This window comes from Trifolium pratense, linkage group LG2 (genome assembly GCF_020283565.1).
Source record: "Trifolium pratense cultivar HEN17-A07 linkage group LG2, ARS_RC_1.1, whole genome shotgun sequence".
NCBI lineage: Eukaryota > Viridiplantae > Streptophyta > Magnoliopsida > Fabales > Fabaceae > Trifolium > Trifolium pratense.
Genome location: NC_060060.1, coordinates 20,090,743 through 20,161,609, shown reverse-complemented (window position 1 = coordinate 20,161,609; position 70,867 = coordinate 20,090,743). Strand labels below are relative to the sequence as shown.

Here is a 70,867-nt window from a genome sequence, read left to right as displayed (position 1 = left end):
CGGATCGGGAGTACTTTGTATGGTTGGTTATGGACAAATTAATGCAGATAATAGAATGCAGATAAATGAAATAGGACTAACTAAATGTGAACCAGAAATCAATTACTAACAAGAGCTTTAGTATAATGCAAGAGCTTTGCAAAATGCAGTATAGCATTTAAACATTTCTTAACTAACAATTTTAAATGTGAAGTGTATAAATTAAATATGGGGGATAAATGTTAGGGGATAAAAGTGCAATTTAATAAAAAGAAGTACATAAACTAAATATGAAAATATTGTTTTGAAAATTCTGTGATTAATTATTTAAAATTTGTTTTTTCCAACACAGAAGTTATATTTCTTTTTAGGCTTTAATGCACTTTTGATCCCTCTATTTTGAAAAATCTGAACTTTTGATCCCCCTATTTTCAAAGCCAACTTTTTGATCCCCTATTTTGAAAAATCTGAACTTTTGATCCCCCTATTTTAAAAGTCAACATTTTGATCCCCTATTTTGAAAAACCTGAAGTTTTGATCCCCTTATTTTAGATTTTTCTGAACTTTAGTCCCCGAACTCAATTTGGTCAAATTTTTGCTGATGTGTCAACAATTGGTATAAGATGACGATTAACTCGGAGAAATTCGAAGTGGCAAGGTTCAACGGAACAGGCAATTTCGGATTATGACAGAGAAGAGTTAAGGATATGTTGGCTCAACAGAGTTTACAAAAGGAGTTGCGCGAAACGAAGCCGGCAGACATGGATGATACGAATTGGGCAGAGATGAACGAAAACAGTAAAATTAACCCGTCTCTCTCTCTCTCTCTCTCTCTCTCTCTCTCTATATATATATATATATATATATATATATATATATATAATAAAAAATCAGTAAATTACCCAAAAAAAGTTAACGATTGAAAACAAAGTCAATGAACGATTGAGAGGAAGCGAACAAAGATGAAGGATGTTAATACGAGCGTGATTATTTGTGTTTCTGATTTCTTAGGGTGTCATGATTTGGGAACCGGCACGAAAATGTTTTGTCAACATGGAAACTGCCATGTCATTAATGAACTTGACACATCAGCAAAAATCTTACAAAATTGAGTTATGAGTCTAAAATTCAGAATAATCTAAAATAGGGGGATCAAAAGTTCATATTTTTCAAAATAGGGGGATCAAAAAGTTGGCTTTTAAAATAGGGGATCAAAAGTTCATGTTTTTCAAAATAGGGGGATCAAAAGTGCATTAAAGCTTTCTTTTTAATATCTTAACACATTTTTTAATCGTATTCCTTCCGCCCCAAATTATCAAATCATTTTGAGAAAAAAATTGTTCCAAGTTAGTGTTCTCTCTCTTACTCTCTCATTTCGATTCTTAATTTATCTTTCTCAAACCATTAATAAAGGATAATTTTGTAAAACAATTCATAATTTTTTTTTCATATGAAATTAATTACATTTCTTAAAGTGTCTTAAATTAATTACAACTGGAAGCCAAGGAAGTGTGGTTTCTTGGAGATTAACTAGTTCAACAAATACATCGGTTACTATCAATCGTTAGTTGGTTCGGTGATGATTGACTCTGAACTTGGTAGGGATGATCACAGTTCGATTTCCCGTAACTACGATCGGGAGGAGCTGGAACCACTTGATGCCAGAACTGACCCTCAAACCAGATTCAACCGGTGGTGAAAGAAATAAGTGTGTGGATGTGTTGGTTAATCTTGGTTATCAGCAAGATGATACTTGGATGATTTATGAGTATTATCCAGTTCAACTATGTTAATTATTATTAGCCGGTGTTATGAAGATAGCGAACCTTATACTTATTATAGTTTTTTTTTCTTGAGTTTCGGCCCTCTTTTTATAAAAAAAAAAGAAGTGTAAAATAGTTAAAACAAACTTATAATTTGGGACGTGAGAAATACTTTTAATACATTTTAATTCTTTATAACATGTCCACATAATTTTAATTCCTTATCACATGTCTACATATTAACAAGACCATTTTTTTTTTTGGTAGAATATTAACAAGACCATTTTATTATAGTACACTAATTTTTCTTATTTTTCTCCTTTCTTTTCTATGGATATAGTACACTCTTTAATAAAGTCAAATTCCTTTGATAAGTAGTAGTACAATACAACCATGTATGTAGTTTGTTTGTCAAAATAATCTTTTTTTTTACTCAGAAAATTGATCAACTTAAATAGTATAATTAAATTTTGTTTATAAACAAAACTGTAGGCACATGTAGATAGGCTGAGCCTTCACATACTTTTGTTCTAAGACCTACGGCCTACGGGTACTTTAAGGTTGGACAAATTCTATTATTTTTTATTTTTAAAATTAAAATAAAAACTCAGACTTACAGTACTGTAGTAGGTAGTAGTAGTAAATTCTACTTAATGAAAGTGTCATGTCTGTTTGCAATACTGTAGCATTTGTACTTGTAGCAGGCTTTTACCTTTTCTTTTTTTATTGGTTTATGTTTACCAGTAGGATATTTCAGGAGATCGGAAAATATTTCTATTTAACTATTGTTTCGGTATTTTAAAAATAAAATTTATTAATTATATTATTTGTTAATTATTTTTATCTTTTTAATAAAATTAATTAATATTATATATTTGAAAAACTAAAGTTTGTTTTCTTTATTAAACAAAATTATAATATATTCATTTTGGTACATAACATATTAAATTTATCGAAAAGAAAAAATGTGTGCAAAAAATAAAAATTTATTGGTGAATTAAAATAAGGGTATTGTAGAAAAATAAGGTGCAAAAATACATTTTATTAATTTGGTGTTACTATTCCAGAAAGACACCTAAAAATAAACGAAAGGAGTAATTAGTGCTTTGGACACTTGTTAAAAAAACCAAAAATATAAAAAGTATGTTAAAATTTAATTTGTGTAGTTAATATTTTTAAAAGACAAATATTGTTTTCAATATAATATACTAATCCAGTTTTGAATATAATAAAAAAAATATTAAAGTTTAATGAATAAAATATATATCTGAACCATAGAATGATTCTTATAAAATATCTCATATTTTTCTTTTTTAGTTTATCCTTACAATTTTGGCTCTGCTTGATAAAATTAAGCTATAAGCTAGCTTATAGCTGAAAAACTAGCTTATAGGTTATAGTTGAAAAACTAGCTGATTGAAATTAAAGTGTTTGGTAAAATTAGTTTTTTAAGTGATTGATAAATATAAAAAGACATAAAAGGACATTTATATGTAGTGGGTAATTTTTTTTTTCAGTGGGTAGTTTTTTATTTTATAAAAAATAATAAAATAAAATAAAATGTTATAAATGGAAAAACTGTAAAAAGCTATAAGCTATAAGCTCAAACGCTACTTGAAATAGCATATAAAAAAAAGCTATAAGCTCGTGAGAAAAACTTTTTACCAAACACTTTTATTTTTTTGGGATAAATATATTTTTAGTCCCTACATTTTACTCTATTGTTAAAAATAGTCCTTACATTTTTTTTTTATGGTGAAAAAAAGTCCTACATTTTTTTCCGTTATCGAAATTGGTCCATGCCGTTAAATTTTTTAAAGGGATGCTGAGGTGGCGGAGTGTGGGCTCATGGCTTTAACCAGTAGGCCAATAAAGCGGTGACACGTGTCAACCATGCATTTTCCAACCCTAGAAACCCGCCAAAAAGTCACCAACACTCAAACCCTAAGTTTGGTTCGTGTTTCCTCATTCATGGTGTATTAAAAAAAATTTTGTCAGCTCAACACAAAAATGATCTAAGTCAACATTCTGGGCATATATTGATCTAAGTAAACATTAAAATTTTTGAATTTTTTTTAAAATGATATGATATTTTATAATTGATCGATTTTTTTTATCAAAAGTACAAGTAACATGTACTTAGTATTCTGGACGGCTAAAGCCTAATACACACCCAAGTCCAATATAACGGGATAAGAATAATGCGTGAGCACGACCTTAATTCGCTCCTAACATCCATTTACATGCTTATGACAAAAGAACAATCCATGTGTTATATGTGTCTGATCCTCTACATATGGTGGACTCTATTATACTCTTTCTGTTCCTTTTTACTTGTCGTTTTAGAAAGAAAAATTGTTTCAAATTACTTGTCGTTTTGATAATTTAAGGTTATATTTTGTCTATTATACCTTCATGTAAATTCCAAATATTTAGGAGTAGTTGTTGAAACCGTAAAAGATTTAATATATATTTGGAAAACACAAGTTTTATTTTAAATTTGTTTTTTGGTACATATATAACATATTAATTTTTTCGGTACATAATATATTAAATTTATTGGAAAGAGAAAATGTGTGAAAAAAAAATATTGGTGAATTAAAATAAGGGTATAATGGGAAGATAAGGTGAAAAATACACTTTCTTAATTATTTGTTTTTTTTTTCTTTCTAAAACGACAAGTAAAAAGGAACGGAGGGAGTACTATAAACCTTAATATTCTCCTATATAAGCATTCATACATCGATCCCAAGGTATGACATATGCGACTTCAATTAACACTCTTTTTGCCTTATTCAAATAGTGACTTGAGCGTTGAAGTGTTAACATTTTTGCATGTACCAACTGAATCATCACCTTCAAAGATATTAATCTCTGATCGACCAGTTCACTTAGGTACCCATATGGTATGAGCACGAGTACAAAAACTGTTATCCATGCGGGTATGATGATGAGTAAGGGTATTTTTTTTATACTACGGGTATGATGATGAGTACTATAGTACCCATATGGTATGAGTACGAGTACAAAAACTGTTACCCATGCGGATATGATGATGAGTAAATGTATCTTTTTTATACTACAGGTATGAGGATGAGTACTATAGTACCCTATCCATTCCATGCCTGATTGAAATTAAAATCTCAATAATTAAACATTTCAACGATATTGTTAGCTCAATATTGAATTTGTTTACTACGTACAATGTAGATTTTCTCATTGGACAATTCATGTTATATTTGGATTTGACCTTTTACAGGCCTACACCATTATAGCACTATTGAATTTAGTTGAGGGTTATATAAATTTTGGGTGAGCACTTCGGTACACATCTTATATGGATGTGTATCGGTTCAACCCTCCGTTCTAAAATATAAATAAAAGTTGATTAATAAAAGTGAATGTATTTGCTCTAAATCTTTAATCAAATATATCAAATTTATTTGATTCATTTTTACTTATATTTTGGGACGAACGAGACATTAACGAGGGAAAAAAAAATAGTTTCTTTGAGTAATTTGTCTGAAATAATAGGTTTGTTGTGAAATGGGAAGATTTTTTTTGTTTTTTTATAGGTCTTCTCACTTAAATGGGAAGATGAAAAGTTAGGTGGATGTGCGGGACAACATACGGGGAAGGGAAGGTGAACATGAACACACCAACAAACAATAATGATTAGTAACGCAAAATTATGATTTGATAATAACTTGGAAAATACTATAGCAACAAGTTACCGCTAATGCATCTGAATCATTCATTATTTTAATAATATATCCAATGGTAATTTATAACTTTCCCATCGTGGGATATCCATTTTACTCTCCCACCCTAGACTCCCCCTTTTTTATTATACATGTTTGAATTTGACATCATTATTTTTCTTAGCACTCATTGACATGGACCAGAGTTGTGTGACTGCACTACCGGTAATAACCGTTAGATAAAAATTGTATCACTAAAGATTAAACTTAAACATTGCAATTAAATTCATTATAAAATCTGAATCGTCTGATCTTGATCGAATAGTTCAGATACAGTAACTACATACATTCGACTTCGTAGAATCCAAATCTCATTGACATTAGCAAAATTAGATAAACTATTGTTAAAAAATTAATATTCTTTATATGTTTATTCATCCCTAAATTAATGGCCAATCAATTAACATTGACCATTAGTGGATTAATTAGTATGATTATGCAAATAAAATTATCTTTCACTATGTAATAATTGGTCTTAATTTCTAGCTTAATCAGATGTCTTAGTTCGGATTCAACTTTGAGAATACATCAACGTTAATAAATTTAATGGAGATCTTTGAATTTCATTATAAATTTTATCCGACTTAAGAAGTTAGTCTCTATAATTATACATAGAAAATGTCCGATTTACCACAAAAAAGAAAGGAAAAACAAAAAATCAATCATAGCATGTTGGTTAGGTCTTTGTCAATCCGGTGAAGATTTTGGAATCAAATAAGTGACTTCTTTTTGCACAAATAAGAATTTCATTGATTATTAGCTTAATAGCTAGCTAGAATGCTTCTTGTTGAAAACTTTGAAGTATGAACTTTTACAAGAAGATGCCAAATCTAGCTTAACCAGATGTCTTAGTTCGGATCCAACTTTAAGAATACATTAACATTAAAAAATTTAATGGAGAACTTTGAATCTCATTGTAAATTTTATCCGACTTAAGAAGTTAATCTCTATAGTTGTACATAGAAAATGTTTGGTTTACCACAAAAGAGAAAGGAAAAAAATAACATCAATCATTGGTTAGGTCTTTGCCAAGCCGGTAAAGGTTTTGGAATTAAATAAGTGACTTCTTTTTGCCCAAATAAGAATTTCATATTTGTAAATTGAATCCCTTCCTTTCAATAATCAGATTTTTGCCGTAATATACAGGTATGTCAATGTCTATGTTTGGAAGCTAATAATATACAATTATGCTAATAGTAAATACAGAGATATTCTAATATTCTAATACTCCCCCGCAGTCGAAGAGAGAGGCGGTCAGATGCTGAGGCTGTCTCAAAAATCTTGAAAAAGGATGAGAGGAAGACCGTTGGCAAAGATATCTACAATATGATGTTTGGAGGGGACATGTAAGACCTGGACTTGACCACGTGCAACCTTTTCACGAACGAAATGAATGTCCATCTCAATGTGTTTCGTTTGTTGATGCTGAACCGCATTACTCGATAGATAGATAGATAGATGGCGCTGACGTTGTCACAATATACCATTATGGCTTTATGAATGGGACAATGCAACTCGAGTAGAAGGTTTCTTAACCAACAGGATTCAAAGACCACATTAGCAACACCACGATATTCGGCTTCGACACTTGATCGAGATAGTGTGGGTTTCCATTTAAACGACCAAGAGAGTAGGTTGTTACCAAGGAACACACAGTAACAGGAGGTGGATCGTCTAGTGTCGGAGGATGATGTCGTCGACATATAAGAGGAGGTAAGCTATATGATCGTCCTTCTTGTATATGAACAGAGAGTTATCACACTTTCTTTGAGAGAAACCAATGGATGATGCATAGTCAGAAAATCTTTTGTACCACGCTCTCGGAGCTTGTTTGAGCCCATATAGTGATTTACGGAGTCGCCACACGTGATCCGGGTGTTTAGGATCTCTGAATCCTGGAGGCTGATACATATACACCATTTCTTGTAGTTCACCATGGATAAAAGCGTTCTTGACATCTAACTGATGAATGTGCCAAGAATCGAAAAGAGCTATACCGAGAACAGTGCGAATTGTAGGCGGTTTGAAGACGGGGCTAAAAGTTTCTCCACAATCAATGTCAACCTGTTGACCTGCACCATCACCTACAAGTCGGGCTTTATGCCGCTCAAAAGAACCATCAGATTTTTCTTTATGTCTAAAAATTCACATAGAGCGAATAATATTAACATTAGGTGGTCGTGGTACTAAATCCCACGTCTCATTTTTAATTAAAGCATCATATTCATCATGCATGACCATTTTCAAATTTGGGTCCTTAAGAGAAGACACATGATTACTAGGGAGAGGAGATTTGGAAGGGTAAGTATGTAGTCCGCAATATTTTTGGTAGGGTTTAAAAATACCATGTTGACTTCTAGTAACGGGTTTTGTGTCAGCTGGGGACGTGAGTTGGAAAATGGGAGAAAGTGGGTTGGCACGTGTATTGTTGGATTGTGTAGGTGGGGAAGGTGAGGAGGATAAAGTGAGATTTGGAACTGTTTGGGATTGTGTAGTAGTTCACACTGGACTTGGGTGGACCTGAGTGGTTGGTGAATGTGGAGGTGAGGGAGGGACCGGTGAAGTGATGTTTGTTGGTGGCTTTGTGGATGATTAGGTTGGTCATGGTTCATGATATGTGTGATGAGGTAAGAGGACAATTCATTGTCTAAAAATGTGTAAGTAGTAGATTGGGGGGTGTGCAACTGTGCATAAGGAAAAGTGGACTCATCAAATAAAACATGATGACAAATGATAATTTTATTTGTTGTCAAGTTGAGACATTTATACCCACGATAGTTTGAGGGATACCCAAGGAACACACAAGGTGTGGAGCGAGGTTGAAGTTTGTGAATGGTATTTGAGGGAAAAAGGGGAAAACACAAACACCCAAAGACACGTAAGTGGGAGTATGATGGGTGTTTGTTGTATAGCATATAGAGGGGTGTTTGAAAATGAATTGATTTGCTTGGTAATATGTTTGAGAGATATGTGGCCATATCTAGAGCACAATGCCAAAGGGAAGGAGGTAAGTTGGTAACGATGCATGATGGAGTAGGGTGCAAATAATGTTGTTATCAGATCTTATTTTTCTCCCGACTTTACCATTTTGAGGTGAGGTATAAGGGCAAGAGAGATGGATATATATCCCATTTTGTTCACACATGTTCGGAAAATTGTTAGAGACATATTCGCCACCATTATCACATTGAATTGTTTTGATTTCCCTTTGAAATTGTGTTTTGATGTAAGCTCGTAGTTTTTGAAAAATAGGATAAACTTGAGATTTATTAGACATAGGAAAAGTCCACAAAAAATTTGAATGGTTATCCAAAAATAAAATGTAATATTTGTGACCTAACGAGCTTAAAACGGGAGATGTCCATATACCGCTATGTAAAATATCAAACGGTAACAAGCTTTTATTAAGAGATGTTTTGAAAGGCAATTTAATGTGTTTCCCAAACGGGCAAGAATGACAAAAACTAGAATGCAATTGACTAAAGTTATTATTAGAATATCTCTGTATTTACTATTAACATAATTATATATTATTAGCTTCCAATCAAAGTGATAAAGTAACTGAGCAAGAAGCAACTCAATGTTGGACAAGCCAAATGTAATGTCTGGACACATCCTGTAAAGAATTGAATCCCTTCCTTTCATTTTTTGCCATAGCATTTGAGATTTTGACATATTGCTTTTACAAATGAGTTTACAAAAATATAGAATGATATGGAAGTGTATAATAATTTATGAGAAAAGACTATTGTACCGGGCCATGGACCAGGGTGTGATTTGTTAAGGCCCAATACGAAAAAGCCCAATGGGAGCATCTAAAGGAGAAGCATGAAAACAACCATGAAAAACACATGATAAGCATGATCCACCATGACTTGGAGAAGAAGGAAGAAACTTGGAGAAGAAGGAAGAAGCTTGGAGAAGAAGGAAAAGTAACCGCCCACTACCCATGAATTCCTCTCCAAGTAAGGCGGTTATCAAGCAACAAGGAGATATTTTGTCTATAAATAGGATCTTCTTCAAGAGAACAGAGGGACAGTCATTCTGAAAAACCACCATTCTTTCATTATTGTAAAGTTTATCAAACTTCTCTAAGGAGAGCTTTGTATTTCTATCATTATCAAATAATACAAACCCCCTTTGATGTTCACCAGAACATTTTGGCGCCCACCGTGGGGCTGCGGTAAAAACATTTGATCCCAGCCTACCACATCAAACTAGACAAAAATTAAACGTCGCCCGGTAAAACGATTCCCAGGCCTCAAAGTTTCATCTTGTTCATCGACACAATAACAATGTCTTGTCATACAAAGCAGCAGTGATTATCTCCCAACGTCGCGAGAAATATCGATTCGGAAAAGTTTGAAAGGGAGACACGTACGGGGCAATTAGGAAGGGAACAATTTTGGATATATGGCGAGAGTAGGTAGCCTTGGTTTGTTTCGCAGTATCCATTACCATCGAAATCACTAATGGAGAAGAACTCCTGGAGAATCTCAATCCATCGTGTCGTCGCCGAACGAGTTCGTTCTAGTTGCCAACCACGCCATATCGCCGCGGTTGGATTTATGAAGGATTTGTCGCCACCATCGGATTCATAAAAGAACTGTCCTCGCCGCCGATAGATTCGTGAGGAACCACTGTGTCGTCACCAGGTCTATGAGGAAACCAGTCTAGTGACCAGGCTTGGAAAGAACGATGAAGAACAACAATCCACCTAGAATCTACTCTGTTCATAATCCTCAGGATCAAAACGTAACACCACAAGACTAATGAAAAACCCATGGTTAATAACATGTGGATTGATCAAGTTGGTGTTAATGGCCGCATAATAATGATATGAAGTGGGATTCTCATTGTCACAAATACATTAAAAAATATGAAATATAGTACTGCTAGTGTATATGCCTGTTTGGTGTTTGCTAAAATGTCTGTACAGGCCACATAGCAAGAATTATACATTGTTGATAGTTGAAGTTAAGGAAAATGACACAGTTCGAGGACGATTGATCCAATGAAGCCATCAAACTCTAATTTGGATTGGATTATCAATTACAAATTCACACATGGAAGGAAAATCAACAGTTCTATCATTCAGAGGGAGGCTAATTAATAAAATTATAGCACCAAGTTAGAAATATGGCCAGGCTTTGGAAATAACAGGGAGAGTATGCAGCGTTTTGATATCTCAAAGTCTGATGTTGTCGCAAGCTCTATCTCGTTCATTGTCATACGCTCACAGCATATCAACCGGTCTCGGTCATCATCCAATGGCGTAGATCCGATGAGCTAATCAGCTCGTACACTGCTTCAAGCTACAGTCGTTCGTAAAACCGCTGTTTTGGTCCTTCACGATGGAAATGATTCATCGCCCCAACAGAGGTGATAATAAAACACGAGTAATTGGCCACTGGTACCACTCGGCGAGATACAAGTCGCCAATTAACATTCCAATGGAACTCGGTCACGCCGCGCCAAAACATGCGACTCCCGATCCAGGTGTTAACGTTCTTTTCCTCTAACTTACCATTTAATCATATACTTCTCGCTCTCTCTATTGTGATAATATATTATTTGTGCATATATACGTTATCGGTTTTATTAACATGGTTAATTTATAGTTCATGAATCACATTCTATCGCCATCTATAATAATAATAATAATAATAATAATAATAATAATAATAATAATAATAATAGTAATAATAATAATAATAATAATAATAATAATAATCTCATCATTGAGTAAAAGAAAAGACCATCGGTACTTATGTATTTCAAGGTTAATAATCACTAGAATGAGACTTGTTTTTCTTTTGGTGTGCCACTTTACAAGATCTAAATTCAAGAATCGCTGTTCTGTTTGGTTCAAAACTGTTTGTGCTTATTTGATATGTGATATCTTTAATCCTGCTATAAATTATTCTAGCACACGATAAAATATTTTGTGTGATTGTATGAACTAACTTTCTTAAGACCTCATGTAAACATTTCAAACATGAAAGAACTTTTGCATGAAAGAACTTCAACTCTGATAAGTAGAATAAGTCAACACTTTAAATTAAAATGACCAAGACAAATATAACCAACAGAGAAAGTATAAAAATTTTCATATGTTTCTACATTTTTTCGGTTAAGAACTAAATTAGTATTCTTCTTACAAAGTATTTTGCTTTTTACTTATAACTAACATGAATATGCTTTCTCTACGTATCACATTTTTATTTGTTTCGGTATCGATTAATTAAAATTAATCATACATGCAAAGTTTCAATAACTAATGGAGTATATGAGACTTATTATTAGCCGACGTGTTTTTGCATATACTTGAAGCACTTGCTATAATGTCACCTTCTTTGAAATTTATCTTAGGAAATTTAGTTTATTCATCTATGATTTCTATTTTGATTCATTGATGTTAATCATAGTGCAGGACAACGAACAAACGTGGAAAATTAACATGAAAATTCAATAATTATCACTCGGCGAGATAGAAGCCGCCAACTAATATTTCAGGTTGAAGCATATTCCGCGATGACTACCGCAATGGAACTCAGTCTCGCCACGCCAAAACATAATTGTTTTTCTTGCTAGGCGAGGAGCGCCGCAACAAACCACCCATGGCGGTATCATTTTCGTTTGTTTTATTTTTCATATATTATTATTGTTGAACTTCTAATGTATCAAAGCTTATTTGCAGCAATCATGATTAAGTTGCGGGCTCTGAATAAAAAGAAGAAACAAGGTTGAAAAGCCTTGGCGCTACCTGTAAATCTTACGAGTAGGGGGCGTCAGAAAAAGAAAATATAAAGGTTGAAAGGCCATGGCGTTACCTGTAAGTCTTACGAGTTGGGTACGTCAGAAAAAGAAAAATTAAACAAGGTTGCAAGGCCTTGGCGTTACCTGTAAGTCTTACGAGTTGGGTACGTCAGAAAAAGAAAATAAAACAAGGTTGAAAGGCCTTGGCGTTACCTGTAAGTCTTACGAGTTGGGTACGTCAGAAAAAGAAAATAAAACAAGGTTGAAAGGCCTTGGCGTTACCTGTAAGTCTTACGAGTTGGGGGCGTCAGAAAAAGAAAATAAAACAAGGTCGAAATGCCTTGGCGTTACCCGTAGGGAGCGTCAGAAAAAGATACAGCGAAGAAAGGCGAGATTATCAACACCGCCAGAAAAAGCTTATACACAACCAAAGCAAGGCGATTCATTATAACGCCAAATCATTTGCAACCACCAAAAGACATCAGGTATAAAGTTATTCATAAATGATATATAATTATATTTAAAGAGCTAAAGACATTGCAGGTGCAAAGTTAAAATTTTTTTCAAAGGTGAGGTTATTTTCAACACCAGACACAAAGTATAGTGGAAGGGCAACTCCGAGCAGCGCCCATTCTTTTTAAATCGCCAACAGTTACAAAATAAGGCGTGTAAGCCTGACAGTACGAAAATCAACTACAACAAAGAAGTGGCAAGACGGATTACGCCAGACTACTTACAATCTCCAAATATAGAATGTCAAAAGAAAATAAAAAAAAAACTTATGTTGAGTAGAAGAAGCAGAAGTATAGACTAACAAAGTTACTAGCCACAAAGTTTCAATTCGTTTCCAAGAAGGAAAGGCAATCGCGAAAGATGAAGAGGCGAGATTGGTGACAACGCTAGCTTGAAAATGCAAATACAATGAAAAAAGAGGAAGGGCGACTTGCCAACTTGCTCAAAGTCGCCAAGAAACAATGACAACAATATTCAAAGCCACAAATGGCGTGCATCAAGATATTCAAAAGTCATAGAAGGGCGTACAAATTATCTAAGAAATATCAACAACAAAAGGAAGGACAAGGCGACAAGCAAACAAAGAGTATGAGTCGGCAACAAATAGGCGACATAGAACCACGCCGAGACATAATAATCGCCAAGTTACTTCATTCAAAAGCACTTCGCCTTCTTGAAGCCTCGTGCTTGGGGGGCTGTGTACCGGGCCATGGACCAGGGTGTGATTTGTTAAGGCCCAATACGAAAAAGCCCAATGGGAGCATCTAAAGGAGAAGCATGAAAACAACCATGAAAAACACATGATAAGCATGATCCACCATGACTTGGAGAAGAAGGAAGAAACTTGGAGAAGAAGGAAGAAGCTTGGAGAAGAAGGAAAAGTAACCGCCCACTACCCATGAATTCCTCTCCAGGTAAGGCGGTTATCAAGCAACAAGAAGGAGATATTTTGTCTATAAATAGGATCTTCTTCAAGAGAACAGAGGGACAGTCATTCTGAAAAACCACCATTCTTTCATTATTGTAAAGTTTATCAAACTTCTCTAAGGAGAGCTTTGTATTTCTATCATTATCAAATAATACAAACCCCCTTTGATGTTCACCAGAACAACTATAATTAATATCCTCAATATAAATCTCTAGAATTATGAAACAAATATATATGTTTATTAGCTATATTTAATTTGCATGTAGAATTTCCCCACTTGACAAAGAATGATAATTAAAATTGTGAGTTATTTTTCTCACACCACCAAGGATGATCATGTTAGGCAATGTCATACCGATAGGGTATTTCCATCACGTCACACAATATATAGTGAGGATTCTCCCACTTGATAGAGAATGATAGTTGAGTTAAAAGTTTGCAAATACTTTAAATAAATATTCAACTATTTCTCTATCACATTATGATCGTGTTGAGTAACGTCACACAGATAGGGTATGTCCACCACTTAACAAAATCCAGGGATAGATGACATACAAAATTCAAAGATTCATGCAATTTTAAAAAATTCAAAGATGCAAATAGTCATACAACATATCTATAATCTGATACCAACTAGTCGGCTCCTCGTACGTTGCACGGGGTTTTGTGGAACACCATTTATATGTCAATCATGGTTGTTGTCAATCATGGATGTTGTTGACCATGGTAAATTAAACATAATTAAGTGGACTAAATAGTAATATTCAAGGGATAATATAAAAGTTCACAAAAGTGATGCCAAATTTTATGGTGGAGCTTTCAAGACCCGTGACATGTATAAATTAAGTTGGTCAAATTTTCTTATGAGTAGTACGTTTACATGATGAAATTAAAAAATCATTCATATAATCATTAATAATAAGATCAAGAAGTACATTGCATAATCGTTACATCCAAAAGTGTAAACAAACTTAAAAACCAAATCATAATAAGTATAATACAAAAGTGAACCACCATATTGTTGGATCGCTCAGTCAATTATAAATTTTAATCATTAATAATTCATAATAGTGATTTTAAAACTTTTATCAGGAAACAAAATTGTCATCTCCCCGTGAATTATAATTTTTTTATAAGTAATAACTTATAATATTGATTTAAAAACTTTTATCAATGATAAAAAAATGTCATCTCCCCGTGTATTATAATTTTTTAGCAGTAATAATTTGTAATAGTGATTTTAGATATGTCTTTCTTTTTTGTGAGAAACAATTGTTTCCACAAAAAAAAAAAATGATCTCACCATTTTTTCTAACCTTGTTTTCTAGCCAATTGTGAACCATGCTATTGTTGGATTACTTAGTTACATTAATTTTTACCTTTTTTGTGCAATTAATATGATTCTAAAGGACAAATATCAATTGATTAAAAAGAAAATAAACTGAAATAAATGGATTAAAAAACACTAAAAATTGTCATCTCCCCGATACTTATAGAGAAGTTTTTAATTTTTTGCGCTAGGTCAACCACGAAATATCGATATATAAGTTTATAATTTTTACGCGCCTCTTATAAGAAGGTTTTAATTTTTGCGTGATACTTCGACCTCCGAGTATTGATAAAGAGATTTGTAATTTGTTCGTGTTAAGGTGTATATATTATAGTAGAATTTGTTAGCGCTAATAATTTTTCACACACCATTAGAAGTGATTATGGAACGTAGTCGATAATTTTTCGAGAATTTTAGTAGTAAATTTTGCTAGTAATATAGTGAACGTTTTATAAGATGGTGGATATGGAAATATTATGGTGCATATTGTTCCTTAAACTTAAGTTCATATGTAGTGCATAAAAAAAAACCACATATGTACAAAATTAGAACCATAGTCTTTCTTTTGATTTGGGGAATTACATTGAACACTAAAGATGAGAAGTAGTAGGGTGCTTATGCTCAAGGGAAACATACATAACATAATTATAGGAAGGTTCGGGAACACAAAAGGTAACATTATCGTCGAGACTCACGCCATGAACGATGCACAAATCAACCCAACCGCCGGATACCTTGCATGTGAGTTTACCATCAGGATCAACACCAAAAGTCAACTTGCAAGGATAGCATTCACCTCCACAATCGACCAAAACTATATTTGAATGAGTAAAGACAAAAACAAATTCACCAAATCCATACCAAGGTAAGATCTGAAAAAAAGAAGATGGAATGAGTAAATAAAAAGGAACTATAAAGGCCATCAGGATAAATTGCAAAAAAAATAAACATAACAACAACAACCTTAAATTTCGCAATTTAATTAAAATATCAAACGATATCAAGTTTGAGAAAACGACCACTCGTTGGAAAGTTTAGGATGTCAAGATTACAAATATAATTTTTGTTTTGAGGGCTAACCGTTAAATTGGTCCAGTTTAACAAAAGATTGGGTACAAACATATCAATAACACCTTAAATTTCGCAATTTAATTAAAATACCAAATGATATCTGTTTTGAGTAAACGACCACTCGTTGAAAAACTTAAGATGTCAATATTACAGATATAATTTTTGTTTTTATGTTTAACAATTCAATTAGTCCAGTTTAACAAAAGATTGAGTTTTGGTACAGAAACAGGACTGAAACTTTTCTCAAACTTGTAGGTAGCTTTTGTCCTACTATTATTAATGGGATTTAACATTTTCGGTGACTAAACTGTAGGAAATTTTGTCTTCTTTGCAGAAGATTAAAAATAATTAGCATATGACTTATATTCAGAGAGTTATGTTAAATTTACCACATGAATGTCTACACGAATTTCACATAAATATTTCTTACATATATTTCTTCTTTTAACTTATAAAATCCCTTTATTCCATCTTCTAGGGTCTTAGGGTTTGATAAAGAGAAAGAATAAACAAAATCTAAATACCTTAGTTTATGGCAAAAATTAATAGGGAAGAAACAAAATTACATATGCAAAACAAAATAAACAACTTTTGAAGAACGAAGGAGAGTTGGGTGTGTGTGATGTGTGAGGAGAGTTAGTAACAATATGAATGATTATGCCTACAAAATAGGAACCATAAATATACTTAAAATGAGCAAAACGTGAAACAGAGAGAGAAATAGCAACGGACAAACCAAGAGATAGTGCGTGAAGAGTGATAGTGACGGTGATGTTATGCGGCTGCGGTGATTATTGGCCGGCGATGGCGGCGGCGGCAATCACCTTCCCCCTCCTTGAATTCTATTTTGTTATTTTTTTTAGGCTAAATTGCATTTTTGGCTCCTTAAGTTTTAGAAAGTTGCGATTTTGGTCCCCTATATTTCAAAATAGCACTTTTGGCCCCCTAAGTTTCAGGAAGTTGCAATTTTGACCCCCTATGTTTTAAAATAGCACTTTTGGCCCCCTAAATTTCAAAAAGTTGCTATTTTGGCCTCCTATGTTTCAAAATAGCAATTTTGGCCCCCTATGTTTACCCCTTTTGCAAAATGAAAGTTCAAGACACTTTTCTAAATGGAAGTTCAAGACACTTTTCTAAATCAAAATGACATAACAAATCAAGTCATTACATATATGAAGTCATTACATAATTAAAAAGACATAACAAAAAGCACGAAGAGTTTTCAATTTCCATTGTTTCCTATTTTTGGATTTGGAATTAGGTTTTTTTTTTTTTTACGTATAGTGAAAAATCCTTTTGAATAAACGTCACGAAGTATTTGGTTAATTCTTTAGGATTTGAGATTATATATGTGTGTTAGTGAAAGAATAATTTTTTTTTTTTTTGAACGTAGTGAAAGAATAAATTTAAAGTATGTGACTTCTTACTTTTATTTTTTTATTCTTTTAGTTTTTTTAATTATAAGATGACAAAAAAATGTTGACGTGGCAGCTGAGTCACTTAAGTGACTTGTCACATCAACTTTGACTCGATCAAAATTGACCTTTTGCAAAAGGGGTAAAGATAGGGGCCAAAAGTGCTATTTTGAAACATAGGTGGCCAAAATCGCAACTACTGAAACTTAGGGGGCCAAAATTGCTATTTTGAAACATAGGGGGCCAAAATCCCAACTTTTTGAAACTTAGGGGGCTATAAGTGCTATTTTGAAACATAAGGGGCCAAAATTGCAAGTTTCTGAAACTTAGGGGGCCAAAAGTGCAATTTAGCCTTTTTTTTATGGCTATTGTTTCTTTTGATGGTGGATGCTTTCAAAATGATGGGTTGTCCATAGAATAGAGGTTGTTTCTCTTCTGTTCGTTGCTTTGATCCGGATGATTTGGTTTATGGAAAAATGGGATTTATATAGAATACAATGGCCAATGCATGCCAAAGGTTGTCAGCCCACTTGTAATTCCCTCAACAACTCAATATATTGATCAAGGAAAATGCTTGTTATCGCGAAAAGCTTTTCACGACATAATCACGAAGTGGTTATTTATTGAGTACTTGCATTTTAGTGGGCGGTAGATGGGGTCAAAGCATACTTCTTTTTTTGGTAAATCCAAAGCATACTTCATGAAGACAAGTTTATGAGTTGAGTATTTTTTTTTTTATTAAGAATCAATTTGATTTTTACAATTTTCTGAGATGATCGGGTCTCAAACTCCGGCTTCTTACATATATAATACAATATCCTATATCAACTGAAATAAGTTCACGGGATGTTCTGTTACTTAATTTTAGTTTTGAATAATTTTAGTCTCTGTTGTTAAATCAACATGTCGTTACTTTTATCTTACACTTTTGACTTTTAATAAAATTATATTTTTTTTATTGACGTCCGACACTAGCAATTTCAACATTTCTGTCAGTTGAATTAAGATTTGTGGACTAATAAAATTATATTTAATTCATCTTTTTTTTTTTGACAATATATATCATCCAATTTTTTTTACAAAAGAAATCATCCATATTTAACCTTGTATTGTATGTATTATGCAACTTCCGTATATTATGCAGAAACGTGTATTTTGATTGGTGCGCCTATTGTTGTGATGAATTCGTGATATTTGAATTCGCTGTAAATAGCAATGCTGATTGATCAAAGGATGAGAGACCATTTTAAGGAGCAAAACAATGGTTAGAAGACACATGGAATATTGCATGTGTTTTGAGTAATTAATGAGGAAGAACAAAACATAAGATACAGGGAGAAATTAGAATTAGATGACACATGGAATGTTGCATGGCTTTTGAGCATTAATGAAGAAGAAGGAAGTAAGTGAGAAGAGGGTTCCGAGAAAGAGGAAAACTTAGGGTTGAAATTAGGTTTGGTATTAGCTAGGTTTGGAAAAAGGTTTGGAAAAATGGGTTATTAGGTTTGGTATTAGGTTTGTTGAAGATTAGGGTTAGTGAATTAGGCTTGGATGAGTTCATAATTTATAAAGATGGAAGATTGAGAGAATTTGGATTGTAGATATGAAGCATATCATATTGTAAATAAGAATATACTGGAATCGTGTATCTGGAATGACAGCGGATGAATCTTCCATTATGCGTGTTATGCTTTTTAGTGTATCTAGCTTAATAGGATGTCTAGAATATATACTCATCAGTGGAGGCGGTGACCTCTCAATAGGCTGACTAGAAAGAACGGCTCAACTCATCACAGTCCGTTCAACATTAAGCCTTATAATAATATTTATTTATAAAAATTTGTTGAGTTGATCTACTCAATGAGATATTTGAATTCAACGGTTGGATTGAAGAAATATAATGCCGATATCAAGTTATTAAGCGGAGTAAGTTAATGGAGACTTACTCCTGGAGTCAACGGATCCCTCTTCATAAATAAAACATGACAAGTTAATATATTTGATTTTATACGCATTTAATTATATTTTAATAATTTTTTTTTGTTACAATATTTTAATATATTAATTAAAGTGAATCCAAAATATTCAACATAAACATCAGACCAAATATATAATTAATCTATATACATATACATAATTTATTTATTTTTGAAAACTTGATATCCGGCCTTAGGACTGACTAATCCAATGGGACCAATCCCACCGCCCACATGCGGGGCCCCATTTAAAGTCAGAGTTTTTTTGCTCAGTATGGACTTAGCCCACCGAAATTAGCACCAGATAGAATCAAACCCGAGATATTAGATGAACATACTCCAAGGACCCAAACTAATATGACTAGACCAACCCCAAATGGATTTATACATATACATAATTATGACAAAATCATTTTGTATTTCTTTAAATTTTACTCCCTATAATGTTTGACTCAAAAACAACAAACGTTTACACCACGGGATGCAGCAAATCCCCCTCACCCTACTTCCTAATGGCCTGCTTCAACATTAAATCATATAAAAAATCCTCCTACTACCACCACCAAAAAGCACAAACCAAAGCTCTATAGGATCCATCGTGCCAACAAAATCACACGAACCACTTCCTATTGATCATAATCTATCCACCTTTGAAAGCCTACCGTTCACCACATAATCACATCATGCACAACAAAGATCTTGCCATCCAACGACAGATCTCTTCTTCACCCTCAAACCAAACCAATTCTATAACAGCAGTTTAAACATGTATACTTAATTTCATTTAAAAAGTTTAAATCATATTTACCATACAAGTACTCGGAAGTTACATCATCAATCACATTGAGTACTTAATTTCAATATAAGTTTTGATGATTTATCCAAATAAAAGCAATAATTTCACTTGTTAAGTGAACTGAAATTAAAAAGTACATAGTTTTGACACACTTGCAAACTCTACTTGTAACACTATGTTAAGGAAAATTCTATGGTGCATTCCTAATTTGGACTTTATTGGTGCAGTCCTAAATCTAACCAATGTGAAAGCAATATTGACTCAATCAATGACACTTTGAATTATATGGTACATAGCACTTATGTGGTACTTATCATGTATTCTCATATATATTAATATTGCAATTAAGTCCCTATCATATTAAACGTTACAAAATTACCTCAATCTTTAAATTGTTTTTAATTTTAATTGTTATTGTAAAAAACTAAAAACAATTAAAACAAAACATTTTTTTTTTACTCAAAAAAAAGAGTTTTTTTTTGAAGAGGCAAACAAGTTTTGCAATATTAGTAAAATCTATTTTGCCTTCGGATCGTCTCTTTTGTGAGCACCTGTGTCTCTCTTCGTGATAATGTTTTGAAAACGACGTCTTCCGACGATGAAGCACAAGAATTTTGGAGATGAAAACAACTTCTGACTAAACATGAAGTTTTTGATGAAGTCAAACGTAAAATCAAAAGCTGCTTTCAAATAAAACATTCAACATATAAATAGTCTAACGACACTAATTAATAGATTTTAGATTTTTGACATATGTTTTTAGATCTGAGTTTTAAGGTATTCATGATTGAAAATGAGTTTAAAAATCACATAGGAATTGATTTTGAATGGTGTATGTGACTTTAAGAATTGATTTTAGTGTTATAATGTCCAAAATGGGTCGAATATCATTTAGGGTCATCGGGTCTATTTCAACTCGGCTGGAGGTTGAAGACAACCGATTTTTATTAAAAAATAATTTAATCATGAAAGGTATATACAATAAATAACTTTAGTGTATCGGATGGGAATTTAATCAGTTAAGAGAAGGTTAGCGGTTCGTTTTCGTTTTGCCATTTTTGTTAAAGTATTATTATATTTTTGGAAAAGTAAATTAAAAAAAAAAAACGACTGGTAAAAATCGACCCACCGAAACGGAAGATTTGCATAATATTTGGGATATAATTTTTTTTTTTACTAAAGATTTAATGCATATTTAATACTTTACTAATTACATCTTAGTGCCAAAACGAGAAACAAATTCGCCTAAACTCATGCCTAATTAGTAATTATTGTGACATCCAAATAAATAATCTTTATTTATAGGAAAATGCTAATTAGTGCCCCTGGGCCACTGGTTAAGGAGCTAAATAAGGTATGAATGTATTGAAAATTGTGTAATTTATTTTTTATAAGTATAAAAAATGCTCTTTTCAATACAAAAATTACTTCTTTTGATATCTTTAACTAGTGCCCCGGGGGCACTGATTAGCATGATCTTTATTTATATACTCCCTCCGGTCCTTTTTATAAGAAACACTTAGGGCAAAAAATTTGGTCCTTTTTATAAGAAACTTTGACCAATTTTCAAATGTTTTAAATGTTCAATTTCACTTATGCCCTTATTTATTATGAGAGAGAATTTAAAAATAAGTAAATTAGTTGAATAAAGAGTAATTAAATAAGGGTATATATGGAATAAATTTAATTTTATAAGAGTATTAAATGAAAATAATTATGTTAAATGTGATTCCTTGGTCTGTGTGATTTTTTCAAATTGTTCCTTATAAAAAGGACCGGAGGGAGTATGAAATAGGGAAAACCTTTCCACTTCCATCATGCATTTCCAACTTATCAATAAATGTTAATTCTCCTTTCAAAAATGTTAACTCTTTACCGATAAACAAATGCTAATTCGAATCGTCCCAAATTTTTTACACCGTAGTTAATGCACCAATTAACTAGGAATTCATTTATTCTACAATAAATTTCCTCTTCACTGTGCCATTTCCTTTTTTCTTTCTAATTAATTTATTTTGTACGATTTTGCAAGTTTTTATGGAGAAAGTCATATTGGCCACATGTGTTTCAGGGCAATGACTAAAGAAATAAAAATGAAAATAATACTACTAGCAAACATTTTAAGTAGGAAAGATTTTTTAAATTTTTTTTAAGAGATTAAATATACGAGTTTAGAGATTATATTATTATTTTTGTTTTCTAATCATTGTTTTGAGAACACTGTTTAACATTTTCCAATTTTAAAACATATACTTCATCCGTCACAAAATATAAGGGAAAATGGTCAAACAAAGTTATTTTTTTAGTTCAAATTTTTAACAAAATATTTTTTGACTAATTTTCTCTTATATTTTGAGATGAAATAAGTAGAGCATCTTACCAAAAAAAAGAAATAAGTAGAGCTGGGTATACGGACCAAGGTCCGCGGGCTGACCCGTTTAACCCGCAGCCCGCACGGACTTAAGACCAAATTTTGGCCCGTTTACATTTTTGCCCGTGTGGGTTGGACCGTTAAAATCGCGGGTTATGCGGGTTAAATCCGCGGGTTCGCGGGTTAACCCGTGGCCCACCTGCTTTTTTTTATATAATTAATTACAGAATTTATCATATATAAATAACTTGATCCATGTCCAAATTCAACTTTTTTAACGGCAAAAAAAAAAGAGACTTAGTCTAAATCCTAATTATAAAAAGCAACAACACACTCCAATTTTAATCAAGTAGACAACAACACAAAACATCAGGTTTCACTATCTTTTACTTTGTCTTAGCTGTATATACATTTGCTAGTATTTAAAAGATACATGTTTAAATGGGTAGTTATTTTTCTTGGGGGTATTTTCCGCTATTATATTTTGAATAATTTGGTTACCTTGATGTGATTTAGTTAAGTTCAATCTATTAATCTTTTTATGCTTTTTTGGGTACATGTAGAAAGTTTTTCTCACTAAAATGGACGGTAAAAAAATGACGATAAGAATCAGTTGAATTTGATTTTAGTTGCATTACTTACAAAGAGAAGATAGATAAACTCAATGATATCACAAACTTTATTTATTTTTATTTGCTAGTTACAATTTATATGTTATAAAATAAAATTATTAATAATATATTTTTTTAAGCTTTCATTATATCAATATTTTACTAATTTAGTTTATTTTTTGAAAAAAATGATTTTTTATTTTTTTTTTGGTAATTGTCCGCGGGTTAACCGTTTAACCCGCGGGCTTATGCGAACCGTACTCGGCCTTAATATTATAACTCGTTTATATTTGCCGATGGGCTTATTTGCCCCGTTTAATATGCGGGTTTATGCGGGGCGGGTTAAACGGGAGGGCTAGCCCGCATACCCAGCTCTAGAAATGAGTATAAAGTTTGACTTTAACTTTAAATTTCTACATAATAAAACATCTTAATTCTTAAGTTAACAATTATATAATAAAAATAAAAATTTTATATCGCTCACAATTGTAAAAACATAAAAGATAAAAAATAAATCTGTTATATTAAATTTATTTTTTCAAAGTAACCAAGAACTATATTTTGTTGAGTCATAAAAAAACTATATTTTGTCTTTATCAGTTTTAATAATATTCCAAATTTTGTATCCTTCATTATAATTTTACAAAAAAAAAATTATCAAAAGAATAAGATAAATACAAAGAGATTATATATTAATATAAGCATAAAAATATGAACAAAACAAAAACAATACAAAATTATAGAAAGTTTAGTCAATAAAAATTGTGATGGCGCCAATATTTTGAAATTGTGGCGTTAAGCAGAGGAAAATATCTCCTCCCCATGATCTTCCACTCTGACGACTCTTGAGGTAGAAGATAGCAACCACCCACCATGATCCATCGTGACAGAGGATAAGCAGAAAAATAACCACCCCCAGGAGCGCCATTCACAGAGGAAGAATGAGGTGGCCGAAAAATAGGGTAGTGGAGCTTGGAGGAGAAGGAAGGAGACTCTATAAATAACATTGATCATTCATGGTCAAGGATATATACACTTTCTTATTCTCAAGCATATGGACCTTTTTTTGGTCTAAGCTTATGTAACATTATTTAATCCAATATCAATAATACAACCCCCTTTGAGTGTTCACCAGAACAGAAGTTAATGACTTAAAAATTATAAAAATAAAATATAATTTGACTTAAGATTATACTCCAATTCAACTTAAGCACTATTAAACTTATTATAATTTATATAATAAATGTAAAATTTAAAAATAAATTTAACTTAAGTATACTCTGGTTCAACTAATGTAATATTAACCATGGTTTTTATCTGAGGATTATACTTCGATTCAACTAAAGCCCTGTTAACCGTTATTTTTTTATTGAGAATTACTCTTTGATATATTCAACTGAAGCACCGTTAACCTTAATTTTTTTTATTGAGAATTACTCTCTGATTCAATTGCAGCACTAGTAACCCTAGTGTTTGACTGATGGTTATACTTCGGTTGAAGTTAATGACTTACAAATTATATAAATAAAGTAAAATTTTAAAATATAGTATAATTTGACTTTATATTATACTCTGGCTCAACTGAAGCACAATTAACCTTGATTTTTTTATCGAGGGTTATACTCCATTTGAAGTTAATGACTTAAAAATAATATGACTAAAGTAAAATTTAAAAATAAAGTAGAATTTGATTTAAGATTATACTCAGGTTCAATTGATTAATTATTAACCCTGATCGTTCAACTTTTAAAATTTTTAAAATATTAAAATTACATTTTAATTAATTAAAATTATTTCTCTTTCTTTATTTATATAGTATTCAAATCATTAACTTCGACCGGAGTATAACCTCGAGTAAAAAATTAGAGTTAATAGTGCTTCCTTTGAATCAAGTATAATGTTAAGTCAAAGACTTTGGTGAATTGTGCTTTAATCGAACAAGAGTATAATCTTTGGGGTGCGTTTGATCTGCTAAAAAATAGGGGACTGATTTTAATTCAAATAATAAAAGCATGGTAGTAACGGTTCAAGCCCTCAACCGCCAGGACACATGAATAAGTTGTGTAAAAAAATGCGTTATGTGATATTTATAAACGAACAGTTGATAAAATATTATATTAAATAAATCTTCATCTTCAACCTTCAGCCAGGTCACTTTGATCCGTTTTAGATCCGCGATATCCAGAGTTGACCCGACAGTTTCAGGTCCATTTAGACGTCAAAAGTAACAATTAGTTACCCAGAAACATCACAAAAACCATTTGCAATACAGTTATGATTTTAATTTTGATTCAAATCGTCTAAAACAAAAAACCTAAAATTAAAATTTTTAAAACTTGAAAATTAGATATTGCCACCGCCGCATATGCCACAACTGACGATGATTGATTTCACCATATCAACTGTTAATGTTACTCGATTTATTTGAAATCTTATGATGAGTTAGACTTTTTGTTTCTTTTTTTCGTTTCCACTTTTATCCAATCACCTTGAAAGAATCATGCTCACAGTTATTATTAGTAATATCCAAAGCATCTGTTTTGATCATCATGTCTTCAATGTTTTTTTCCCTTTTTTTCTCTTTGACAATTACTCACATTAATTTCATAAGATTATTATTAACTGTGAGGAATTTTTTCCGTTTTTACTCACATTAATTTCCGTTTTGTAAATTATTATTAACTAAATGAGGGACTGATGTGCAATAAATAAAAAATTTCTAAGGTTTACCATGGACTTGCACTGATGTGGAATTAATTGATATTCTATTGGTCAATTAAATGGACTGCACCAAAAAAGTCCAAAACAGGACTGCACCATAGAATCTCCCCTATGTTAAATGTGTATTTGTCACTAGAGTCCCACATCGGTTACATAAAATAAAATTAAAATATGACTTAAATATTATAGGAGGGCAAAATCTAAAAAATTATAAAATAGGAGGGTTAAAATTCTGAATTTTAAAATAGGAGGTAAAATTCCAATTCAACCAAAATACGGGAGTAAAACTGCATTTAATCCAAAATTTAAAGATGTGGTTCTCCGGATAAACGGAGTGTCTATGTACGCAATTGTATTGACTAATTCTTCAAGTTTTGTGAAACTTAAATGAACATAAACTCTTCTTAAAATTTTTAAAACTGTTACGATGCCCAAATTCAAGATCGAAATTATTGCAATGGTTAAGCTAGAAAATATATGTCCTATCATCTAAAACAAATGCAAAAATTGTCATTTTATATAGAAATAAAATATAACAGGTGTGCAGGTGTGATGGAATATTCAGGAGGACTGGAATTGAAATTAGCCATTGAGTTTCATTAGCCAAATTTTGTCTGATGATTTGTAATAACAAGCATTTCTCTTTTTCCTTATTCACATTACATGGTTATTGACGGAAACGGATTTCCTGCTGTTACAGCAGGACGCTGTAACAGCCAAGGACCGTTCGATCTGAATCAGTGGCTCGGATTAAATACAGATAGATTGATCACAGCTGTCCGATCAGAAATTAGTGGCTGTGATTTGAAACAGCGGGAAACTGTGTTAATATTTACTGCAGCAAATCTGGATCCGTTATTGACCATTGATTGATTTCATTTTTCCCAAATTAGCGTTTGAAAGTATTTTGTGGTGAATTTGTCGTGCCAAAATCATTTGTGGTTTGTTGGCACATATGATTGACCATCGACTACGACTAAATATGTAATTATTATTTTTTTTATAATAATAGTGATAAATTATCGGATATACAAGAGATGAGAATACATTTACAATTCAACACTAAAAGTGCGTGCAAGAAATTACAATCAAGAGTAACTAAAATTAGGGAGAAATGAGCATCAAATCCCTTTTTAATGAGCCCGCCCGCACATAAATTGATCTCTCTGCAAGCAAAATTGAATAGTGGTAGACCAATTCTGAAGATGTAGTAAATTAAGAACCTCTAAGAGAGGTTTGAGATCAGAGATAGTGGTAGAACGATTAAGGACATCAGATGCAACAACGACAAAATCTATTTCAAATATAATATAACACGATCAAGGTGGAGATGACGAGCAATACCTATAACATGAAGTAAACTTCACATCTTTATAATTATTGCGACAAAAATTGTAATAGAAACTTTCGATAAAGTCGCCATGAGCATCTCTAAGTAATCCACCACAAGTTGAGAAGTCATCACTTTTTCTATGTGTTTCATCAACATTAAACTTAGGATATCCCTAGGAGGGGCTCCCACTTGGTATGGATAGTGGAACTAGAGTAATCCATATAAGTAGCAAGTTTATCTTGGCTAGCAATTTGAAGAAGTCGATTTTGTTGAAGATTAGAGTTTTGGTGAAATATGAATTTCTTACGAACCTTCCACAAAGCATTAAAAGAACGCGAAAAAAAGTTACCCAACTCTTCATGGCTTTGTTATGGATTATTTGGCAACAAAGAAATGACGAGGTTTGGAGAGACAAGGTTGAACCGTTTCAACATGCATGTGCACGCGCTAATAGTAAAGGTGTGCAGAATCACAAGAACTTGCATCTCATCAACGACAACATAATAGTGCAATTCGTTGGTCAAAACCTCCAATAGGTCGGTACAAATGCAATATAGAAGCATCATTCTCGAAATAGCTGAACAAAATTGTAATAGGTTTGTGCATTCGAGATGATCAAGAAAAGTTTGTTTTGGCCAAAACATAATGGTTATCGCCAATTACTAATGTCGATATAGGAGAAGCTCTAGGCTTACTCAGTGCTCTCAATTGGGTCCATGACTTGCATCCGAAAAATGTTGATTTTGAACTTGATTCAAAAAATGTTGTCACTAGTTTCCATAATTAGCATCCTAACGCGTCTGAGCTTAGGGATATTATTCAAAAAATGTTGTCACTAGTTTCCATAAGTCAATGAGGTTGCTCATGCTTTAACAAATGTGGTCACATCTCTAGTTAGTTTTCACCTCTTTATTGAAGTACCCATATGTATTGGTAACATAGTTAAATACGAAGTTACTGTTTTCCTTCAAAATATATATAGGTGATCAGTGCATTTTAACGCACATTCTTCTACTATTGTACTTAAGTATTCCTATGGTTTATTTTATTATTTTCACTATTTTAATGAGTTTTTATATTTAAGTTTATTTCTAGCTTTATTTTATCTTCGTCACTTATTTTCTGAATTAATAATAACTTGACACCTTCTTAGTCTGTAGGTCATAACTGGAGCTACAAATATCGGATTGAGGCGCGGGAAGATGCGGTGGAAAGCTGAGACAGAGAGCTACAACTTTTGTGTTGAAGCCTAAAGTCAATTCGGAGCGCAAATAAGTCGAATAATTACATTTATGTTCCAGACGTGAATTAAATTATTAACTTTCGGCACAACTTTATGTTTTCGGCCCAATTATTCTAAGGCCCGTTTCCATGTACTTTTTAAACTGAATAAAAACAGCTAGGGGATTCAATTCATCATTCACGAAATACAACCCTAGCAGCCACTACCTTCATGGAGAACTAAGCTTATTTTCAATCCATTGGTGTAAGGAATTCCGTTCTTGATTCTTGAGGTTCGGTTTTATTATCAATTCATATGTTTATGCTTATCATATATCAATTTTCGTGTCTCCTTCTTTATGTATGAGTTTGATACAATTGATGCTTAATTATTCTGTTTCATATTCATACTATCGAGACCATTTGAATTCATTCATCGCTTGTATAAATTAATTTGAATAGAAATTGATATATGCTTTTTCGCTTGTAAAAAGGGGCTGAATGAATTATTGTTATGATTTTATCTATGTTATCGGTGACGCTTGATCATCCCCATAGTCAATTGAACACGTTGGTGCTTAATCAACGATTCTTTATAGAATTGATTTTCGCTTGTTAAATTAGTTCTATAATCAGCCCAGCATAAACTAACGAACAATCTTATGAGAACCTAGGATAGATGATAAACAAGATTTCCTAAAACCAATGGATTGATTACTTTCACATTGATTAAATTCGTTATTGTTGTTACTGTTTTCAAACCTAAAAACCCCCAATTTGTAACCTTTAAATTGATTCTAACATTGTTAAACCGATTGTGAGTCCTTGCGAAACGACCAAGGTTACTCTACCTTGTACTACTTATTTTAAAATTATTTTGATCACGAAACGACGGTGATCAATATGCCATATCTTATGAGAATGCATTTCTTATATGATAATGATAAAAATGAATCTTAACCATTTGATAAAAATATACGGTTAAGATTAAAAGTTACTCCATGTGTCTTTTCACAGTTTATCATTTCTTTTAAGTGTTCAACTTTCCACCCTCTGGATTTGGATTTTTCCAATTTTTCCTCAAGTTTTCTCACATTTTCCTTAATCCAAACGTTGATTTTCTTTTTTTTTTTATTCTTTGTATTTTACCAACCCTTTAGGTTAAGGAAAAAGAGAGAAAACACGAGGGAAAATCGGAGAGATCTAAGTCCATCTTCTTCCATCCAACAACCACGGCAACGGTTCTTTCGGTTGTCTTCCTCCATATTGATACCATGTTTATTCCTCTCCTATTCTCCTGGATATTTTCGAATTAAAGCAAAAGGATACCATCATCTCCATATAAACTGGACCATGGATGCAGATCCTTTTTTTTCTTTTTTTTATTAATTTACTTGCTAATTGCAACACAAAGCAAACAAAAACTTCAATGCATGAAACCGATTTTAATGAAATATATAGTGAAAGAAAGGGATTGGGCCAAAATTAATTTCGATACAATTAATATCTTTTACTAGTAAAAGGAAGGTTGAGTTGTTCATAAGCAAGCATTGTGATGATGTGGCATGCTTTAGAGAGTTTCTCATATCTATTTAAAATTTGTCCCACAATTTATTTTGTGTGTCGATTCATCCTCCAAAGTAATTATCTATATGTTACAATAATAATGGCTCACAATAATAATGAAAGAAAAAAATGATCAAATTACAAAAGAACAATGAATAGATATATGCTCTTTCATATTTTACACTACCAAACATAAAATATAAATCATGTATGCGTAAATATGATTTGCAATTTGCAAAATTTTACTTTAAATAAATAAACCAAATAAAAAAATTACTCCTCGAAAAAAATTCATGCTTGACAAAATAAATAAATAAATTTTATGAAAAAAATACTTTAGTTATATTGTTTATTAATTAATTACTATTGTGCTATTATTTTTTTAAAAAAAAATTAACTTTGTCACACCAACTTTAAAACTACCATTCTTTCATATTCCTTAACTCTTATTCCTTAACAATGACAAATAAATTTATCATACAATCCTTTAAACCTTCATCTTTTCTCATCCCTAACCATTGTGTGTATAAATATATGATTTTGTGCACAAATGCTAAATGTTAATTTGTAGTGCAAATTTGAGTTTTCATCATCATTTTTCCCCAATCAACTATTGAATGGCAGCTCTTCAATAGGTTCTTCATCTCTTCACAATTTATTAGTTTCTATATATATATAGCAACTTATTAATTATGTTACTCTTACATATTGTGTGAAAATTTTAGACATCCTTATTTTTATTGATATAATGTTTGTTTTCTAACTTTTTCTTATTTTTTATTTTTTTTATTTCTTAACGTATATATGACAATTTTTTCATGTGAATTAGGATAAAAGAATTAAAGAGGGACTTCTACTTTTATCTTTGTTGCATCTTTGATGCTTAAGAAAGTCGATGAAAAGCGACAATTTATGTGAGTATATATCTTTGAGTGCATTTCCACTATGTTATGTTATTATTCATAATACCATTTTTTTTTTGTACATTTCATAATACCATATTTATATGTACTAATTTTTTTTTTTACAAACTATTTTTTTTTTACAAACTATTTTTTTTTATTCATCTGTAGTAAAGTATCAAACAAGTTTGAAGACAATTTTTACTTACTACCCTACAACAATATCACTTATTTTTTCAAGGAAAATATCACTAAAATTATTAAAACAACAAAACCATCATTTTAATTGTAACAGAAAAAAATTGTGTCAAAAAAAAAAATTTGTAACAAAGAAAAAACATTTTAATTTTGATATTACCTATTCTTTGTGATAGAGCAGTTATTCATTTATATTCAATTAAATTTGTCTTTTGAAGTAACCGTGAAAATAAAACCACAAATCCACCTTAATTCATTTGTAAATTAGTTACAATAAGAAAAATGAATGTATGAGAAGATCAAGTTTCTTATAACGATAATAAATCATTAAAAAAATTGTGGTAAAAATTACTCTAAAGTATAAATTAGTCTACCAACTCTTAACATTTTATACTAATTATATATGTATTTCTTTTTATTTTGTGTGCTCATTCTCCATTGTTAAATATAACGATTTATATATTAGTAATTGATGGTTATTATTGATTTGCACTAACAATGGTGATTTTGATTGATGAAATATATATTTCTTGGTAATTTGATGATTATTATTGAATTATACTAACAAATTTCTTCGTAATTATTTAAACAATCCACACTTCAATTACATAAACAAAATTGGACGGAGGTAAACCTCGCAAAGAAAAAAAACTAAAAAAAAAAGAATTAAGCAATTAAAAAAATGTAAACTGAACAATAAACTAAAAAATCCTCACAAATAAAAGTTGAGATAAAATTTCACCAAGTAAAAGTTTGAGAGGAAAAAAGGTTAATATATCAACACAAAAATTGTATTATTGTTAAATATAAGTTATGTTTAATTACATAGAGTAGAATAAGCGACTATGTTATTTGGTACATACTTTCAAAGAATTTGATCAAATGATGAAAAATGAAAAACTAATATCTATGAATCACATTATATTATTCTATAATTGAAACTTATTTCAATCTTTCTCACAAGCAATATTGTTAGCAAACCGCCTCTAACTCTTTTTGAAAATAATAAGAAATACATTATAGTAAAAAAGCAAAGCAACTTACGACTGCTCCACTACGATCCATAAAAAGAAAATATGATGCATCTCTTCAAACTTATGAGATAACATTCTTCATTTTCAAATGGTAACCTAATAAGTGGACATCCAAATTTAAGACTCTCTATCACTGAACTCCAACCACAGTGTGTTAAAAATCCTCCAATTGACTCATGTGCTAAGATTCTCAACTGTGGTGATCCATTCTTATTTAATTGATTCTCAACAAGCCAATCATGTTTAACTTGGTTTTTCACAATCCAAAGAAAAGGAAAACTAGATAACTCTAATCCTTTAGCTATCTCAAAAAATTCTTCATCACTTAATGTCACTTCACTTCCAAATGCAACATAAATCACCGACTTTTTTTCCTGTTTATCCAACCACTTAAAGATATCAGTAACCAAAGTTGTGCGTTGGCATATAGAAATCTAAAACGACAAATAAAAAGGAACGGAGGGAGTACCTGTTTATCCAACCACTTAAAGATTGTATAGCAATTCTCATCCTTTTTGTCTTCACTGAATTGTAGTGAAGGTGGCAATAATCCAACTGGAATAACTTTTTTCTTGCTCAAATTTTCAAGTGATTCAAGATATACTTACCTTCAATCTCCATCCATGCAACTTCTTATAGCAATAAAATCAGCACCAAAACAGGTTTCTTTGACTCTGAGCTTATCTGAAACACCAGATTCATTTTGTTCATAGTGTACAGCAGAAAGAATACTGTCATCATCATTTGACTTTCTTCCACGTATGAATTCCACTGCAAAAGACATACCAAATGCACTATAAATTGAGAAAAATATACTTAAGATGCCAAGCTTTGATAATATTGGTGGTAACCAATAAGGTGCAAAGTCATATATGAAGCAATCAGGTTTGGATTTTTCCAAAAATTCAATCAAAGGTTGTTGAAGACTATCAAATGCTTTCTTGAGATATGGAACAATGTGTGTTGGAATGTCCATAGTGGCTTCTGCATTCTTAGGGAGATTTTCTATATGAGGAAGTGGAAGTTCTATCAAGTTTACCAAAGGTTGTAAATTTTGAGGTAGTTTAGAGAGACGTTTCATGTTTCTAGGTGTTGAAATAAAGGAAATTTTGTGACCCTTTTGAGCTATAAGTTTAGCAAGCTCAAAGAATGGACTTATGTGACCAAAAGCAAGCCATGGAAAAACTGCAATGTGAAAATTCTTAGGATAAACTTCCATGGTTGTATGTATAATATTGGTGTTTAAGGTATGGCAAAGATAGAGGTAATAAACTTCTTAGATGGTTTTTTAGTCAAAAAAACTTCTTAGATATTTTTTCTTTCCACATGTGGTGTGTGATGGTATGCTAGAAACTTCTTAGCTTCTATGACACATAGTACGGACGGATTGGGGTTCACTGCAATCATAATATATTGACCGCAGTGCAGTCGACTATATGTAAATTGTTTGATCAAGATTAGATAGTTCAAATTTTAAAATCAAATTTTATAATTAAAATTAATCTTAAAATTTGAACTGTTTGATCTTGACCAGACGACCCATATTTACTGACTACATGCATGTCAACTGCACAAAATTCAAATTCGGTAGGGAAAGAGACACAAATTATGTTTAAGGAGGACCGAGTTTATATTTAAAATTAATCATAAAATTTGAACCGTTTGATCTTGATAAGACGGCCCAAATTTACTGACTACATGCGGTCAACTGCACATAATTCAAATACGATAGGGAAAGAGACACAAATTATGTTTAAGGATGACTGAGTTTATAGGTATAATTTAGTAATGAAAATAATTAAATTTTGAAAGCAAAATATATAAAAGAAATTATAAGATAAATATATAAAGTAAATATGCATTTTATGAGTCACTTTTTTTATTCAAACTTTTTAGTCACATGCATTTTTACAATGATATGTTGTTTTTAGTAGTAATTTAGGTAGTTTTAATAACAGTTGAAGCCCAGAAGCAAATAAATACCTGGAAAAGTGAAGTTACTTGGCCCAAAACCAAGAAAAGTGGAAAACGCAACAAAAAGGGCAAAAACATAATAAACAGCGCAAGCCATCGTACCTAAGATGAGGTCCAGTGTGGCGCGATGAGAATGCGGTTAAAATTGAAGAAAATCTGCAACAAACTTGTTCCATGGTACCACGATGACTTGTCATCGTGGCACGATGATGACTTGAAAAGAACGCAGAAAATCCTGATCAAATCTTCCATCGTACCACGATGAGGCGAAAATACACGCCATTCTGGCCACGATGGGTGCGATGGACACGCAGAAAAAGCCCAAATCCAACTGAAAATATATAAATAGAGTCTTCTTCATCCACTATTATTCATTCAAAAATATTCAGAACTTTTAATATCCACTCTAGAGTTAGGAGAACTCTAAGGAGGAGACAAGGAGGTCAAGGAACTCCAAGGCCAATTTTTGTAATTTATTTTTCCTAAGTTAGGTGGAGTCGAGGAACTACCTTACGAATGCTTGGTTTTGTATTTTGTACAATTTAGGTATAAATTCAATTGATTTCTTATTGCAAACTCTTTTATTGTCCGGATTTATACTTATTTTAATATTGAAATTCAAGATGTGCAGACAAAATAACCAAATCTTGAAATGTCTGCGTTGTGCATTGAGAATAGGAAAGCACTTGCACTCGAGTCAAAATGCTGCATTCAAACATAGATATCACGTTAGACAATGATGTTCCTCCACATATGGCAAAGCAAAGAAAGGTTTACTATACTTAAATGTAGTATTTCAATTTCACAAACCAAAGATCAATTTTCCCACACCTCATTTGAAAATAAGATATAAGTAATCATCAACAGATTAATCCAATGATATGTTCAACCGGACAAGACAACATGTTTAACAAGCAGATAAATAACCATTTAGCAATCACCAGTTCAGGGGTTTTCAAGCTATCAGGGATGGAGGTGTGTAGGTATCAATGCTTGCGAGGGTATTCTATAAGATAAGAAGGGAGGGTCAAAGTCAAAGTGATACACTTACAACGTAATATGAGAAGGTAACAATGTAATGCAAAGTTTACTAAAATGCAATTGTAATATGAGAAGGTAACAACGTAATGCAAAGTTTACAGCTTGACAATTTTCACACCCCGACTTTTTTAAAAAACAATTAGTATAAATTAGTATTTAACTTCAAATGAGATTATGGATTCTGACTAACAATTCATGGTTTTAAATAAAGATCCGCGACCGTGAAAACGGACGCGACAAAACAGTTTTGGCAGGTGCCAATACCGTTACCGTTATCACCGTTTTTTATATTAAAAAACAAAATGTGATTAATTCACACCGCGACGACCGCATTTAGCGTCATAACACCTGTACGGACCGAAATCGCGAAAACCTTTACGAAACCGAGACGTGACCGCGACCGTTTTTTAAAACCTATGCATTACTTGGTTTATGATGATCACTTCTCTCATTCTCACAACAAACTAGTGCTCTCATTTAATATGACTCGTGTATTATGCATAAACAAATACATGCACGCACAGTTTTGTAGTTTAAGTTGAACCTCTAACTTAGAACATTTGACTGTAATGACGCACTTGTAATATTTCATAGCAACATTGTACTGTCAGAAATGCACATTCAACTGTACTCAGTACCAACAACAATTTCATGTATAAGATACAGTAAATGTAGATAATAGTTGGAGATGCAATTAATGCACGTGTAACCATTGGAAAAAATCCGTAAGATTTGCATATAACTCAACAAGAATAAGATTGCATGCAACATGGAATAATTTGTATGTATCTAACAAAAGACTAAGAAAATTTCATGCATAAACTAGTAGCTCCATAAATGTCTGCAGCCTACAAAAGCATGTATCCAACAGAAAAGCTCTACACGCGTCAATGACAAAAAGAAGAGCTCTACACAAAATTGATTTTAGAAATGCTTACTTGCTCTGCTAATTTTTTTTAGTTCCAGCCAGCAAAGTCTTTCGGTGGTTCAATCCAGATGTTCTCAAAAGCATCCCATTCTACCCAGTCACGACACTGCTTACTGGGATAATATCTATGGTCATCAAGAGAGAATGATATGCAACGCTTTCCATAGGAACGGACTTTAGAGAAATAGACACTGTTTCTCATTAATCCAGTGACGTAAGTCCTAGAATGAGATGACATAAAACTAGCAAAAAGTGTCACTCCATTTAGCGTTGTCACCTCTTTCCATTCCTTTTGCGTCTGATCTAACTTGAATACAGTCGGGTCATCACCGCAACATACATTAACTAGAAATATATTCCCTTCGTGCTCTGTTGACCAGTTTTTGGCAATAAAACCCTCCACTAGGCATTTTGGTGGATGTACTTCCAGAACACTCCAAGTACATTCAACTGGATCAAACACCCCTAGCCAACCTGTGAGGCTCAAACAATAAAATAATCCATTACAAAAGACAAGCTTATTCCATATGCTCCCGAAAAATTCTGGGCGGTTTTCGTAATTAACAGTTGTCCATTCATTTGCCCCAGGAGAACAAGTGCTAATAGCTACAACATAAGAACTAATATAATCAACCGTTAATATAATACATCCAGTTGATATTGGAGCACACGAGAAGCCAGCGATTGAGTGTCTATTGAGGAATTGGAACGGTCTATTTTGTTGTTGGATGTTGAAAACGGGTCGGGTCATGCTATGGTGAAATTTTCTGGGTATATGCAACTTGGTGATACTTATTCCATGAGTGGACAATTGGATAGATCCATTTTGTGTTATGAGTCGGGTTTGAAGATCCAAATGGATATTTTGGGTAAGTCTGACCCGAGAGTTGCAGAAACTTGCAGGTAAAGTTAACACTACTTATGACTAAACATGTTTTTGTCTTGTCTTCATAGTACATATACTAGAATGTAGTTATGTTTCTTTCACAAATATTCTTATGCAGAAATAGCATGTAAGATAATTAGTACTAGTCATTGAAATTGCAAGAATCAATTAATCTAGAGTGTGTTTGGTTTGGTATTTAAACTCACATTAGTTTTGCTTTTGTCGGAGTTTCTTAGAAGGTACAAAATGAAGCTTCTACATAGATGTGAAAAACTTGTTGTGAAAAATTTGTAAATTGATAATTTAGTATTTTTAATTGAACAACGTCACTCGATTTAGTTATTTTTTCAAATTTAGGGCCATAATTTTTAATGTTCTATGTTTGTTTTGCATAATAAACATGTAGGTCTTTAATTGATTTTGATCAATGTTTTCTAAATTGATAATTATGTAAAAGGTGCTAAAAAGATTTCTAACTAATTGGTTACCTTGAATGACAGATACTTAGCTGAAGCCCATGTTCAAGCCATGCAATTCGACGACGCAGAGCACTTCTGCAAGAAAACACTTGAAATTCATCGGGAGCATTGCTCACCCGCTTCCCTTACAGAAGCAGCAGACCGGCGTCTCATGGCTCTTATATGCGAAGCAAAGGGAGATTATGAACCAGCACTCGAGCACCTTGTCCTAGCCAGCATGTCAATGATTGCTAACGGACAAGATACTGAGATTGCAGCTATTGATGTTAGCATTGGAGATATTTACACGTCGCTTTGTCGTTTTGACGAAGCTGTTTTTGCCTATCAGAAAGCATTGACAGTGTTCAAATCTACGAAGGGTGAACATCACAGTTCTGTGGCTTTAGTGTACATTCGACTAGCTGATCTTTACTACAAGACAGGAAAATTAAGAGAGTCGATATCCTATTGCGAAAACGCATTAAGGATATACAGTAAACCTGTGTCTGGAATAACTGCCGGAGAGATTGCAAGTGGTTTAACTGAAATCTCTGCTATCTATGAAGCTCTAAACGAGCCCGAGGAAGCGCTGAAGCTCTTGCAAAAGGCGGTGAAACTATTGGAAGGTATCCCTGGACAATATAGAACAGTTGCAGGAATAGAAGCTCAGATGCGAGTGATGTTCTACATGGTTGGTCGGCATGTGGATGCTTGGAAATCTTTTGACAATGCTGTCACCAAGCTGAGAGGCGGCGGGGAAAGGAAATCTGCGTTTTTTGGATTTGTGTTGAACCAGATGGGTTTGGCGTGCGTTCAACTGTATAAAATAGAAGAGGCTGCTACACATTTTGAAGAAGCTAGAGAGATCTTGGAGAGGGAGTGTGGAACCTATCATTTGGACACTCTTGGTGTGTATAGCAACCTAGCTGCAACTTACGATGCATTAGGAAGGTAAACAATTTTTTTTTTTCTCTTTGTTTAAATCGGACAGTCGAGACTAGTAACCGCATGACTGCCTGAATGCGTCTAATCCAAATCCTATACTCAAGAATCCAAATGTCTTGTAGTTAAGGAATCACGCATTTGGCGCAGTCACACAATCTAGTTCACCTTCCAAATTTACCATGGTAAATTGAGTCCAAAAATTTTACAAGTATGATTGCTTTTTGGTGGATGAAAATAACTCTTTAATTTTATTTTATTACAGAGTTGAAGATGCCATTCAAATATTGGAATATATACTCAAAATGAGAGAAGAAAAGCTTGGAACTGCAAATCCAGATGTTGATGACGAAAAGAAAAGATTGTTTGAGCTTTTGAAAGAAGCAGGAAGAGTTCGAAGTAGAAGGGGAAAATCTCTGGAAAAACTTATAGATTCAAACACCTTAAAGATGAAGAAAGAAAGTAGAAGGAGATGGGGTGCATTTGGTTTAAGAACATAAGAGGTCTTGTTCTTACAACAACGTTTTGCACTTTTGTGCATTTGTGAAAGTTTTTCCATAATCTTGTTGCATGATTTAGTTTTGATGAAAAAATGAAAGAGAGTAAATTATTTGTGAAGGAAAGTCATGTAGAAGTGTGATATATAAGCATATAAGAGATTTTGTTTTCCTTTCTCTTGTTTCTTGGTGATAGACTGATAACTCATTTTTCACATGTTTTTCTTGATTATTATTAACAATTGATCCTTAGTAAATAATCACTTCCTTGGCTCAATTTTTACTTTGTTTCTCATAACTAATCTTGTGTTAACCCACTATAATTAGAATCTTTGACCCTAGGTCCCCTGTTAGAAGTCCCACATTGGCTAGAGATATGACATAGATAGCTTTTCTAAGTGTAATGCAAATCTCAACTTTCAAGCTAGCTTTTGTGGTTGAGTATAGGCCTCATAAATTCTAATATGGTATCAGAATCTATCCTAGATCCATTTGTTGTTTGTTGTGGAGACCTCCCATATTGGGGCCACCCGTTGTTGTTGATTCCACGTTCCAGCTTGTTCAGTTCTGGACGTGAGGGGGTGTGTTAGAAGTCACACATTGGCTAGAGATACGGCATAGATAGCCTTTATAAGTGTAGTGCAAACCTCAACTTTCAAGCTAACTTTTGTGGTTGAGTATAGGCCTCATAAATTCTAATACCCCCAAGGTATTCTCAAAACTTATACCCTTTAGGCATGCATGCTATGGGATTAATCCTTGAGTCGGCGGCAAAACATCTGATTTTATTTTTTACTAAGACTGAACAACTCTTGGACGGCAAAGGGACAAGGGAGAGTTGAAGAGAGAAAAAAAAAATGGATTTGGATTCCTAAGATTTTCACACAGTATTAGATTGCAACCTTTCATTCGAGATCAGACAGTTCTGGATTTTCTGATGTTACACAGTTTTATGCATAAAAAAAATATCTCCGCCACCAATTTTAGATCGAAGGGTGACACAATAACGTCAGGAAATCCTGTTCCCAAAAGAACCTATACATAATCATGAGTGTTTAACATAATGTCAATTTACTTAAATAAATAAACATAAAGTTAGAACCCTTGTGTTACTACTGCAATACATAACTTCTAAATTTTCAATTGCAAACACTTAACAAAGAAAAAATGCAACATCTAGAAAGAGTACAACTAAGGTGAGACATCACCTGTTTTGTTAATCCTCTCATAATTCCAAACTTTCAACAAACGTTTCCTTTTCTCGTCCGCCATGAAATCACTGATATACAGCATACGCACCTCTTTCTCATACTTAGACTTAATAAACTCAATCAGCTCCTGATCCAACTCCCTCATCATCTCCTCATTCCTTGTACACTCATCAACATACATGTCATAACATCTCTTCAATAACTCTTGCTCGTCCAACGGAACATACTGAGAAGCAGGGAGATATCGTCTCTCAACCTCGACTATCTCCTTCTCCAGCTGTTTCTCCAACAACACAATCTTACTTCGATGGTCAGCAATATCAGCTTCAATCTCTGCTATCCGTCCTTTCCTCGCAGCTTCCAACTCCGATACTTGACGCACAAGCATCAATGCATATCCCGTGTTAAAGAGATCCATAAAGCGTGTGGAAAGTTCGGCTTTCTTCTGAAAACAATCAAGGAATTCAGACCCTTCTTTGGATTTAAGAAAGATACAGAACTTCATCATTGCCATGGGAGCACATTTGCGGTTTTCAGCCCAGAAACCGCGTTGAATTGCCAAGGACATTACATTGTCATGGACAATCTTGTTGCTACGAGTAATTGTCTTGACACTGGCGATGAAACTCTCGGTGGTTATGAAATGTCGCGCGAGCTCGGTTGTTGTCCAGGCTTGAACCGGAATGCCTGTGTCCTCGAAGGATTTGAGGACCAGCCTTAGTTCTTCAGAGAGGTCCATAGTATCTGCCATATGTAAACACAAGAACAAGCACTATAGAAATTATGGGAGATGCTGTTTTTGTGTGGAAATGGAAATTGATATAAAAAGGCAATATTACAATTTACAAGAGAAGAGACTGAAGGGAGATTAAGATTAGGAACAAACGGTTCAATTTTTGAGGTTTGTGTATTGGGTCACACATCGTCTAAGTTGGGAATGTCACATACTTGAATTACAGTTATCAAAAATATTTACTTCCTCGGTATCAAAACTTTTGTGCTGCCATTTCTAGTGCAAGATCCAAACGGTTAGATTCTGATCTAAGTTGTGTAACTTCGACGAGTATCTATAGAAGGCGTGGATCCACTATATCTCCCCCACAGAGAAGGGAGTACACATTCTCTAGATCAAGGTCCCTGCGACAAAATTATCGTAACGGAAACTACAGATCCTTGAGCCCTCAGAGGAACTCCTCCTTGATGCTCCCTCCGGGGGGTTGAAGAAGTTATAAGAAACTTGTAAAGCTACCTAAAAGTGAATCTTGCATGGACTACAAAATGTAGTTTGATGCAAGAAAAATAATCATATCGAGAAGCTTGTGAAACTAGTATACGGATTACTAGATGCAAGTGGAAGTTGGTGCCTAGATCAGAGTTCAAGCGAGGACTAGATTTAATCATTTGTCTTATAAATAGTAGTAATTCAAGGATGGAGATGGCAAGAAAGTGATTAATAGTTAAATTGACATCACCGTTGATTTGCAGGTAAGGTCGAGAATTATTGTGAGCCTTAAAATAAAAAATCACAAAATCATAATTTATATTTTAGCGTTTTATGTTATTAATTGTTGTGAGTTTGTTTGCATTATTTTTTGCAATATTGAATTTATGTTTGTATATAATGTATTTTACTAATTTGAACAAATGAATATAATTTTTTTTTGGGGCACAAATGAAATAATAAAACTTGAAAGCTTATACTAGAAGTGGCGACTTGACATTCATTTGTTTTAGAAAAAACTTCTAAAACTAACCATTTTCAAACGAGACAGAGATTCCGAATTGAACATCAACGACTTGCACTGCTTCCGAAGGTTTTGCATATCTTCCACTGTGAATCTGTATAGATAATTTATAAAACCACAATTAGCCTTTCAGCATTGACTGAATAAACGTATGAAAAGTTGTGAGCATTTAACTGAAATGTTGAAATGTTAACGAAGAAAATGACAAAACTGAACCAACGATACCTTCACCAATCTCTTCCAAGAATGAAACAATTCCACCGGCAGTAATACATGCAACTGCTTCACCTAAATCTGATTGAACCCAAACTATCCTCACAATGTTCCTTCATAAGCCTTCACAGCTTCAGGTGCAAAATATCATCATAAACTAATATAAAAATCACCAACAAAAGACCAACTAATCCAAAGGACACAAATCTTACCATCAAACATACTCAAACAGAGCAAACTAGTCTCATAAGTGATGAGGTACATAAGCTCAAATAAGTCCATATAAAACATACCATGATGAAAAATAAAGTCTTAAGCAGTCTCACATTCACTAGTAACAATGCCTATATGATAAACAAGACAAACAAACGGAATTGAATATTAAATTCACCTTAGGTTTGAAAGTAGAACGAACAGAGTTAGAAGAAGTTGGATACCAGAATCGAGTACCATAAACTAAACGAGTAACAAGTCTCCTATCAGAGTAGTTCTATGATGAACAGGTTGTGCCATTATCAAGAAGGCTCAACAATTTCACACATATCCAATAACTTTAGAATTCATGCACTGAACAGAAATAGATTGCACAACACAAATACTTCATTGATAATGATTTAAAACCATAATATTACACACAATATTAGACGTACACTAATTATAGGATATAAGTAAGAATAATAAGACACGGATACACCGAGACACATGCACCTAGCAATTGTGGTACACCTAGAAAGATTACAAGTACACTTGCTAGATGCAAGTATAATACATGGTACTCATATAAACTGATTGACCACATTTTGGATGACTTTCTTCTTAAGCCTCCAACACTTTATTCTGCTGCATTGGAACTTCAGTGTTGTTTATTATCGGCCTCAGTTCCTTCTCCTGCTGCTTTGGAACTTCAGTTGTCTGCTTTCCAGATTTAGCTATCTGCCTTGGTCTCTTCACCAGCTGCATTGGAACTTCAGTGTTGTTTATTATCTCCATATACTTTGGAACTTCAGTTGACTGCTTTCCAGGTTTAGCTATCTGCCTTGGTCTCTTCACCTGCTGCTTTGAAACTTTAGTTGCATGTTTTTGAGCTTCAGCTATGTCCTTTTTCTCAAGCTCGATTTCAGCTTTATCAGTTTCCAAGCTAGCAAGCATAATCTGTAACTTACTGTGGACTCTAGCCTGCAGGGTTTAGAGATTAATAATATTAAAGAACTAAAACATGGACAAAGAAACTAAAAATGTTTGGAGCAAAAGCATTGCTAAAAAGCCCAGCACAAACATTGTTAACATTTCCAGAAAAACTTACAATATGTTCAGGATCAGCACCAGATTCCTGCAACAGCTTCAGCCTCCCCTTCACGTGTTCAGTTAATCGAATGTCTGATTCCAGCTGATCTTCCAGAAGGGCAAGCTACAAGATTAGAGATTTTAGAGATTAATATTAAATATTAAACAAGTAAAACATGGACAAATAAACAAAAACATCAAGAGCATTGCTAACACATTAACAAGAAAAAACTTGCCCATGATTTTTTCGTAGGCTCAGTGAAACACTTTGCGGTGCTAGACGAAATAAACGAGTCAGGATTATACAAGCGGTAAGCCAAGCAGTAATCCCTAGAATATCTCATGTTACCAAGATTATCCATAATCCAATGCTGTAAAATTAGATGAAAGAAAAATATTGTTAAAAGCAGGAAACAAATAGATAGACAAATTTAATAATAATAATAATAATAAAACCCTAAGAGTTTCAGTAACACTCAAAGTTAATTCTGTGTTTGAAAGTAAAAGCTTATGATAAGCGCTTGTGCAATAAGTTGTTTTATAGAAACGTGAGTGAGACACAAATTCACAAACAGTGACCGTATTGTATATCGAGGGATTGTTATTTGAAAAGAAGGATTACAATCCCCAATTCAATAACAATAATCATAATATATTGAATTGAAAAATAAAAGAAGAAATTATGAAAGTCGTGAACCCTAAAACAACAAATAAAAACCCTAGAGCGAAAAGATCATGAATTAAACAATTAATCAGAGAAAAGATTGAAAGGAAAAAGATATATTATGAATTAAACAATTAATCAGAGAAAAGATTGAAAGGAAAAAGATAGATTATGAATTAAACAACTCGAACTAGAAGTATTGAAAACGAAAGAACAAGAATGAAAATGCATACATACATACCTTGAGAGAGGGAGCGGAGCGAGCAAGAGAGAGAGAGAGGGAGCGAGCAACAGAGAGAGAGAGAGAGAGAGAGATATGAATGAATGAATGAATGAAAAATCGGAAACCTGGAGATATATATATATATATATATATATATATATATATATATATATATATATATATATATATATATGATATTTTCTCTTTAGGCCCCCACGTTTCTTTTATACCCCCTTACTTACGTTTTTGCCCCTGCACGGTGTTTCGGGTTATACGAATCGAACTTTAAAAAAATTCGGTTAATAGAAATCGATCGCGTTTAACTTCGAGTTTTGTTAACCGAAGTTAACTGATATAGAAACAGAAGCATTTCATAACCTCTCAGTTACGTTTTTTCTTCTAAACACCAATAACACCACTCCTTCTTCTTCTTGAGAGCGATTTTGTGGAAAACTTCAATATCCTATCTCAAACCATTCTTAATCAAGTAAGTTCCATGCATTTACATTCACTCTTTTCTCATTCCATGTTTTTCTTATCACATTCACTCTTTTCTACGTTTTTTTCCCTCCCTGAGTAATTTTCTATCTCAAAATTCTATGTTTGAATTGTTGATTAATGGTTAGTTGTTAGTTTAGTTAGATGTTAACATGAATGCATGTGATATTAGGTTTAATTTGTGTATGCAATTAGATGGTATTATGGTGTACACTAAGTGTTTGACAAAATGTGTAAGTAAAATTCAATATGCTTCCATATGAATAATGTTAACCATAGGTGTTAGGATTAAATGTTGATTGAATTATAGTTTGAATTTATCATAGTTTATAAGATTGTATTGAGTGTGAAGATATTTTTCCATAAATCGAACGATTTTGTGTCAGAAACCTACCAACCTAGCATATATGACAGTTGAAAATAAAAGAAATTAAACGGAAGATTACCTTAATATTGTGCTTCAAATCGCCTTCCAACCCTTAGCAAACGTTCCAAACTTGATTTTAAGCAGCGATTTGAGTGAAAAACGGATTGGATTTTGGGATCTCTTTTGGTAGTGTGGGGATGAAGTATTGAAAGTGATGAAGAATGTGAGAGGTTGCTTTCTATATAAACATACTTCGATTCGTAAAACCCGAAGGACAGAGCGAGTGGTTTTTAAAAACCGAAGTTTTTATTTGTTCGATTCATAAAACCCGAATTTGCTAACCAAAAAAGTGGTCATTTTCGAAGGGCAAACTGGGATAATTTAAAGATAATTTAAAGCCCAAACCCGATTCTCTTTCTTGACTTCCGCTCTTTCTTGTTTACCGCCTTAAGTATCATTATGCCGCCATTTACCGCCTAATAATTACCCTTAGATTGATATAATATGGTGCACAGTAATATTATGCTCCTTCAACACGTGATGGCTTAACTCAATTCTCTCTCCACCATATCACATGTGTGATGTGTCTACTCTTTCTTTCTCTTCTACGTTTTTATAAACTAAAATTTTATAAATAATTTGTTAACGTCTTTTTTTTATAAAAAAATAATAAAAATTATGAATAATACTTATAAAAATTATATGCACCGTCGGTGTAAAGTTATTTTGCACATTCGTCCAATAATATAACGACACATCATGTATGGTAATTAAAAACACATGAAGTGTCACATTCATTAAGTGATGTGGCAACGCGTCATTGGATGTATGTGTAAAAAACTTTTACACCGACGGTGCACAACAATTAAACTCTAAAGAATAAATAGACCTAGTTTTAATCTTTTTGTTCCACTAAACAAGTAAATTTTTATCCTAATTTAAATTTTCTCAATTTTTCCAACAAATAACTAACATTTTTATATTTTTCAATTCTAGTTTTATATACAATAGGAGAAATATATTGATAAATATTTTTCTTTTATATTGGTATTCATAAATATATTAAAAAAATTACCGGATATATTTGTCATTGATACTTAAAACGTCAGGAGACACATGTTGAAAAGATTATGGATGACAATAAGTAGGGTATTGTAGTACTCATCCCCATATCCGTAGTTTGAAAAAATACTCGTACACATCCTCATACCCGCGTGGATAACAATCTTTGCACTTGTCCTCATACCCTATAGGTACCTAAGTACTCATACCCGTACCCGTTACCCGTATTTTTTGCTAAAAAATAAATCGATCAATTATGGTACTAACTTTTTATGGTATATTTGATTTGCTAAAATATAAGCAACCAACTCATTGTAAGGCATGCCTAGATACTTTCAGGGAGCACACAACTCATTGTAAGGAGCTCCGAGATTCAAATACAGGCATGATTTGGTTAGAGATGTTCTTTTTGATATTTTTAGGCGCGCGTGAATATCTGTGAAGAAAGAGGCACATGTCAACGGGCGGAAAATGTGCAGAGGAAACTTCCCCGTTCTCCACCCCGAAGTGCATGCGGGAGAGTTTTTGCCTCCATCACCTTCTTCACGGGGGAATATTTGTTTTCATCCCCATCCTCATAAACCCCCACGATACCCGCGGTCGCGGAGATTCACCGATATTTAGTATTAACAAAATAAAGTATCTAGCTTTGCATGTTCCCTTGTCATTGGATTTGTGTTCTTGGAATACTATGATATCGGGTTGTGTGGACCGAAAGAAACCACAAATTGCTCATATGATGCATGTTCGGTGCATCATATGTTAGACAAGATCAAGATTTTTTTTTATAAGTGGTTGAAAGCGACGAGTAGTACTTTAGCTTTGAACTGCCATAGTTGGTGGTCTAGTCCTATGACTTGTTTGAGCCTTGTTTAGTTTCTTTTGTTTCTTGTGTTTTGACTCTCTATATATATATATGAGTCGGGATCCGTTGACACCAGATGTCAAACTTTAATTTGGCACCAAATCTTCACACGACAATATATAGAAAACAGAGATGAGAGAATAAGACCAATTTCCCTAAAAGTTGGAAACCCTAAATTTAAAAGATTAAAGAATGGAGAAAAGAGACAAGAAAACCCTAAAAGCATTATTTCGACGGTTGTTCTTCCATGGAGAGAGGCGGCGGCGCTTGAGTGAGGCCAAAATTGAAGAACAGATAACAAGATAACAGAGATACAAGAGAAAGAAATTGTTTGACAAATAGAGATTTTTTTTTTCACCTTTTGAAGAAATTACTGAAACATGTTTCAAGATTTTAAAATTACAATAATCCCTATGGGTATCATTTTGAAAATTTTGTAAATTAAAAGAGTAATTTAAAAAATTTATCTTTAAATAAATCTTGAAATAACATGTTAAATTATTATTACACATGGACCAATTAAAAGTATACACCTTAACGGTGTACAGGTACACGTTCACATAATATGTGTACCGGAGTATTCACCAAAGAAAAATCATTTTTATTTGATTTTTATTATTCAGTAAAATTTACTTAATTTATTTCAGATTATAAAGGTTTATGTGATAAATTTGTCATGAATTTGCTAATTTAGACCCATATAAAAATACGAAGGTCTAAATTATGAAGGTCTAAATTATGAAGATACACCTTTTTATTCGGAAAAAAACCAATTACCACTACTCAAACATTTTATAAATAAAAGGGTAGTTATGTCAATTTCATTTAATTAATATTTTTCTACAAAATCATTTAATTAATTAAAGATCCATAAAAAGCATTTTGGATCAACACATGTAGAAATGGTCAACGATTATCCAAGTAATCTCTCTCGGTTGTGGAACGATTATCCAAGTAATCTCTGTCGATTGCATCAACACACTTCAACGCCATGTAGAAATGGTCATCGGAGAGATGACTGTTAGCGCGTGAACAAACTTCCATTAACTGAACACGAGCTTCGACTGAATCAATGGTATTGAGAAAAGTGTATTTTCTGTATGTTGATTAGAGGTGGGAACAGGCCAGGCCGGCCTACATGGCCTTAAGGCCTAGCCTACATAGGCTCAGACCAGGCCAGCCTATTTCTTTAAATAGAGCAGGCCAATGCTTTTTTATAAGCCTATTTAGCTAAAAAGGCCAGGCCGCAGGCCATTAAAAAAGCCTTTGAGGCCTACTAGGCCGGCCTATTTAAGTTAACATGAATAATATTTTTATTACGATTATTATTTATATATTAAAATTTATACTTTGATTAAATTATAAATCTATTAACTTTTTAAGTAATTTAAGTTTATTAATCTACATTAGTTTTTAACATATATAAATGTATTATTATAAACTAGAATTGAAATATGATGACATATATAGTCAAATTCTCTAAAATATCAAATGGAACATTATTTTATTAGTTCATAAGTATATTTCAAAATAAATATAATTATTTATTTAAATATGTTCATATGAAATAGGCTTTTAAACAGGCTAACAGGCCACATCAGACTTTCAAAAGGCCAGGCTCAGGCCTAGAATTTAAGCCTATGATAGGCCACAGGCCAGGCTCAGACCTTCGATTTTTTGACAGGCCAGGCTCAGGCTTGGCAAAGCCTAGCTCGGCCTAGCCTATTCCCACCTCTAATGTTGATTGATAAAACAAAGAAGGCTTAAATGCAGTTTTGCCCCCCCTGTTTTGATTAAATCGGAATTTTACCCCCCCTGTTTTAAAACGCGGACTTTTACCCCCCCTGTTTTATAATTTGTTGGATTTTGCCCCCCCCCTAAAATTCTGCTTTCGAGTCACAACTTTAAAGCTTCGCACACAACTCAATTTTGATCAATAATTTACCAAAAGGATACCGAAATGACCGTAATCGAGTTATCTTTCCACATAATCAAACCCCACTGAATTTGGAGTTACAAAGAGAGATTAATTACCGTTTTAGTGAAGGTATGTCCCTCAAAATTCTGCAAACAATTTGCTTTCGAGTCACAACTTCAAAGCTTCGCATACAACTCAATTTGGATCCATAATTCACGAAACGGCTACCGAAATGACCGTAATCGAGTTATCTTTCCACATAATCAAACCCCACTGAATTTGGAGTTACAAAGAGAGATTAATTACCGTTTTAGTGAAGGTATGCCCCCAAAATTCTGCAAAAAATCTGCTTTCGAGTCACAACTTCAAAGCTTCGCATACAACTCAATTTGGATCCATAATTCACCAAATGGCTACCTAAATGACCGTAATCGAGTTAGCTTTCCACAGAATCAAACTCCACTAAATTTGGAGTTACAGAGAGAGATTAATTACCGTTTTAGTGAAGGTCTGTCCAATTACTAATTTTGCAGAAATCTACTTGTGATCTTCAAATTCAACATCTTCTACCGAACACATCGTAACTCCAAATTCAACGAAATTGAAATGCCAACAAGGGTAATTTCGATAGATTTCCATACATGTAAATAGTATTAAAAAATGAGCTACAGGGTGAGAGGAATGACGAGAATACCAGTAGTAGTTTCATACGATAATTAATTTGAACACACCTTCACTAAAACAGTAATTAATCTCTCTCTGTAACTCCAAATTTAGTGGAGTTTGATTCTGTGGAAAACTAACTCGATTGCGGTCGTTTCGGTACCAGTTTGGTGAATTAATGATCCAAATTGAGTTCTGTGCGTAGCTTTGAACTTGAGGCTCAGAAGCAGATTTTGTGCAAAATTTTGGTGGGGGGCAAAATCCAACAAATTATAAAATAGGGGGGGTAAAATTCCACATTTTAAAATAGGGGGGGTAAAATTCCGCATTTTTCAAAATAGGGGGGGTAAAACTGCATTTAAGCCAACAAAGAATTTGTACAAGAGTAAATAGAAACCAGAGGAAGCTAAAAAGGAAAGCTAATAAAAAGAATGATAATTATAGATTCCTACAAATCATCTACTATTGAAACAGAATAATGCAGATCCTATAATCTTTCCTATGATAGCTCGCGTGACAGTAAGGAGAGAATTATATGACAGTTAACTATGACATTAATATTAAATACTTCAATATGCCCCCTCAAGTTGGAGTGTGGGGGTTATGAACACCCAACTTGACTGTAAGATCTTGAAACTGTCTGGATGGTAACGCCTTGATGAATATAGCAGCCTGTTGTTTTGTGGTGTGAACATAGGCGGTGGAGATTATGCCTCTCTGCAAGTGAGTACGAATGAAATGGCAGTCCATTTCGATGTGTTTCATCCTTTCGTGGAAGACTGGGTTTGCTGCAATGTGGATTGCAGCTTGATTATCACAATGTAGAACAGTAGGACAATCATAGTGAATTTGTAAACTTGATAATAAGCTGCATAACCAGATGATTTCACTAACAACTTGGTTCATTGCTCGATATTATGCTTCACTTGAGGATTTTGACACAGTAGTTTGCTTCTTTGTCTTCCATGATATTGGAGCAGGTCCTATTTGTTAGGGATTCAATTGATTCATAAATCCTAGAACCGATCATATTAATCATTAAGAAATAAAACATAATCATAATCATAAGCGGAAGCGTACCTGAGTTTGAGTTCTCCATATGTGATGATCAAAGGTCACGGGTATGTGTGATCTTCCAACTGTAGAATTCCTTATTGGCTCCTGAAACCTCTTCTGATGGGGATGAAGAGAGAACTTTTGACTGAGCGCCGTTTTCACGTTATTTCTACAGTTGGGGACCATAACCCTTATAAATAACCTTAGGGTTATTTCTTAGTTTTCAATATTCTAATTTGGCCCCTCATCAAATTAGATATTGACTTATGGTATCTACACAATAAATTACCTTTCATGATATTTATGCTTTAGCCATAGACTTATTATTAATTATTAATTAGACCACTGATGCTTTGGCTAATTACATAATGGCCCTAACACATGTAATATTACTATTGTGACCCAAAAATCCTAACAATCTCCCACTGGTCACATATGTAATATACACATGTGTTAGACTTTATGAGCTCAAAATTCGCCATTATATTCCTTAAGCATATCCAAATTATCTCGTCCATTAGTCATGCCAATATATAGAACCAAGGTGATTTTCGTTACATTAATCATAACTAAACCCATCAATGATCACCAATAGTGACATAACTAAATGACATAGATCCATCATGAAATGTGTAGCATGAAAATCACATGAAGTTGGTCTGTATATGTCGATTTTCAACTGGTCCTCCTTATCCTTAGTGAGATCAAACCTTAACCAAAGTCAGAGTGTAAACATACCAAAACTTTATTTCTGCAGAAAATATTCTTAAGCCTTATTTGAACTGAAGTGTGTCTATATTATAAAAGCATTAAAAATAACAAACTCCCACTAAAACTTAATATCACTTAATGACTTGACACCCATACGAGAAATATGCTCATAGAGCCTTTTTGGGTGAAAAACTTTAGTAAGCGGATCCGCAAATATGGAGTTTGTACCGATATGCTTTATAGACAACCGTTCACTCTGAACTTAATCTTTAATAACAAGAACTTGATCTCTATATTCTTGAATTTGTCGAGTTCCTTGTTATTGAAAATAGAACTAATATTTTATTGTCACAAATAACTTTAGTGGTGTTTCAATTCCTTATCCACTCTGTGCAGCCCCGTGACAAAGTTCTATAATCAGATGCCTCATGATATGTTATCTTTGCATCCAACAAAATCGGAGTCAGTACACCAAATGATCTCAAAAATAAAAAATCTGACCTCCAATACATGAGCATGTAGTCTTTTGTTCTCTTTAAATACTGTATGACCCATTTGGCTGCTTCAAATGGTCTAATCTTAAATTTCTTAAATATCTGCCCAACATCCCAAAAATTGTACGCAATACCTGAACGCATACAAAACTGAATATACATATTAGACTCCCTACTACTTATCATAAGGAATCTTCTGCATTTACTTTTCTTTAAAGTTATTCATAGGGCACTGTTTGAGACTAAACTTGTCTCCCTTAGCCACATGGTTCACCGTCTTGTCATTGACAAACAAAACCAAGAAAATATATTTGCTCCCACACAACTCATGATATATACAATCATCAACCAAATTCACCTCAAAACCGAATGAGATGATCACTTGATGAATTTTGAAATACCATAATTGAGATGCTTGCTTGAGTTCATATATGGATTTCTTAAATTTGCAAACCATATATTTTGAATCTTTTGAAACAAAATTTTCCGGCTGCACCATATACATTGTTTCATTAATGTTACCATTTAGAAACATTGTCTTTATATCCACCAGATGTAACTCAAGTTCTAAATGTGTCACCAATGTCATTATGGTCCTAAAAGAGTCTTTCGAAAAAACCGAAAAGAAAGACTCTTTATAATCAATGCCTTCTTTATATGTAAATCCTTTTGTGACAAGACGAGCTTTTTACCTCTCCACATCGCCTATCGAATCCCTCTTGGTCTTAAATTTTTATTTAAGACCAATGAGTTTCGCACCTTATGGCAATGAGAAAATCCCAAATGTCATTGTCATTTATGGAATTTATCACTTTATTTAGGGCACCGATCTACCTTTGAGAGTTAGAACTTTTCATTGCTTGATGAAATCTGATTAGATCATCATCCATCATTCCAATGTTAACCTTATGTCCCTGGATAAATACAATATAATCATCTATTGTATTTCTATTTTCTCTCATGGACTCCTGAATGACATATGTTCTTGAGGTGTAAGAGTTTGTTCATATGGAACAATTTCTTGTATGGAGAGTTAAACACCTGTGGAAATATCAATATATTCCTCCATAACCATATCTCCCCCTGCAAACTCGACATCCTCAAAGAACTCCTGATAAAAAAATGAAATTTAATTGTGGGATCATAAAACATGTACCTTCTTCTCATTTGTATTAAAAGGTCTTGCTTTAACCGGACATTAAGGGCATATGCTGCAGTTTTAATTGAATAAATTATTGGATGTTGTTCACCTGAATTGTTAAATCTACCATAGTATTTACCACCACGGTTAAACTTAACTCTTTTTGATTCTTTAGTCGAGTTGATTCACAACTCCAGCCTAAATAAAAATTGAATATGTCCAATGACTTTCTTGTTTCATGAATGAGACAAATGATGCCATATACAAAATCGTCTTTGAACATTATAAATATTGTTTACCATTCCAAACAGCCGGAAAGAATGACACACAAATATCAATATTTATAAGTTCAAAGACATCCAAAGTCTCATTGGCCTCATATCTCCTTTATTGGTTTATTTTCCCTTTTCTGGAAAACCTGAGTCTGAGATTTCACTTGACATAAGTCTCTTTATTCTCCATTTGGAGATGTCACCCAATATCTTGTGTCAAATGTACCTGAATTCTCATTGGTTAATTAAATGAAGCAATTTTGTTAAATTGAATAGAGATTATTGTAACCTGACAAAGAACCAAAACCAACTAATTTTAAATTTTGAAATAATTTAAGTTTTCATTCCCAAATAAACAAGAAAAAACCAAATAGGTTCAAAATAAAAATAGAACTTAATTTTTGTTTGAAAGACAGTGCAAAAATAGTTTCATCAAAATCCAAATACAATTTAGTCTTTATCAATAATCTAAATTTTTTTTTTCAATTGCCTCAACTTGAACTGTTTTGTCGTCAACCACATATAGATGTATCTTTCACCATCACTTAGTTGCCGACAATTCATAAAACCTTACATAGGCACACTGTTGTTAGTTGTGACACCCGAATCTATCCAACATGTGTGTCTACATACCAAAGTTAAATCAACCTTAAAACAAACCAGATAAGAAATATACCTTCCCTTAACATGTCATGTTTGACAGTTAAAGTAATATTTCTTTTCCCTTTAGTTCCACAAAAAGAAACAACTATCGTTACCTGATTTAAATTATTTATGTTGTTGTTCCTTTTGAGACACTTTATCTGCAGTTTATCCTTATACTTTATTGAATTAAGGTTTCCCCAAAAAAAAAACATAGGTATATCAAAATTTTCGTTATTGAAAAACCTCTTTTCAAATTTCCTTAATGAAAACTGTTACCGTATTTATCTTTTCAGATAGTCTGCCCTAGAATGTTCCCATAGTGGCATTCCTTATGATCATCGAACATATGCAATTTGACCTCTCCCACCTTCCAATTTCCCTCTTTTGTTTAGAGGTACTCTCATCTGTACGAGGTGAGAGAGAATCAATCCTTAACGCAACGTCGAGATCCATACTTCAAGAACTATCAAAAGATTTACTTTCTAGAACTTGAAGTTTGAGCCATTTAACTAAATTGACGTTGAAAGTAAACTTCAACATGTTATTCATAACTGAAGAGAGAACAAAAAAACAAGCAAAATATGCTCAAATAAGCTTTAAAATAAAAGTAATTTTAAATTCAAATAAAGATAAATCCCATTACAAGATATCGGGAATCCATTAACATTCTATCTTTGGACAAAATATTAACTTTTCAGTGATACCTTGGCGTAGTAATCAAACACTGATAATAAAAAAACATGTCAAATAACAAATTTTCCTTTGGGCCAATTTATTATTCACACGTAAAACCGAATAATTATCACACGTTTATCACCACAGTTGCACTTATAATTCTGTAAAATAGTTACCTTCCTTTGGGCCGGTTAAATATTCACATAAGTTACAAGCACACAACCTTTTGTATTTCAAAATAAATTAATCTCCACAAAAGAGGTTACTTTGGCAACGTTATGTTTCAATCAACTTATTTTAAAATACATATCCTTAAACTGTCCAATATTTGAATTTAAAATACTTACCAAAATGATAACCAAATTTGCAAGTATAAGAACACAACTTGCAATTTCCATAACTGTACTTGAGTCTTGTTCCAATTTCTTTACATATTTGAAAAAGAATAGAACAAGATTTCTGTATGGCACTAGAAGAAAAATTGAAACCCATAAAAGTTATAGAAAATCGCAATCAATTCTTATTGAATTGAAACCAAATGACATAATATATGGGATCAATTTGAAGCAAAAGAAAATTGCAGCACATGTGAAACAAAACAAAGAATACCTTAACTTAAACTCTGTTTGTTTCATTCTGCAAAACTGAGAAAACGATAAGTGCATGCCATATACATCAATAGACTGGCACTGCCGTACATAACTGGAAAACTGAATTCTAAAGTAAGGATTCTCATGAAATTAAAACGGCAGCCCACAAACAAAGTTGAATCCTCATCATAAAAACAAAACTAGAACAAGATTTCTGTATGGCATCAAAAGTAGAAAAACTAAAACCTTTAAAACCAAAAGAGGACCTTAGCTTAAAATACATCAGTTTGTTTCATTATTGCAGAAACTAAAGAAAAAAGGCACAAATAACGTATCACTGATTGGTTTGTTAATCACAAACAGCATATAATGACGCACACCTTACAATTTATTTCTTAAGATCATATGATGAATAAAAATAAACCAAATCAAAATTGGGGCCGAATGGAACATCCAGAACATAATGGATATCACAAAAAAGGGAACCGAAATTCCCAAACGGTAGCATAAGAAAATTTTATCCTGAAAAGCATAAACCTATAATACGATACTGTGCAATATTAGAATAATTGCACATCGCAATCCAAATTAAACGGAAACCGAAAAACAGAATTCAACTAAATTCAATCCGAAAACAAAAGATGAGCATACTGAATTATATGAAATTATAATGAAACCTTATTTTCTCAATGATTAAACATGAGTGGCTCTGATACCACTTGTTAGGGATTCAATTGATTCATAAATCCTAGAACCGATCATATTAATCATTAAGAAATAAAACATAATCATAATCATAAGCGGAAGCGTACCTGAGTTTGAGTTCTCCATATGTGATGATCAAAGGTCACGGGTATGTGTGATCTTCCAACTGTAGAATTCCTTATTGGCTCCTGAAACCTCTTCTGATGGGGATGAAGAGAGAACTTTTGACTGAGCGCCGTTTTCACGTTATTTCTACAGTTGGGGACCATAACCCTTATAAATAACCTTAGGGTTATTTCTTAGTTTTCAATATTCTAATTTGGCCCCTCATCAAATTAGATATTGACTTATGGTATCTACACAATAAATTACCTTTCATGATATTTATGCTTTAGCCATAGACTTATTATTAATTATTAATTAGACCACTGATGCTTTGGCTAATTACATAATGGCCCTAACACATGTAATATTACTATTGTGACCCAAAAATCCTAACACTATTTTCATTAAGTAATCTGTGGTGGATCTTCAAGTTAAAGGGCACGACGCCCAATCTGAATCACAGAATCCTACCAATTGGAGATCATTATCTTTAGGTAGGACAATACCTTGTCCCGGAGACGATTTTAAATACCTTAGTACTCGCATGGCTGCGTCCCAATGAGCCTGATGAGGAGTTTGCGTGAACTGGCTCAATATGTGAACCAAATAAGTAATATCTGGTCACGTAATGGTTCGATATATTAGGCGGCCAACCAGCCTTCTATAACGGGATGGTCTATGCATATCGGCCCTGTATCCAAAGCAAGTTTTTGGTTTTGCTCCATTGGAAAAGAAGATGGTTTGCAGTCAAGCATCTTGCACCCACTTAAAATATCTAAAGTATATTTGCGTTGGCAAATAAACAGCCCAACTGCTTCTCGTGCTAGTTCAAGGCCTAGGAAATATTTAAGAGATCCAAGGTCCTTCATGTGAAAACAATGCTTTAGATATTGCTTGAATTCTTTGCATGAAGAACTATCATTTCCTGCAATTACTAGATCATCCACATATACTAATACAGCCATGAACTTATCTTCTTTAGTATAAGTGAATAAACTATGATCCGCATTGGATTCTTGGAAACCATAGTTTAAAAGTGATTGAGAGAGTTTTGAGTACCAGTTTCACGAAGCTTGTTTCAAGCCATATAGAGATTTTCTCAGACGGCAAACCATTCCTTCTTTAGGAACTTGGTATCCATCCGGAACTTGCATGTAGACTTCCTCTTCGAGATCCCCGTGTAGGAAAGCGTTGCTTACATCCATTTGGTGGAGTTCCCACCCTTTTGCTACAGCAACTGAAAGAAGACATCGAACTGTCGTCATTTTAGCTACAGGGGCAAAAGTCTCGTTGAAATCTTCTCCTTCTATTTGGGTGAACCCTTTTGCTACAAGCCTTGCCTTGTACTTTTCAACTTCTCCGGAGGCTTTGTACTTTACCTTGTAGACCCATCGGCATCCCACTATCTTCTTTCCCACTGGTGGTAGCATAACATCCCAAGTTTTGTTGTCTTCCAAGGCTTTGATTTCTGCTGCCATAGCTTTTTGCCACTCGGAATGCTTTGCAGCCCCTTGGTAATTCTTTGGCTCTTGAATACTGTTAATCGCTGCAAGGTAGGCCTGATGTCTATGGGAAAAACATTTATCATTAATAAAATTAGTGATAGCATAGGATTTACTGACACGTTGACTGTTGTAAATAAATAGTAAATATTCTATTATTAGGAGTAATCTTCTATTAGTAATTTGTATTTGGCCCATGAGCCCATTAGGTTAGAATAGCCTATATAAACACATTAGTGATTGTAAATTATTCATAACTTGAAATATAATAATATATTCAGTTTTCACATGGTATCAGAGCTCTCGTTCTTTGAGGGCCTTGCTTCCGCATAAACCCTAGCCGCCTTCATTGCGGTCATAAACCCTAACTGCCTTCATTGCAGGATTAGGATTTGTTACTACTGCCTTTATTGCAGTTTCAGCAAACAGTTGCGAAATCACTGTTCACGTGGTACTGTTCATCCACGACACTGTTCACGCGCGTACTGTTCATAGCAGTACTGTGCGTCACTGTTCATTAAAAAAAAAAAACTTGGATTTTTTTCTATTTTGTTCTCCTTATTAAGACAATCACATGACATCGGTCAATATGTCAAAAAAAGGATTTGTTCCACTCAACCAAGATGAAATAAAGAGGTTGAAATCTTTTCTTAGTGAATTGGAGACACCAACAACGGTTACAACTTCTCTGGCATATTCAGGTATGTTTCCGTTTCCACTTTCTCTTGGTAAGTCTCAATTTTCTGTTGGATTAAATGCTTCGGATAAACCCTATAACCAATATTGGATACTGGATTCTGGAGCCACTGACCACATGACACCCTTACCCACACAATTTTCCACTTATTCACCTTGTCTCAGTAACAAGAAAATATCCACAGCAGATGGTACCCTTTTAACTGTAGCAGGTCAAGGAGATATCCAAATAAGTCCATCTATAATCCTACGAAATGTCCTTCACATTCCCAAATTGTCTACTAGCCTAATTTCCATACAAAAACTCACCAAAAACCTATCATGTAATGCTATTTTTTATGACAATGCTTGTGTTTTTCAAGATAAGCATTCGGGGAGGACAATTGGAAATGCGAAAGAATTGAATGGTCTTTATTACTTGGATAACCAAAATCTCCCCCCAAATCCACTCAACAACAACTCACTTTTTTCGGAATCAATTAAGACCAACAGGGAGAAAGTCTTTCTATACCACCGTCGCCTTGGTCATCCTTCATTTAGAGTCATGAAACAAATATTTCCTTCCTTTTTTAAAAATTTAGATGTTGAGAGTCTTTGTTGTGAGGTGTGTGAACTTGCTAAACACAAACGTGCCTCTTTCCCGGTCAGTAACAAAGTGAGTACTTCTCCATTTTATTTAATTCATACTGATGTGTGGGGTCCTTCTAATGTTCCAAATATATCGGGTGCTCGATGGTTTGTAACCTTCATCGATGATTGCACTCGGGTTACATGGGTCTACTTACTAAGACAAAAGTCCGAGGTTACCTCTGTGTTTCTACATTTTTTCTCATTGGTAAAAAACCAGTTTGGAGTGAGTATTAAGAGGGTCAGGTCTGATAATGCCAAAGATTACTTCAATCAAGGACTTAATTCCTTTTGTCAAAAAGAGGGTATTATTCATGAGTCCTCTTGTGTCAAAACACCCCAACAAAATGGGATTGCTGAGAGAAAAAACAGGCATTTGTTAGATCAAACACGTGCTATATTATTCCAAAATAAGGTTCCCAAGAAGTATTGGGGAGAGGCGGTTTTAACCGCATCGTATCTCATAAATCGTTTACCTTCTAGTGTCCTTGCCTCTAAAACTCCTATGGAGGTTCTATCCTCATTTTATCCTGATGTGTCCACCTCTTGTAATCTCATTCCTAGAATATTTGGGTGTAAGTCGTTCGTCCATATCCATAGTGATGGTAGAGGGAAACTTGATCCTAGAGCCTTAAAGTGTGTCTTTATAGGGTATTCTTCCACCCAAAAGGGTTACAAATGTTATCATCCACCGTCTCATAAATTCTTTGTCTCCCGAGATGTCACCTTCCATGAACATGAAAGTTACTTCATTCAAACTCATCTTCAGGGGGAGAGCACAAGTAAGGAAGATGAGTCTCTTATACTCCCTGACCTTAATTTCGGGCCAGAAGTTGAGGCTGAAACTAGAGGTGACAATGTTGAGACTGAAATTGATCTTGAAAATATTGAAACTAAAGTTGACAATGTTGAGACTGAAATTGATTCTGAGAAAGATGAAAATGTTGGTGTTGATGTGAGATATGGGAAGAATTTAGTATACACAAGAAAAAAGACCATTCCTGAATCTACTCATATCCATGAGTCCGATCCAACATTACATGAGGTAACTTTCCTTGACCCTTCAAACTCTAGTGATTCAATTTCAGAATTTTCTCATACCCAGGAACCAGAATCTAGCTCAACCATACAAAGGGAACCAGAATCCATTCTGATAAAACATAAAAACCCAAAATCCAGAGAAATAACACCAGTAGACTCTAAAGATTTACATCTCCCAATTGCCCATAGGAAAAATACTAGAACCTGCACCAACAAGCCACTTTACCCTCTATCCAATTACTTATGCTTTGAACAATTATCAACTACCCATAAAGCCTTCCTCACAAGTCTAAACACTACCACAATACCTACTTCCTTGTTTGAGGCATTGTCTGACAGGAAATGGAAACAAGCCATGGATTTGGAAATGGAGGCACTTGATAAGAACAATACTTGGGAATTGGTCTCTCTACCAAATGGAAAGAAACCTGTAGGGTGCAAATGGGTATACACTGTAAAATACAAGGCTGATGGATCTATTGAGAGGTACAAGGCAAGATTGGTAGCCAAAGGGTTCACTCAGACTTATGGAATAGATTACTCTGAGACATTTGCTCCAGTTGCAAAAATGAACACTGTTAGGGTGATATTATCTTTAGCAGCTAATTACAATTGGAACTTGCAGCAATTTGATGTAAAAAATGCTTTCCTTCATGGAGAACTTGAAGAAGAGATCTACATGGATGTACCCCCTGGATATCGTGAAGATATTGCTGCCAACACCGTGTGTAAGTTAAAAAAGGCTTTATATGGACTAAAGCAATCACCACGAGCTTGGTTTGGAAGATTCACCAAAGTTATGGTTGGTTTGGGCTTCAAACAAAGTCAAGGAGACCATACTTTATTTGTTAAACACTCTAAGTCAGGGGGAGTCACAGTGTTATTGGTGTATGTGGACGACATTATCGTAACAGGCGATAATGAAGAGGAGCAGCAAATGTTAAGTCAACACTTAGCCAAGGAATTTGAGATTAAGACCTTGGGAAAATTGAAGTATTTTTTGGGAATAGAAGTGGCTCACTCTAAGAAAGGAATTTTCATATCCCAACAAAAATACATTACCGACCTTTTGCAAGAGACTGGCAAGACAGCATGCAAGCCTGCATGTACACCAATTGATCCAAATATAAAGTTGGGGAATGCAGAAGAAGATGTTGCGGTTAATAAGGAAAGGTATCAAAGATTGGTCGGCAAACTAATATATTTATCACATACTAGACCTGATGTTGCTTTTGCTGTAAGCTTGGTCAGCCAATTCATGCACCAACCAAAGGAGATTCATCTACAAGCTGCACTCCGAATTGTTCAATATTTGAAAGGAACTCCAGGTAGAGGAATTTTGTTCGAACGAAATGGAAGTGTGGGACTTGAAGCATATACTGATGCTGACTATGCAGGGTCAATTGTGGATAGGAGATCAACTACAGGATATTGCACTTTTTTAGGTGGAAATCTTGTGACTTGGAAGAGTAAAAAACAAAGTGTGGTATCCAGATCTAGTGCTGAAGCAGAGTTCAGGGCAATGGCACAAGGTATATGTGAATTACTATGGCTGAAAAGCATCTTGGAAGACTTGAGGATAAAGAGTGATGAACCAATGAAACTCTATTGTGATAATAAATCTGCTATTAGCATAGCTCATAATCCAGTGCAACATGATAGGACCAAACATATTGAAGTTGACCGACACTTCATCAAAGAAAAATTAGAGAGTGGTCTAATTTGCACTCCATATGTCTCTTCCCAAGGCAACCTTGCAGATCTTCTAACTAAGGGGCTGAACGGCAATAACTTTGAAAGAATTGTTTCCAAGTTGGGAATGATAAATATTCATTCACCAGCTTGAGGGGGAGTGTTGTACAATGATAAAAATTTTGGAAAATTGAAAGTAACATGTGTCGGTGTCAGACACAGACATGTGTCAGGTTCAAAACACGCCTTCAAACTGAAGTCTTCCCTATTATCTCAGACTGTAACAGTTGCAGTTCAGACTTAACATGCACGTAGAGACAATTCTAGAAGACAACATCCATACCATGGAAATTTAAGACAATGCAGCTCAAATAAAAATGAAATGACAGTAACTGAATTTGAACTAGATTTAGTTACCTTGGAAGAATTAAGCTCTGGTATCTGAATTGAAACCTACAAGGAAATTGGATTCCTGACTTCCACCCTTTTGTGGATTCAAAGATATGGACGCAGAGAGGGACAAAGCCTTTCCAAATGAAGAGAGTGATTCAATAACATTTTGAAATTCAGCTTACAAAGAAAGAACAGAAAAACAAAATATGTTGGGTTATTGTAAGAAAAATATTAAATATCACATTTCATGAAACAAAGATGGAACAAGCTAGTTACACCTGAAGCTGCCAGTTACTCAGTTCCAAGGGATCCAAGAGCTCAAAAACTCTCAAATGAACAACTGAATATGAAACAACCTTTGGTGTTCATAAAAAATGTAAATCAATAGTATTTACTATTTTACTTTCAAGTGAAAAGCATGTACGTGGATAAAAAAACATTTCAATGAATTAATTATTACTAGTGGCGACTTGACATTCAGTTGTTTTAGAAAAAACTTCTAAAACTAACCATTTTCAAACGAGACAGAGATTCCGAATTGAACATCAACGACCTGCACTGCTTCCGAAGGTTTTGCATATCTTCCACTGAAGAGGCTGTGAATCTGTATAGATAATTTATAAAACCACAATTAGGCTTTCAGCATTGACTGAATAAACGTATGAAAAGTTGTGAGCTTTTAACTGAAATGTTGAAATGTTAACGAAGAAAATGACAAAACTGAACCAACGATACCTTCACCAATCTCTTCCAAGAATGAAACAATTCCACCGGCATTAATACATGCAACTGCTTCACCTAAATCTGATTGAACCCAAACTATCCTCACAATGTTCCTTCATAAGCCTTCACAGCTTCAGGTGCAAAATATCATCATAAACTAATATAAAAATCACCAACAAAAGACGAACTAATCCAAAGGACACCAATCTTACCATCAAACATACTCAAACAGAGCAAACTAGTCTCATAAGTGATGAGGTACATAAGCTCAAATAAGTCCATATAAAACATACCATGATGAAAAATAAAGTCTTAAGCAGTCTCACATTCACTAGTAACAATGCCTATATGATAAACAAGACAAACAAACGGAATTGAATATTAAATTCACCTTAGGTTTGAAAGTAGAACGAACAGAGTTAGAAGAAGTTGGATACCAGCAGTGACGGAGCCAGAAATTTTAGGTTGTGGGGGCGATAGAGTTAAACACAAAACAAAAAAATTTCATAATATCACACTTGAACAAAAGTAAAGACACATTTACTCTTCTTCTAAGACAAAGTAAAGGTTATATAGTGATTATTATTTTGTTATATATGAAAAAAAGAAGTTGGAATAGAACAACTTAATGTAACAGTTTATTTTGATTTAAAAAGAATACTCCCTCCGATTTTATATACAAACAACTTTTTATTTTTTAGGTTCATTCAATAGATATCATCTATTAAATCAACATATCTATATAATAGACTGTATATATTATCTATTGAATGAACCTAAAAAGTGAAAAAATGCTTATTTATGAGACCGAAAGAAATATATATATAAATGATGAAAAAGTTGATGCTTATATTTTGAATTTCGAAAATGCTAACTAATGCCCCCATGACACTAGTTAAGGAAGTAAATATAGTAAAATATCTTAAAATTTGTGTAGTTAAATTCTTAAAAGTATAAAATGTATTGTTTTCAATATAAATTTTACTTTTTAATTTTTTAACCAGTACTCCAAGGAGACTAGTTAGCATAATCTTTAAATTTTAATCATTTAGAATTTTATATGTTAGATATATAGGTGGTTGTAATAAGTTGAACTAGTATGAATGTTGCAAATTTCATAGAGTGTGCATATGTTGGGTGGGAGTATTGGCATATAGTATATACGTTGCAATTTCAAAAAACATTGTGCAGGCACATGCCCCCATACTGATGTATGTAGCTCCGTCCCTGGATACCAGGAATCGAGTACCATAAACTGAACGAGTAACAAGTCTCGTATCAGAGTAGTTCTATGATGAACAGGTTGTGCCATTATCAAGAAGGCTCAACAATTTCACACATATCCAATAACTTTAGAATTCATGCACTGAACAGAAATAGATTGCACAACACAAATACTTCATTGATAATGGTTTAAAACCATAATATTACACACAATATTAGACGTACATTAATTATAGGATATAAGTAAGAATAATAAGACATGGATAATACACTTGCTAGATGCAAGTATAATACATGGTACTCATATAAACTGATTGACCACATTTTGGATGACGTTCTTCTTAAGCCTCCAACACTTTATTCTGCTGCATTGGAACTTCAGTGTTGTTTATTATCAGCCTCAGTTCCTTCTCCTGCTGCTTTGGAACTTCAGTTGTCTGCTTTCCAGATTTAGCTATCTGCCTTGGTCTCTTCACCTTCTGCATTGGAACTTCAGTGTTGTTTATTATCTCCATATACTTTGGAACTTCAGTTGTCTGCTTTCCAGGTTTAGCTATCTGCCTTGGTCTCTTCACCTGCTGCTTTGAAACTTTAGTTGCATGTTTTTGAGCTTCAGCTATGTCCTTTTTCTCAAGCTCGATTTCAGCTTTATCAGTTTCCAAGGTAGCAAGCATATTCTGTAAATCATTGTGGACTCTATCCTGCGGGGTTTAGAGATTAATAATATTAAAGAGCTAAAACATGGAAAAAGAAACTAAAAATGTTTGGAGCAAAAGCATTGCTAAAAAGCCCAGCACAAACATTGTTAACATTTCCAGAAAAACTTACAATATGTTCAGGATCAGCACCAGATTCCTGCAACAGCTTCAGCCTCTCCTTCAAGTGTTCAGTTAATCGAATGTCTGATTCCAGCTGATCTTCCAGAAGGGCAAGCTACAAGATTAGAGATTTTAGAGATTAATATTAAATATTAAACAAGTAAAACATGGACAAATAAACAAAAACATCAAGAGCATTGCTAACACATTAACAAGAAAAAACTTGCCCATGATTTTTTCGTAGGCTCAGTGAAACACTTTGCGGTGCTGGACGAAATAAACGAGTCAGGATTATACAAGCGGTAAGCCAAGCAGTAATCCATAGAATATCTCATGTTACCAAGATTATCCATAATCTAATGCTGTGAAATTAGATGAAAGAAAAATATTGTTAAAAGCAGGAAACAAATAGATAGACAAATTTAATAATAATAATAATAATAACAATAAGAATAATAATAATAATAATAATAATAATAATAATAATAATAATAATAATAATAATAAAACACTAAGAGTTTCAGTAACACTCAAAGTTAATTCTGTGTTTGAAAGTAAAAATAGCTTATGATAAGCGCTTGTGCAATAAGTTGTTTTATAGAAACGTGAGTGAGACACAAATTCACAAACAGTGACCGTATTGTATATCGAGGGATTGTTATTTGAAAAGAAGGATTACAATCCCCAATTCAATAACAATAATCATAATATATTGAATTGAAAAATAAAAGAAGAAATTATGAAAGTCGTGAACCCTAAAACAACAAATAAAAACCCTAGAGCGAAAAGATTATGAATTAAACAATTAATCAGAGAAAAGATTGAAAGGAAAAAGATAGATTATGAATTAAACAATTAATCAGAGAAAAGATTGAAAGGAAAAAGATAGATTATGAATTAAACAACTCGAACTAGAAGTATTGAAAACGAAAGAACAAGAATGAAAATGCATACATACATACCTTGAGAGAGGGAGGGAGCGAGCAAGAGAGAGAGAGAGAGGGAGCGAGCAAGAGCAAGAGAGAGAGAGAGAGAGAGAGAGAGAGATATGAATGAATGAATGAAAAATCGGAAACCTGGAGATATATATATAACAGTTATTTGGGCTGAAAGATAATTTAAAGCCCAAACCCGATTCTCTTTCTTGACTTCCACTCTTTCTTGTTTACCGCCTTAAGTATCATTATGCCACCATTTACCGCCTAATAATTACCCTTAGATTGATATAATATGGTGCACAGTAATATTATGCTCCTTCAACACGTGATGGCTTAACTCAATTCTCTCTCCACCATATCACATGTGTGATGTGTCTACTCTTTCTTTCTCTTCTACGTTTTTATAAACTAAAATTTTATAAATAATTTGTTAACGTCTTTTTTAGTTTTTTTTATAAAAAAATAATAAAAATTATGAATAATACTTATAAAAATTATATGCACCGTCGGTGTAAAGTTATTTTGCACATTCGTCCAATAATATAACGACACATCATGTATGGTAATTAAAAACACATGAAGTGTCACATTCATTAAGTGATGTGGCAACGCGTCATTGGATGTATGTGTAAAAAACTTTTACACCGACGGTGCACAACAATTAAACTCTAAAGAATAAATGGACCTACTTTTAATCTTTTTGTTCCACTAAACAAGTAAATTTTTATCCTAATTTAAATTTTCTCAATTTTTCCAACAAATAGGTATTCATAAATATATTAAAAAAATTACAGGATATATTTGTCATTGATACTTAAAACGTTAGGAGACACATGTTGAAAAGATTAGGGATGACAATGAGTAGGGTACTGTACTACTCATCCTCATATCCGTAGTTTGAAAAAATACTCGTACCCACGCTTATACCCGCGTGGATAACAACCTTTGTACCCGTCCTCATACCCTATGGGTACCTAAGTACTCATACTCGTACCCGTTACCCGCATTTTTTGCTAAAAAAATAAATCGATCAATTATGGTACTGACTTTTTATGGTGTATTTGATTTGCCATAGTTAGTGGTCTAGTCCTATGACTTGTTTAGGTCTTGTTTAGTTTCTTTTGGTTCTTTTGTTTTGACTCTATTGTGACACTTCTTAGTGTCTCGTGACACGTAGACTATTTGCTTTATTGTGTGTGTGTATATATATATATATATATATGAGTCGGGATCCGTTGACACCAGGTGTCAAACTTTAATTTGACATCAAATCTTAACCGTTTAAATTAATTAATCCAACGGTTTTAAATAAAAGATTACAATTGATTAAAAAGTATCACGTGACTCGATCTTTTTTGCCCTTGTCGTTACTACAAAGTTTCTCATCTCTCGCGGCATCCAATTTTCTTCTTCCACAAGCACCGGTCTTCTTTCATCATTTTACCTTTTGTTCCACATAATATATGCTACCGATTTTGTTAACCCACATCAATTTGTGGCTAAATTAAACCAATTGATCGGGATAATTCAATTAGGATTTTAGTCGTAATTCAGTGATTTCTTCAACAAATATATTTTCCTTCAGATTAACAATAGTTTCTTGTTATTTCAGTCGGCAACAAATTCTTCTGCAAATTTCTTGTTTTTGTTGGCAACTAAACATGTTTCTTCTTTACATTAAAAATAAAACATGTTTCTTCTTTCTTTTTATCTCAAAAAGCTCGAAAAAATAAATTTTAAATGAATATTATAATAACAATAATAAAAATTATTAAAATATAAAAGACCTCAATTTAAAATTTGTTTTAGGCCTCGTATAGTGTTGGGTCGGCCCTGGGTATCAGAGATCGTCGACGACGAGGATGAAGTCTTGGTAGTGCGCTTTACAAACTTCTTCAATCTTTGACTCTTTGGAGCGAGCGAATTGATTAAGGCGGTTATGAATTCTTATGGTGTTGTAAGCATGTGAGGGACAACATTTAATAAAATTACATGATTAACCCTCAATTCGATTTTAATATATTAGTAATAGATTACCAATATTTTTCGTTTTATAATTATTAGTATTATTTATTATTATCAAAAGTCAAACAAAAAAACAAACAAAAAAGGGGAAGAACAGGCAAAACAGCAACAGAAGCAGAGCTCCCCTGTTCTAGCTTTTTCCTCTTTTCTACAACTTTCATGACTTTTTCCTCTTTTCTACAACAATTAATCCAATGGTCACTACTCACTAACCCAAAGTGAACTCCTTCACAAAAAAAAAAAAAAAAAAACCCGAAGTCAACTAGCTCCAGTCCAATGGACACAACACAAGCTTCAGCAACTACTCTATAAATTGGAACAATTGAAAGAGGAACAGGGGAGTGAATTGAAAACAAAAACAGAGAGACAGAAAAATCTTTAGCAAAATTTAGAGAGCCAAGCATGACCATTTTTCATCCTATTTTCATATTTATTATTAAAAAAATAATAATAAAAAGAAAAAAATCAAAAGAAAGAGGGAAAAGAAACCAACGCAATACGCACAACAACAACTGGTATCATGTGCACTCCCCACTCCCCTTGTTTCAAGCTTACAAGTTTTGACATTTTCTCAAAATTGATCAAGCAAGCTTTCACCAATAACAAAAGCATTGTTTTTCTTTTCCTCTATTAGACCCTAATTTCTGCTGCCTATAAATAAAACCAAAATCAGAATCAAGAATAGCAGGCGACAGGAGGCAGAAAAATAACCAAATAATTCATCTCTTTTCACCATTTTACTAAAATTCGAAATATCATCAAACACCACTAAGTGTATGTTTGGTTTCAATTTTGGAGCAGCCAGAATTGATTCTGGACATGTAGAATGGATTCTGACTTATTTGCTTCCTCAAAAGTAGAATTAATTCTGCCTCCAGAATGGATTCTACTTGAAGCTAGAAATTGTAGCTTCTCATTCTAGAATTGATTTTTACACTCAAATTCTTTGTTCAACTCACTTTTGTATGAATATATCCAAACATAAATCAATTCTATCAAAATCAATTCTATCTAACTCAATTATGTCAAAATCAATTATATCCACCGCAGAACCAAACACATACTAAACCTTCAAGTTTTATTGAGGAATTCAAATTAAAAATGATAAGTTGATAAGCTACTTAAAATAACATTTTAAAAATAAGTTATAAGTCAGTAAAATAAGTTATAAACTCTATTTGAAAAACTGTTACTAAACAAGTCTTTTTTAATCAAACGAGATTATAAGTTAATTTATGTGTCTTAAATCAGTTTTGTAAAAATGAGTAACAAAAAGAAAAATAGAAGAAGGGAGTAATTACCTCATCTATGTACTGTTGTAAAAATTGGAGCAATTCACAATAATAAACAACATCTAAATTTGAATAACTCAACAAATATTATAGAGAATAAATTAAAATAGAGTTCATAAGAACTTATCTTCTAATTGCGGTAATTGATGTCGGCAACCGTGAAGTATGCAACCATGATATCAAAAATGATGAATGACCTGCAAAATTTCAAACCGTGGTACAATACATAAGGCGTGCTGATCGCACAGTCCTTAAGGATTTATCCGCCTCATAAGCGCAAATCCCCTAGGATTCAACAGGTCCTTCCCGGATATGAATCATATCCGAGGTGACAGAACTAGCAAGATATTATTAGACACCGGTAATGTAACCCAAGAAGATAACAACTCAATTTGTGAGGAAGAGGAAAGTAATTTCTCTATTTTATGTCACGTATCAAAACATAGAAAGGAGGAGCCATAGATGAACACATTGGGTGTAAATACCGTGAGTGTGACTTGCTTCAATTCTTTTCCCACCCCTCACTCCTCAATCCTTTTTCTATTCATATACTCATGATGATGCAGTTAAAAAGTTATTGTTGACCGAAAATCCTTATAATTAGGATTAAAACCAAATAAATTGAATTAAAAGAAAAACATGTCTTTGACCAACTAAAAAACACATTTAACAAATTAATAATAATAATTATTATTAAAATAACTTTAAAATAAATTATTTTGATAAAATAGACAACATGTACTTCGCCCAAAAAGGAGCCAAAGCTCTTTTGTAAGGATCAGAAGGCAAGATTGAATTTGGTGTATCACTAAAATCCTTCCACTTTTCTTCCACAAATTTGTATTCAACTACCTTCAAATTTAGAGCAATCTCCACCCTGGTTACAAATGGACTTCCCACTATTCCAAAAAGCTTCACCTCTTCGTGGTTTGATGCCATTTTAGTTATCTCTTCAATTCTTAATTTACTCAAACAACTATTTCGTGGTTTGATTCAATATTCCAAATATCTTACTTCTATGTATATTTCTAGGATTTTTCTTTCTTACAATTAGAGCCACGAATTTTATTCCACAAAACAGAAAGTAGACTAGAAAAGTCTATTAAATTATTGTTAAGAGTTGAAAGCAATATAAAGTAGTCCTCCTCACAATGGACTAATTTTCAATGTTTTTTTTTTAAATCCTGTTAATTTTAGAGATAAATATGTTATTGATCCTCATAAATATACAAAGTTTTGTTTTTAGTCCCCAAAAAAATTTTCTTTGAATAATGGTTCTCATAAAATTTCCTGTCATAAAAAATAGTCTCCGCTGTTGAATAATGGTATGCTGACATGGTCGTTTTTTATGATTGGACTTATGACTGGTGTACATGTGGCACTTCTAATATAAATAATTATTTTTTGAACAAGTCAAAATGAAATATATAATAACTGAAAAAACAGTCTCTTCAGCATAAAGTGTGCCAAGATAGACTACCAAAGGTTGCAACGGAACATAGAAAGAAATACAACAATCAAAATCATACAAGGCTCATACATAACAAGAGACTAGACCACCAACTATGGTAGTTTGAAGCTAAAGTAATACTAGTCGTCTTCAACCACCTGTAGAAAAAAAACTTGATCTCAAACAATATGGAATCCCATGTGGCATTTATAATATAAATAATTAAAAAAACAATGGAAATAAAAGGGATCTCAAATCACCCAAACTCTCAAAGGGTACGTTTGGTTCGGAAAGAAAGTGAAAGAAAAGAAAATTACACAAAATAATTTATGTAAAGATTACGTGAGCAACAAGTATAGATTTGT

At 33.2% G+C, this 70,867-nt stretch overlaps 6 protein-coding genes across 6 annotated transcripts; 1 reads left to right on the top strand and 5 right to left on the bottom strand.

Moving 5' to 3' along the window:
• Positions 1-32,268: 32,268 nt before the first annotated feature.
• Positions 32,269-33,470, bottom strand: LOC123904345 (putative UDP-rhamnose:rhamnosyltransferase 1). The gene is given in 2 exon segments (XM_045954023.1): positions 32,269-32,622; positions 32,718-33,470. Coding segments are annotated over 2 exon segments (1,104 nt in total). The 5' UTR covers positions 33,468-33,470.
• A 1,339-nt stretch (positions 33,471-34,809) lies between these two features.
• On the bottom strand, positions 34,810-36,942 carry LOC123906878 (F-box/kelch-repeat protein At1g57790-like). Its single transcript, XM_045956893.1, has 2 exons — positions 36,202-36,942; positions 34,810-34,927 (listed from the first exon to the last, which is right to left on the bottom strand). The coding sequence occupies exon 1, from the start codon at positions 36,940-36,942 to the stop codon at positions 36,220-36,222; it is 723 nt and encodes a 240-aa protein (XP_045812849.1). The 3' UTR covers positions 34,810-34,927; positions 36,202-36,219.
• A 3-nt stretch (positions 36,943-36,945) lies between these two features.
• On the top strand, positions 36,946-39,144 carry LOC123906876 (protein KINESIN LIGHT CHAIN-RELATED 1-like). The gene is made up of 3 exons (XM_045956891.1): positions 36,946-37,094; positions 37,578-38,486; positions 38,743-39,144. The coding sequence occupies exons 1-3, from the start codon at positions 36,946-36,948 to the stop codon at positions 38,975-38,977; spliced, it is 1,293 nt and encodes a 430-aa protein (XP_045812847.1). The 3' UTR covers positions 38,978-39,144.
• Positions 39,145-40,009: 865 nt separating this feature from the next.
• On the bottom strand, positions 40,010-42,560 carry LOC123906877. The gene is made up of 2 exons (XM_045956892.1): positions 42,156-42,560; positions 40,010-42,024 (listed from the first exon to the last, which is right to left on the bottom strand). Exon 2 carries the CDS (start codon positions 40,934-40,936, stop codon positions 40,166-40,168), a length of 771 nt encoding a protein of 256 aa, XP_045812848.1. The 5' UTR covers positions 40,937-42,024; positions 42,156-42,560; the 3' UTR covers positions 40,010-40,165.
• A 165-nt stretch (positions 42,561-42,725) lies between these two features.
• LOC123906882 lies at positions 42,726-44,427 on the bottom strand. Its single transcript, XM_045956898.1, has 4 exons — positions 44,333-44,427; positions 43,664-43,798; positions 43,447-43,551; positions 42,726-43,319 (listed from the first exon to the last, which is right to left on the bottom strand). The coding sequence occupies exons 2-4, from the start codon at positions 43,787-43,789 to the stop codon at positions 42,960-42,962; spliced, it is 591 nt and encodes a 196-aa protein (XP_045812854.1). The 5' UTR covers positions 43,790-43,798; positions 44,333-44,427; the 3' UTR covers positions 42,726-42,959.
• A 19,709-nt stretch (positions 44,428-64,136) lies between these two features.
• Positions 64,137-65,854, bottom strand: LOC123906881. The gene is made up of 4 exons (XM_045956897.1): positions 65,760-65,854; positions 65,025-65,159; positions 64,808-64,912; positions 64,137-64,680 (listed from the first exon to the last, which is right to left on the bottom strand). Exons 2-4 carry the CDS (start codon positions 65,148-65,150, stop codon positions 64,321-64,323), a joined length of 591 nt encoding a protein of 196 aa, XP_045812853.1. The 5' UTR covers positions 65,151-65,159; positions 65,760-65,854; the 3' UTR covers positions 64,137-64,320.
• Positions 65,855-70,867: the final 5,013 nt, after the last annotated feature.

Excerpts from the sequence above, each read along its gene's own strand:
- LOC123906876 (XM_045956891.1), top strand. The coding sequence starts at position 36,946 with ATGGTGAAATTTTCTGGGTATATGCAACTTGGTGATACTTATTCCATG. Across the intron at positions 37,095-37,577 it reads AGAGTTGCAGAAACTTGCAG|ATACTTAGCTGAAGCCCATG; the intron begins GTAAAGTTAACA and ends CTTGAATGACAG. Across the intron at positions 38,487-38,742 it reads ACTTACGATGCATTAGGAAG|AGTTGAAGATGCCATTCAAA; the intron begins GTAAACAATTTT and ends ATTTTATTACAG.
- LOC123906882 (XM_045956898.1), bottom strand. The coding sequence starts at position 43,789 with ATGGATAATCTTGGTAACATGAGATATTCTAGGGATTACTGCTTGGCT. Across the intron at positions 43,552-43,663 it reads AGCCTACGAAAAAATCATGG|CTTGCCCTTCTGGAAGATCA; the intron begins GCAAGTTTTTTC and ends CTAATCTTGTAG. Across the intron at positions 43,320-43,446 it reads GTGCTGATCCTGAACATATT|GCTAGAGTCCACAGTAAGTT; the intron begins GTAAGTTTTTCT and ends TAAACCCTGCAG.
- LOC123906878 (XM_045956893.1), bottom strand. The coding sequence starts at position 36,942 with ATGACCCGACCCGTTTTCAACATCCAACAACAAAATAGACCGTTCCAA.
- LOC123906881 (XM_045956897.1), bottom strand. The coding sequence starts at position 65,150 with ATGGATAATCTTGGTAACATGAGATATTCTATGGATTACTGCTTGGCT. Across the intron at positions 64,913-65,024 it reads AGCCTACGAAAAAATCATGG|CTTGCCCTTCTGGAAGATCA; the intron begins GCAAGTTTTTTC and ends CTAATCTTGTAG. Across the intron at positions 64,681-64,807 it reads GTGCTGATCCTGAACATATT|GATAGAGTCCACAATGATTT; the intron begins GTAAGTTTTTCT and ends TAAACCCCGCAG.
- LOC123906877 (XM_045956892.1), bottom strand. The coding sequence starts at position 40,936 with ATGGCAGATACTATGGACCTCTCTGAAGAACTAAGGCTGGTCCTCAAA.